This window comes from Lygodium microphyllum, chromosome 4, assembly GCF_053477565.2.
Source record: "Lygodium microphyllum isolate KBCC chromosome 4, Lygodium_microphyllum_v1.1.10, whole genome shotgun sequence".
In the NCBI taxonomy this organism is placed as follows: Eukaryota; Viridiplantae; Streptophyta; class Polypodiopsida; order Schizaeales; family Lygodiaceae; genus Lygodium; species Lygodium microphyllum.
In genome coordinates this window covers 62087947-62160035 of record NC_141138.1, presented here as the reverse complement: position 1 = coordinate 62160035, position 72089 = coordinate 62087947, and the positions used below count along the sequence as shown (strand labels likewise).

At 42.3% G+C, this 72089-nt stretch overlaps 1 pseudogene; it reads left to right on the top strand.

The window, feature by feature from the left end:
• Positions 1 to 26292: 26292 nt before the first annotated feature.
• On the top strand, positions 26293 to 68685 carry LOC148037094 (uncharacterized; annotated as a pseudogene).
• Positions 68686 to 72089: the final 3404 nt, after the last annotated feature.

Below are 72089 nucleotides of genomic sequence, written 5' to 3'. Positions count from 1 at the left end.
TAAGACGTGTCCTGAAGATGCAAGTGGACACGTTACAGTTGGTATCAGAGCGAACCAACAAGAGGATTGTTTTATGAAATCTTAATAAGAAGAAGTAAAGAAAATATTGATGTTCCAAAAAATCTTCCTGACCTTCCATGCTGTCTTGCAGAATTACGAAGCGTGGAACAAGTTCTTAGTATTTCAAATCATGTTTATGACTACAATGTATTCTCCACATTACCGACAAAGGGTTGGGATGATGAACATCCTGAAGCAAATCTATAATCCATCACCCTTGTACATGGAATGAAGATGGACGGGTGCCTCAGGAATCTACTATGTAGCCACCCACCGGTTTGCTTATCTACAAACCAACCTAAAGAGGATCAAGTGGTTGGAAGACCTGAAAGTCATGAAGCTCTTCATTTTTGTGGAAGCTCACGTAAACTCAACTTTACATATTTGAGGTCCGAGGGTTGAAATGAACTCATATGTATATGAGGAAGTAACCTGTGTAATTTCCACCGATAGGATTAAAGTGTTAGGCCGCCATGAGAAGTATGGATTCCAACGAAAAGGATATCCTAAACTTCCAATGACTTACCGATTCCTGAAGATCCATGACCCGAAACCATACTATTATACAGTTCCTGTAGATAAATGTAGTACAACGTTGTTCTCCCCAGACTAAATGTAACAGTTGGCTTATCATCGCAAGAAATGTTGTATTCAAAAGGGCTATGGCCATATAAATACAAATAAAGACTTCTTTTTATCAATGTCTGATTGTGCATAAGAGTTGATAAAAAGTTAAGTAGCTACATTGTTTACGTGATAGCGGAATTAAAGATGTAATACAAATCAATAACGATTATCGTATAATTACGTTAAGAAGCCTTCATTCAGGCACAACCCCAGGTATAGGTTCCTAATTCGCCTCCTACATCAAGTACTGCTATAATCCAGGAGAAGAAGTTCCTTCTCAAGCAGATTAAGCCACCCTAGTTTGACGGGAGAGGCAGGTCCGTCCAAGCAGATGCTGAAATTTGGATTGAATCCATGGAGGATTACTTCGAAGCAGCCAGTACTGCACCTGCCAATTAGGCTATGCTCGCCAAGCTAAAGCTCACCGGCGAAGCCAGGCTTTGGTGGAAGCAATGGTGCAGGGATCAAGGGATCGCAAAGGGATCCGTTACCTGGGAGAAGCTGAAGAAATCCGTGCAAGGAAGATACTTGCCAGCTGCATATCGCACGTAGAAAATGAATGAGTTCTATGAGCTAAAATAGCTGGGGCTCACGCTTGATGTATACTATTCTAAATTTGTCTCACTTCTTAAGTATGCGCCACAGATGGACATGACACAACAGGTGTCCAAATTTTGTGCGGGTTTAAATCCACCAGTCAATACCCGTCTCGAATCTATGCATCCATCAGATCTTCAAGACGCACTCATTCGAGCGGCGTCTATAATTCAGGAGGTGCAGTCTAGACCAAGGGGTAACAAAGCTTGGTCTTATAATGACCCGAACAGAGGAGCATTTAGACCTCAGATAAAGAGAGTTCAAGGTCATAATCAAGGACAAAGAAAGAAAGCAAGGATGAACAACATCAACAACTTTATTCCTACTAAAAGCAATGGCCGAAACCTCCGTTGTTTCCACTGCAACGAACCCAGTCACTTCAAGAGGCAATGTCCCAAGCTTGGTGGAGGACATCGCCAAGCACCTTTCCAAGGAACAGGCCATGGTCAAGGAGCCGCTACCCGAGGAAGAGGAAGAACCGCCTATGTTGCCAATAGGCAAATGTGTGAAGAAGAAGAAAACAAGTTCCGACCATGGAAGCAGAGTTTGAAAGGGTGACAGCCCATGCCGCTCTACACAAAAAAGGACTAAATCGCCAGTTCTCGGTGATTCAAACACCGTCGGACTATCAAGGTAAAAGTTTCAAGACCTTGATTGATTGTGGTAGTACACATTCCTTTATCTCACCAGTATGTGCAAAAAGATTAGGAATACCCACAGTAGAAGCACCTACCCTGCTTGTGGAATTGGCGAATGGTTGTGAGGTTACTTGTACCAAGCAAACTGCTAAGGTGGAATTCTTTCTGGGAGGAAAAAAGACTTCGATCAAATTTAGAGTCATGAATTTAGGTATCCATGAGTGTCTACTCGGAATGGATTGGCTTAAGCCTAATGATGCCCACATTCATTGTGGAAAGGGTCAAGTTTCCTTTCGAAACTCTAAAAGGGAATTAGTCACAACTCAAGGTGAGGCTGGAGTGCCAAGAATCCCATTGGCTAAAGTATCTCGAATCATAAAAAGAGTTAGAAAAGGATTACCTGTTTAGTTGATCAAACTCAATAAGTTAGATCAGAAGTAAGGGTTTAATGAAGGACCTTCTTGGCTAAAGGAATACGTGGACGTATTCTTTGAAGAGTTGACTGAACTCCCGCCTCAAAGAAAAGTGGATCATGAGATTAAGTTAGTACCAGAAGCTGCGCCAATTGCAAAGAGACCTTATAGAATGTCCATACCAGAAGGAATTGAGCTAAAGGAACAACTCAAGAAACTACTAGATCAAGGCTACATCCGGCCTATCAGTTCACCGTGGGGAGCTCCAGTACTATTCTAGAAAAAGAAAGATGGGACACTTCGACTATGTATTGATTATCGAGGATTGAATCAATCAATGGTCAAGAACAAGTACCCTATCCCTACAATAGATGAGCTTCTTGATCGTCTTCAGGGAGCAAAGATCTTTTCCAAGATTGATCTCAGGTCAGGTTAATATCAAATAAGGATCAAGGAAGAAGATATTCCCAAGACGGCCTTCAATACAAGATATGGGCACTTTGAGTTCCTAGTTATGTCATTCGGGCTTACCAATGCACCTGCCACCTTCAACACGTTAATGCAGGATATCTTTAGGCCATATCTTGATGATTTCGTACTTGTCTTCTTCGATGACACTTTAGTCTATTCTAAACATGAAGAAGATCATGAACCCCAACTTCGGATTGTCCTTGAGACAATGAGGTCACATAAGCTGTATGCTAAGATGAAGAAGTGTGCATTCTTCAAACGCCAGATTGAATATCTGGGATTCATAGTATCAACGAAAGGAATCTCAATGGACCCAGCCAAGGTCAGAGATGTGCTTTAATGGCCAATACCAACATCTGTCAAAGAGATACGCAGCTTTCTTGGATTGACAGAATGGTATAGGGTCTTCATCAAAAACTATGCTTTGATTGAAGCACCTCTGACGGACATACTAAAAAAGCAAATAGCCATTAAATGGTCAACTCCCGAACAAAATAGCTTTGACAGATCGAAGCAAAGTTTGGTATCAGCACTTATCCTAAAACTTCTAGACCTCAATAAAGAGTTCGAGGTAGTAACTAATGCTAGCATACTTGCCTTGGGATATGTACTTATGCACGAAGGTCATCCAGTAGCATACTCTTCAAGGAAATTGAAGAGTCATGAAAAGAATTATGCTACGCATGATCTGGAATTGCTAGCTATCATCCATGCTCTAAAGCTTTGGAGACACTACCTATTGGGTAACAAGTTTACTCTAGTAACTGACCATAAGAGTCTCAAATGGATCTTTACCTAGAACGAGCTCAACATGAGGCAACGTCGGTGGATTGAAGTATTGGAGGAATATGACTTTGAAATTAAGTACCGACCAGGAAAAGAGAATGTAGTTGCCGATGCACTTAGTCGCAAGGCATTCCTTAATTCCCTAATCTTGCAGAACCCATCAACAGCTAGATCTCTAGCTACAAAAGTGTCTATGTGAAACAATCCAATACTTGAGTTAGTTAGAGAGGATGCATGCCATGATCCGGCCTACCAAACAATGCTAAGGGAGATTTCTATCAAAGATCAGAATCAAAAGTTTCAGGCTAAGTATCATGAATTTTCTATGATTATTGGACTTGTCTATTATAGAACAAGGTTGTGTGTACCAGCAAGCCAGTCACTTAAGCAGAAGATATTGTGGGAAGCTCATGATTCCCCTTTTGCAGGACATCCTGGCTATGCCAAAACTCTTAATGCAGTTAGGAAGAGCTATCATTGGGGGAGGCTCAAAGGTGATGTTCTCAAATATGTCACCGAGTGTTTGTCTTGTCAACGCATTAAAGCCAAACATGTCAAGATGCCAGGGAAACTACAACCGCTCGACATTCCCCAAATGAAATGGGAATTTATCAGTATGGATTTTGTTGTAGGCCTACCCCAAGTCCAGGGAGGATACAACTCCATCATGGTTGTGGTTGACATGTTTACTAAGATTGCACACCTTATTCCAGTAAAGACAAACTATAAAGCCTCAGACATTGCAAGATTGTTTATCAAGGAGATATTCAAGCTACATGGTTTACCCATAAGAATCATTAGTGATCGTGATTCTCTCTTCACATCACACTTCTGGAGAGCTATCTTTGAAGCTATTGGGACTTAAATCTGTTTTAGCTCCACTTACCATCCCCAAACAAATGGCCAAACAGAGAGAGTAAATCAAGTCATCGAGGATATGCTTAGGGCATACTACTGTCGTGAGCCAAAGAGGTGGATTCAATACTTGCCTTTGGTTGAATTTGCCTACAATGCTTCTTACCAATAAAGCATTCAGATGACCCCTTTTCAAGCATTATATGGTCATGACTATCGAAGTCCCCTAAACTTTTCAGATCCAACCTTAAGGGTTGAAGCTTCAAGGTAGATGTTGGAAGAGATGGATGACCAAATAAGGTCAAAAAAGACAAGACATCCAAGCGGTGAAGGATAGACAGAAGGCATACACAGATTTGAAGCATCAAGATAGAGTCTTCAAAGAAGGAGACATGGTCTTCATTTGTGTACATCCTAAAAGGAGTTCCCTATCCTTAGGAGATTTCAAGAAGCTAAGTCCAAGGTATTGCGGGCCGTACAAGATCCTCAAATCCCTAGGACCTAATGCTTATAGACTGCAACTCCCTAAGAACCTAAAGGTTCATAATCTATTCCACATCAGCCTATTGAAAAAGTATGTACCTAATCCTAACCATGTACTTGATGATCAACAAGTTGTAATGCCTAGTCAAGGAGTCCTTGAACTAAGGCCTGATAGGATCTTAGATGTTGGGGAGAGACAATTTTGATCCAGAACCCTGAGAGAATGCCTCGTCTAGTGGAAGGATTATGCCGAAGAGGATGCCACTTGGATAGATGAAGGCACACTCAACCATCAATATCCCCAGTTTATCTCGAGATGAGGATATCTCGATTCCTCTAAGGGGAAGAGAATGTAATATATTAAATATTGAAAATTCATGGGAATTTTTTTTTGTTCTTTCTCTCGTCGGCAAAACGGTCGAGCTAGAAGGGGAGAAGGGAATAGAAGAGCCAGCAAGCTCCTCGCTGGAGCTTTCTTGGCCTCACAACCATGCCGCCTGACATGTTAGGAGAGGGAGGATCCCCCTCCCTCCCCTATTTTAACAGATGAGGGCTACTGTGATGAGGAGGGACGGCTGAACGTTGCATTGACGGACGGAGGGCCAGAGACTTTGGAGAAGAGATGCCGTACGCCATCGTTGCAGAGAGGGAGAGAGTGAGCCTCTCCCCTCGACTCATGAGGGTGCGATCTACCCACTACCAGTCCTCCCAGCACCGCTGCCTGCCAGCCCGCAGGCCTCGCCGCCTCACAAAAGTGCCGCCAGACCGGTGCCAACACGGCGTTGAATTTCCCTCCTACCACGTATGAAGCAATAGAAGCTTCTGAAGAGAAGCTTCTAAGGGGGCTAGATAAGCCCCCTTTCACCCCCCTTGTTGTTGCCTCATCAAATCCTTTTCCCCCACCACGGGTTTAAAATCCTCCTAAGCCCCTTTCAACCCCCGTGTCCATAAATATCCCAAGGCCCCCTTCTTATGCCTTTTGGAAGCACCCCCCCCCCCCCCCCCCCCCCCCCCCGATGTTTTAAGCCCTCTCTCCCATGGGTGTTGAAAACCGCGTGATTTAAGCCCCTTTTCGCTCGTAATTAACCCTTAAGCCCCTTTCTTTTGGGCTTGTTACCCCCTCCGTGTTTTTAAAACCTTTAGCCCTTTTTTTCCCATGGGTGTTGAACCCTATGTCTAAACCCTTAACCCCCTTTCCGTGACATATGGAACCCCCCTCCCCCCTTGGTGTGTAAAATCCCTTATCTCCCTTTCCTTGTGACATATTGAAGACCCCCTCATGTTTAAAGCTCATAAGGCCTTTTTCCCCTTAGCCTTCTCATGCTTCCCGTGGGCTTTGAAAACCCCATGCTTTATAAAATTCCTTAAGCCCTTTCTCTTGGTCTTAGGGATTACTCCCCATTTTCTTCGTGGTTAAGCCCCTTAGCCGTTCTTTGCCCTTTTCAAAATACCCTTGGGACTTTGGTTTTTCTCCCCACTCGAAAAAGAGAAGAAGAGTGTTGAAGTGCAAGGGAGCGACGATGGAATTCCAAGGAGGAGTTGTAAAGCTGCTTCCATGTCCGAAAAACTACAATTGTGATGCCTCCTAAGAAAGTCCAAGGCGTAGCCCCGGGAGGGTCATCTCCCCGCATCCATGTGGATATCTCACCCCAAGCCCAGGTTTTCCTTTCTAATTATTATTTGATATTGTTATAATTCAATCTTGCAAGGTTAATTGTTAGAAATAGGATATATTTTTGTCCTAGATGCTCACGACGAAGGAAATTAGTCATTAATACTTTTAATGAAACATGCAAAATAAAGAAAGCATAAAAGCATTTCTAGCAACTAGCTTATGCATTGAAATGTATTAAGAGATTAGATTATTATCCATTGAAATAGTATACTTCGATTAAGCCTAGAAGTATAAACTGCATCTCGTACTATTAATCCATATCCTCTTTGCAATTAATCATCATGGAAAGTGCAAGCATGAAATGATTCTTACGATGCATAAACTCTAGGAAAATATCGTTTGTCAATAGCATAAATTATCAAGTAAAAGGTTGCTTGTTTAGCATGAATTTTGTTCGCAAAGTGTAGGAAGACTATTTGGAATTAACGTAATCTCAAATTGATAAAGTTTAGGATTGAAAAAATCAATTTATGCATAGTCAACGAATCATGTGGAAGTAATCTCGAAACTATCTTCTAGAGTTAACCAAATTGGCATAAAATCTAAAACACCTAAGTCGCAGAGTACTCGTTCAGAATAAGTTAAATTCCAAGAAATGCCTATACCTTAAATACTTGCCCACATTCTTTGAATGTAGGGACAGTGAAAAATGTAATTGGAAAGTGAGCTAGGGTTTGTCCCTAAGAATCTTACAAGATGAAACTTGGAAACCCTAGGTCTAACGACGTCATCCTAGTAACCTGAAACAAATTGTTTCGTGACTCCATTGTCTCATAGTTCGATGTGACACTTGTAGAGCAAGTGCATAGTCATATGATCTTGTGATTGGATCACAAGAGAATGGCAAAATTCTCGCAATGAGGTTGGCGGATCCTTACACAAGTTATTTTGCAAGATGATGAATACTTTAGTATCCTTCTTGAGTAAGGAAGATTAATTGAAACTAATGACCAGTTGTTAAACTGAAGTAACCAATGAACTTAAGGTTTGACCAAGTTGGGTTAATAGGGTATGCCCTAACGCAGGATATAGGGGATCTTGCCAAGTTGCAAGTCATCCCCGAACGAGTGCTAGATGCATTCGAAAGGAAGGATTCATTCCTTAGCAGTTTGCCAACAAAAACGATCAATGGAAATGTTTGTGCTTGCTACACATTTTAGAGCACTGTTTGGCTTTGTTTGATCAATGAGTTAAAAGATAAATAGATATCTATACTTCAGGTTGAAGGCCTGAAGGGAGAGGCAGCTTCAGTTACCCCCGACTGCCTGCCTCACCCTAACCAAGGGGGTTGTTGACCGCGTCGGGAAAGTGGATTGAACCCGCCGGGAGAGGTCTCTCCGTTGAGCGCTACTTGGAGCAAGAGGACACTTGGGTGCCAGGGGGGCTCTGGCCATAAATCCCTTGCCTTCCGGGTCCTGCACAAGAGGCTAATGTGACTAGGGATTGGATCTCGAGGCCCACATACTAGTCTACGGGCGAAAACTTGGTTTAGTGATCCGTGTGGATTGCTGGATAGCCTTTGGACGGATTGTGGATAAGCCTACAGGCTAGAATCTTTGTATTTCAAAGATAAATATGATAACCTATTAATAAGGAACTAGTGTGATATTGTTTTTCTATGTCAAGTGATAAGATTATGTGAAGGAACCAGTGCCTAACGGGTTAATTAGAAAAGCTGGTTGTTACCTGTTCAACTAATGTTTTAGGTAATTAAATAACTAAAACAACCCGAGGAAAGTGCGGAGGATGGGCCATAGGTCTGTCCTACGGATGGGTGGTCCCGATTGGCCGGGAACTTTTCTCAAATCACGAGGAACAGCGGGATGATCGTCAAAGGACATGAACAACAAAAGCGTTGACCTAGAGTTATCATTAAACCTGATTTACGTTGTTTTAGGGGAATGGAATGGGACTATGCCTTATGGCAGAAAGGTTGAGCTTTGCATCCCTCTCATTTCCCATTCTCCTTGAACCAAGTGCAGTGTGAATCCGCTTCAGATCTGGCGTTTCTGCGTAAAGTAGTTTGCTTGGGTCCGACGCTAGTTGTTGTTAGGAAATGACCAATAAGGAAAACCCTAATTCAGGTTGATCCTAAGTGGAAACAGTCAGAATACTTCCGCTACGTGGCAGACTCAGAAAGCCCTAGATCGCAAACCACGTATCATTCCATGGGAGTGCCGGGCGGAGCTTTCCAGACACCCTTTCCGATGGACTTCTAATATGTGTCCTGAAGATGCAAGTGGACATGTTACATGTAAGTATTTAATTTACAAAGAACTTGCTTTAATTTCTTGGCATAGGCTTGGACATTCTCGTTTGGCTCTTGGTGTGTTATATTCAAGACACGCAACCAATATTGTCCATCCTTCTCAGGGGCAAACTCTCTACGGAAAGCCGTAAAGAATTGGGCACTCCTAGTTATGGTTCCAGCTTCTAGTCCGTAATACCATACTACCGCTCTTCCTTTTAACGTCATGTTAAAGAACATCATTAGGTGTCCTTCATCTTGTATTCAATAATTGAACATGAGTGTTTGAAACTCCTTAATGTGGAGTTCTCCATCTTCTTCTGCTAACCCATGGAAAATGGGCAACGATGCTCCTAATGTCGACAAATACGTTTTCCCTGCTAAAATTGCAATAGATTGTGCCATGGCTACAATCGGATTGACAACAGGTTTGCGTAGGTAAAACTACACCCCCACTTGTTGTGGGTTGATTAACTAGAAGTAGGGAAGTACTAGGACTTCCACTTGCACTCGAAGAGCTATTCGTAACACTTAGGTTACTAGAATCTATTGAGATTCAGCAATCACACTCACTAACAACCTCTTTGTATGGAGCTTCAGGGCCAAGGACATGTAGGCTTACCTATCCCATATGCACAGCGGTGCCTAACTGCAGTTTCCTACTTTCCTATAAAGCATTGTACATGCTTCCTTTTCTTAATGCAATGATAGTACTCTTTTCTTTTCAGCAAAGTGTCAGTGTCATTGTCCACATACACAGGATTGTGTTTATGAGTCCAAGTCTCAATCTTGGAACCTAATTCACTTGTGTAACAAACAGTGTCTTTGTCTTCTCCATCATGAGTCCACACTTCTCCTTCCATCCACCATAACTCACTGCCATGTCCTAGATCCTGCATCTTTCACATGGTATCAGAGCACAGACAGGCATGGCACTACTCCTTCAGCTCCATTTCACTTTCATCTAGCTCAACTTGAGCTTAGTCCAGCTCAAGACTTCATCTTCTACTCTTTTTTCTCACTGCCCTGTTTGGCAGCCATAGCCAAACCTGCACCTACCTGCCTTTGAGCTCTTAGATCTCTTGAACTAGGTAATATCTCCCCAAGCTCTCTTCTGGAGGATTGTTCCTAAACTCCCTGAGCTTCCCTATGTTGCATAACAATCCAACATTGGGCTCCTATAGCTCTAGCATTGTCATTCTTCTGTGCTTCTATCCTGTGGCCACCATAGCCAGCCTGGACATACCTCTGATAGAGGGCTGAGATCTCCCTCTACAGGTCAAATCAGCCTATGACCTCTTCTTGGAAGATGTTTCCCAACACTAGGCGCAACTCCCTATCACAATAACTGATGACATTGTTGCTCTTTGGCCCCAGCATTACAGAAATCAACTGCGCCTATCCTGAACTGCGCCGATTCTGATTGAGTGCTCTGTGTATGCCGTACTGCCCGTGGTCTGGACGATCTCCATGTGGCTTTGATAGCCCTTGACATAAGCTTCCTAGACATGTAAAAAATTTTGAAAATGATCAAGTATTGAGGTCATAGCAGCCAAAAAACCAGGCCCCTATCTCAGAAACCCTAATTCCACCATAGCCAAAATCTCCCAAGCTCATTTTTTCTCTCATTTTCTCAGTCTTGACACTAAGCCAAGCTAAAGCCCACTCCGATCCATTGTCCCAGCACCAAATCAACGAGGGGAAGGACCTGAGAAGATTGAAGAACGACCGAACGACCCCGAACAAGAAGATTCAAGCTCAACATCAGCACAGACATAGTGTGTTTTCACACTGCCATTACCTGTGTCTCTTGACACATTGTAATCTGCTCTTCCACTGATAAAATCTCAGAATTCTGGAGTTGATTTGCTACTGATCTTGCAACCTCAACATGGGAAAAGACTCTCCAAATGCTCGATTCAAAGGAGTCGGGTTTCACACTTGGAAAACCCGCATCAAGCTCATCCTGATGAAGAAGGGTCTTTGGGCCATCACAAATGGCAAAGAGAAGAAACCTTGAGATGCGGACCTTGCAATTACTTGGCAAAAGAATGATGACAAGGCACAAGCCATCATTAAACTGGAATTGGACGACAGCTACATCCATCATGTGGATGCCTGTGACACGTCCCATGACACTTGGGATAAATTGGATACCTTATTTGGTGCACAGTCAAAGTCATCTAAGTATGGTCTATTAATTGAATTTTTCCGACTTGATATGAAGTCTCATACATCCCTGGCATCCCCTCTGAACTACATGGAAAGCCTGCTTACTCAACTTGCAGGGATAAAGCTAAAAATGGATGAAGATGTTTGTATTGGTGTCTTGTTAAAAAGTTTTCCTCCTACTTATGATAATGTATCAACCACTCTAACCAATATGCCTGATCCTCAACTTGTTGACATTAAAGCCTCTCTTCTAGAGGAAGAAAAGAAACTTAAAAGCAAAGAAAAGCCTAGCACTTCAAAGGATGAACAAATGTTATATGTAAACAACAGATACAAAGGTAAAAAGGAACCACTCTTCTGTGACTTCTGCAAAAGGACCGGACACACTGAGAAGTTCTGTCATGCTAGAAAGAGGTCCCAAAAGGCCTATCTTGCAGCTGTGAAAGAAGAAGAAGACCATGGACCAAAAGATGAAGATGAAGATGAAGATGAAGACCACCAGGATCGGAAGGACAAGACTCATCAGTCCTTCTACTCTCATTACTCTGATAGACTGTTTTAAAAGCCTTGTATTTCCTTGTCCAAATGCTTCTTGTCATAAGCTTTGTAAACTCCTCATGTAACTTGGCATTACAGTCCCTGTACACTTTGTGAGGCCCGTGTTACAGCCTCTGGATGTCCATCATCTTTTGGTACCCACACTTAGCCTTTTCTGCGATAGCCTCTGGTGTCTACCATGTTTGTGGTGTGCCCACACTTTGCAGGTGGTTCTCATTACAGCCTCTACACACTTTGTGCCTTTCTAGTTGTGATTGAGGAGGGGTGTTGAGACTCAGCAATCACACTCACTAACAGCCTCTTTGTATGGAGCTTCAGGGCCAAGGACATGTTGGCTTACCTATCCCATATGCACAGTGGTGCCTACTGCAGTTTCCTACTTTCCTATAAAGCATTGTACTTGCTTCCTTTTCTTAATGCAATGATAGTACTCTTTTCTTTTCAGTGAAGTGTCAGTGTCATTGTCCACATACACAAGATTGTGTTTATGAGTTCAAGTCTCAATCTTGAAACCTAATTAACTTGTGTAGCAAACAATGTCTTTGTCTTCTCCATCATGAGTCCACACTTCTCCTTCCATCCACCATAACTCACTGCCATGTCCTAGATCCTGCATCTTTCACAGAACCAATACCTCTTATGCGCAACGGGCTGCTCCTTTGAGGAGAATAATGACTTACCATCTCCAACTTCCATCTAGCCCTCCTAGCACGTTCTTGTTTTTGTATTTCAGCTTGATGGTCCTTGTCAAAGGACATAAACCAACTATTTGGTCCCTAGAAACCCTAGATTCAAGAACCACCACTTATTAGCGGCTCTCAGTGAACACACCACTGATGGGACCTAAAATGGGCCGGCATTGGCTAAGGCACTAGCCGAGAACCTCATGCCCTCAACAGATAACCCCACCTCATGGCCTTGCGGGCCAGGAGCGTCTATTGAGGGATACACTATCCTAAACACTAATCACTGCACATTTATATTCTATAATCCAACGGATATTCCCTTTCCTTGTCTCCTCAGAGAGAGATCATACATACATCCGCAATAGATGCCACATATCACAGACACAAGGGCACCCCACCGGCTGATTGCCGTGGCCCTACAACAACTCTCCTACATCTTGGGGATTGGCCCCTCGATGCGCTGCTTCCACACATAGACACATTCGAAACAAACTCCAGTCCTAGTGCCAATATATTTAACGTTCCAGGAATGGAATTATCCTTACTTATCCATCCCCTTTTAACCCACCATCTAGACCTATAGCCAGGTTCCTCACTTTCTCTACGTGGGTCAAGTCCTAAAGAAACCAAGTGCTATGCATCCAGGAGCTTGTAATTGATACCATTTAACGATGCTTGATACAAATGTGTATATGATTAAATGCTTAAACAATTGAAAAAACAGCCTCGTGTATTGTGCAAATACATTCTTTTCATGTTTCCATACACTAATGCATAATTGCTATAATGAGAGAAGACACTGAGCCTTACACTCGTGCTGTACTTCCCTTCATTTAACTCAATTTCATTCTATATGAATAATGCAGCAAACACATCAGATTTTATATCATATTTCAATGCTCAAACTCCCCTCTCTCCCTACCGTTTAGAGTTTTGCTTGCAGTGATAGGTAAAAGGGTAATTTCATGTGTATTTCGCACAAAATAAGCAATAAATACTCACAAAAACATACAAATGGGGATAAAATGAGGCAAACCCTCATGCTTTATCCTCATTATACACTCACAAACACATCCATAATTTTCCATAATTTTCCTCGTTCATTTCCTATTTTCTCCCCTTTTTAAAGAGCATTTTTTCTCATTTTCTTTATTTTTTATCAATAAAAATGGAAGAAAATTAGCATTATTTCAGAGCTGTGGCTCTTGAGTCCTTAAACAGCAACCATGTAGATTTTATTGGTGTTTTGTTTCATGCTTATCCGATTTTAAGCCCAAAAACTCCATTTTTACTCTAAAAACTATGCTTTTCGGGTTTTTTCCCATTTATTTCCCACACTTTACGTGTATATTTTCTGAGTTTTTTAATTATGAAAGACTAAACCAATACCAAACAACATATCCATCAATTTTTAGCCCATAAGAACATTGCTAACCTCATCAAATGCGAAAAAAGAGCCATTTCCTTTGTAAAAATGTCGTTACCGTGTATTTTTTATTATTTTGGGTTTTGAAACTTGTTGCGGGTCTACAAACCAAGGCCCGTTTGATGCTCAGCCCATCTCCACACTGCAATCTTCAGCCCACTTCAGCTTGGAAGCAATGCGGTACCATGCCGGACGAGCATTCATCATTCGAGCTTCATTCTTTTTCACACGCAGTAACTGCCCCTTGCAAGAGAGAGAGGGAGGAGAGAGAAAGACTGAAATCTGATCTCCATAACTAGGCAGCCATTTGAGGAGCGGACTAGAGCGATGGAGAGCAAAGATCAGAAGAAGATTATGCATAAGATCAGTTGGGGGGTTGCTTTCAGGCTCTCCAACCCCCCTTCTCATCAAACGTGGATATGGTGTCCTCTCTTGATGGAGGCGGTGAAAAAAATCCCCCCCCCCCCCCCCCCCCCCCCCCTTCTTACAAAAATTTTGGGGGAGCTCCCTAAAGGGAGCCCCCAAGGGTCATAACCTTTGGCATCTATTAAGTCCATTGCCACTTGACTTTAGTCTCGGCCTCCCGGGCACTCCCTCTTCCTCGTCCGGTGTCCGTTTCAAAGTCTAAAAAATCTTGGGTATCTGTCTTGAAGTCCTCCACTACAGAGAATCTCCTAGGGTCTTGTTTGATATGCCAAAAAATTATGAAAATTCACCAACTGCCATCAACTAGTTCTCTTAAGCCTTTTCAGGGCATTGATGATTAAAATCGTACTGATTGCCACCGCCGCTTTCGACAAAGTCTATTTTTTCCCTAAAATTCATAATTTTTGGCTATTTTTAAGCACTTCTTAGCATAAAAAATCATCTCTCATTGAGATCTTTTATACTTTCAGATGTAAACTTGTGACCAATGTTGGCAGGATGACGAAGACTTGGCTCATTTGTTGCCCTATCAGCCAACCCTTCACTTTCAGGAGAACCAGTAGAACTGCCACATGCTTGACTTTCTTGTCCACCATCTTGTACTTTGTCTCCACTTGCACTTCAGCCTTAGAACTGCCACATGCTTGACTTTCTTGTCCACCATCTTGTACTTTGTCTCCACTTGCACTTCAGCCTTGTTGGGAAAACCAATATCTTCATGTTCAACAAATTCTTGAATTATTTGATAAAAATCCAATGTATAGACTTTTTATGGACTAATTTTCAGCTTGAGGTTTTGCATGAATAGCTACATATATTTCAACCAATGTTTCAATACTAATCAACCCAAAAAAATGCCTAAAATATCTTTATTTTCAACCATCATGTCATAAGTTTTCAGCTCCCTTTTCATATGGCATGAATATGTTCTTTCGGCTTTAGTCATGGTTAGAAGGGACTTATAATAGCCCATACTGTTGGCTGAACATACATGTAGATTTACTAGAGACTTGGCTTCTAAAGCATAAGGAGGCACAATACTTTTACATGAAGCACTGCCATAGCCTCCTTTTACAGCAGTGCAGCCCGAAAACCCTTGAATTCTTGGGCAATAAGAGACAAAGGATAATCCGACAATCAATCTTTGTTTCGATGATGGTTAACACACACAGTAAGAAATTGGACAGCTCGTTCATTATCCTTTCTTCGGATTTGAGCATAGGAAGAACCATTATTAAGAGCTTTTGTTTCTAAGAAGGCTTCAAAAATGTAAGGTTTCCCAAGAATGATAGGGTAACTACAAGGGTCTTGAACAAAGAAGTGAAAGTTGTCTTTTATGTCTTCAATAGTTACCTACACATTAGGGCATGCAACATATAACTCTCCAGAAGAGTTTTTTACAACTCTCATTCGCTAGCCAGGATCAACATCTATGGGCCATCCACCGCTTTCATAGAGACTCCTAGCCATAACATTTATCTCAGAACCATGGTGTCTAAGAGTGCAATACATGGTGTTTCTTTTTCTCCAATTTTGACAATTGTCTCCATTGTTGCTCTTGCCCAATGCGTACCGGAGTAGTGACTGCTTGGAATGAGTCAAGCTTCTTCCTCATCATGCATGTGCTGTAGACGTCCTTATTTTTGAGAGGCAAGCTGCCCACTTGTTTTGGACCAGCTGACCATTACATTTTCAGTTTTTACTTCTTCAATTTCTACTTCCATGCTTTCTTTATCTTTAGCTTCAATTGTTGCAATTAATTCTTAGTTTGTGGCACATCTTCCATCTCTTGATCTGGGATTGTTTTTTCAGCAGGCTTTGGTTGTTCGAGCGTTCTTTTAGTTACCCATTTCGGAGGGCCAGAAGGGAAAGGACCTGGTTCATCTTCTCTTTTCTTCAACCAAGACTTCTTTATGATATAGTTTAGCCAAATGTACAAAGGCGGAGAAAGAATCTACCGGTTCTTTCCGACCAATTAACCCTCAAATGCACTAATTGGTGTTAGCCAAATCATCTTTGATTGCTTTTCCACATTCCATTCGATCTAATGCATGCACCCATACTTTAGATTGCACATCAACTTTACATGCTTTTAGATTTGATTTAGTTGGCTCAATTTGGAGCACATAGGTAACTGCATCAATTGTTGCGTAGGCATTCTTTACTACTAAATCTTCTAATATTTTCTTCATTCCACCATTGCTAAAATTTGGCTCCAATGAAAGACCAATTTTAGCTGCATGAAATTTTCATTCTTTCCAAAAGACGATCTTCTGTGCTTCAGCCTCACGGAAGGCAGTACATTCCCTCTTGTCATGTTGTTGGCTGTCACACTAGATACATCACCGCTTAAAGCCTTCTCTCATGGGTCTTTGAGTTGATGATCATCCTCGCTCTCTTCAACTTTGACATCTAGCTTCTCTACTTTTGAACTAATTTTTTTAAGATTCAGATGAACATCTTGCATGCTTTTAATGAGTTCATCCTCCATGATATCATTTTTATTAGAAGAAACATAAGAAGAATGAGTTGGCTGATTAGTTAAAGTGATAGGGGTTTTTGGAGGTGGAATGGGCTCCATCAATGGAGTTGTTGAAGTAGAAGTAGAGCCCAGTCTTAGTTGCATCTGCTCTCTTTGAGCGATCATGTAAATTGCTTCAGTAACATTTGTCCATGCGGTTTTGACTCCTGTTTCGGAGGTAGCATCCTTAAGGCGATCAACAAGCTTCTCTTGCTGCAGGATGGGGTTTGTAGCTTTAAGGAATAATTCAATCTTCTGACCTTCCATACTTTGTTGGCCTTCAGCATCAAGTTTTTCAAATTTAATTTCAAACTCATGGTATAGAGGTGTTGCAACTAATCTTTTGTTGGGTTTCTCAACCCAATCAATAGAACTTTTCTTCATCCTCAAGGGAAGAGTCTTCTAAGAAGAATTCTTCACATAGTGCTGTTTTGAATGCCGCCAGTATGCATCTTGCTAAAAAAGAGCATGGATTCTCGCTTGAAGACCATGCTTGGCTAGTTTGGCAAAATAGTGACTCCATGCATGTTGTGGTACACCAAAGAAGAGCATTTTATCAACATATAAACAAATGAAAATAGAGACATTTTGACCATTAAATTATTTTCATTCTCGCCCAACTTCTTCTAGGGCATTGACAGTTGTGGAATCAATCTTCTCTTTATCTTGACTTTGTTGTTCTTGTTGTAACATTTGGATTTGTTGTTGCTGAGTCTGTTGTAGAATGCACACCAACTGTTGTAGAGTACCTCTCTTGAATAATCCCCCATCTTGAAGTTTTCTTACAACCGACCTTCACGTCAAGTTCACCAATGTTATAGTGCATAGGGTTGAAGCTCACCACACGGGTTTGGAAAAGAAAGCTGGACAAGATAGATGGGTATGTGACGTCAAGGGATAGGTAGATATAAGTGAGTGTTTGAGGGTTCAAGAGGATCGTTCACAACCTTTAGTTCTCCATATAATTTAGCCTATCTTGGAAAGATAGATTTATACATAAGACACTTGAATAAATGGGTAAAGAGTTTGAAACTTATGCTCACAAAGATGGATGAAATGCAAACAGGAGCTAAATTTCAATTAATACAAGATGAGTCTTTCCCTTCCTTGACTATGAATATAGCTACCTATTTTAGCCTAGGCATGAGGAAGAACTACAAGATACATTCTCTTTTCAACAGTTTAGTATAATGAAGATAGAAGATCAAGAAGAAGATTGCCTATATCAGTCTTTGAATGATTCAAGGTTATAGGACTGGCAACACTGTTGTTGGGTTTTCATGAAAAGATCATGAGTTTCATGACTTAAATCAATGTAACTTGAATTAAGCAGCTCCATAAAATCTTGAAATTATGGATTGACTATCATGGACAACCAAGTTTAATTCCAAAGTATGGCAATAAATCACTGAAAGACTTCTTTAAACCCTCCCTTGAATGAAGAGGAAGCAAGATACTATGAAGAGAGAATTATAGGTCTAGTTTGTACTTGCAATGTTTGGAGATGAAGTAGAATTTGTGTTTACATATTTCAGCCCATGAATACCCTATTTTATGCCGAGAGGAAGAGTCCAAAAGTACCACTTATCGGTGTCAAAATATGTCCTTGAAATTTACTCACAAACAATAAAGCTCCTAGTCACTCATATGAACCAAAAGCAGTCCATGTTCTACAAAGATTAAGGAAGTGAATCACAATTAAAGCTTCAACTCATGCTCATTAATTCCCTGTTTTGGGTAGCAAAGAATAATCCAAGCTGACAAAATAATCCACCAAAGAGTGTCTTCAATGCCCTTTCAAGGCAAGAGTGTTTAGATACAACAATTTCAGGTGACAGTAGAGCATGCTCTCTTTATAAACCACAAGAGTAGAAAATGAAACATCTACAATAATCAAGCCAAAGAATGTGATGGGCTGAATATGATAGTCCAAAATCAGATTTTAATGTCTCCCAAATATCTCTTCTTCGTAGAGAAGAGAGTCCACATCAAGCAGTAGGTACATAAGGAATTGTCCTTCTTTCCATCTACACAAATTACACAATGTCTTGTGTGTACTAGGTTAATCAAATAAACTTTGGAGACTTAGAAGAAGCTTAAGAGAGTGGTCTTTCCATTTGGGTTTAGTGACAAAGAAGCTTACAAGGCAAAGTCAAAGGGCTAGAGATCCAACAACCCAATTTTCCATAATGTGTTGGGCTTGGTGATTTACATGACTTATTACAACTTGTGGACAAAGAAGCAAAGTTGAATGGGTTGTAACTTCAAGGTTGTCATGACACTGTCTTTATTCAAGGTGGAAACTTTTTGATTTATGGCAAAAAAATCAAAGGATAGCACATAATGTGGGAATGGAAATAGAAGTGAATAACAAGAGTAATTGAAGTAGGAAGAACAACTTATTTTGTGGATTATCTATAAAGTTCTAGAGTGATTAAGAAACAATAGAAAGTGTTATTTTTCATCCTTGGGCATACATTTCCATGACACCATGTGCCCAACCCACCTTCAGAAGTGATATATCAGTTGATCTTTCTTGCCCTTGTACATGGTAACTACAAATAACATTTGTTTATCTTCAGAGATGCTTGGTTATTCTTTGGATTTTACCTTCTTTTCTTCTTCTAGCAAGGAGGCCTTACCTGTCAACCAGTTTAGGACTTGGCATCTTGATCAATGTAGTTGACACATGTAACGTGTCCACTTGATCCCTTCAGGACACGTCTTAGCAGTCCATCGAAAAGAAGGTCTAGAAGGCTTTGCCCAACACTCCCATGGAATGTTACGGGGTTTGCGATCTAGGACTTTCCGCATCTGCAACGTAGCAGAAGTATTCTGGCCGTTCCCACTTAGGACCGACCTAAATCAGGGTTTCCCCTAATGGTCATTTCCTAAACGGCGACTAGCGTCGAACCCCAAGCAAACTAATTTACGAAGAAATGTAAGGCATAGTTCCATTCCGTTCCCCTAAAATAGCATAAATTGGGATTATTATAACCTAGATTCTAGGTCAGCACCCTTGCTATTCATTTCCTTTGAGAAGATCCCCTTGCTGTCCATTATGACTGAGAAAAGTTCTCGGCCAACCGGGACCACCCATCCCTAGGACGGACCCATGGCCACATCCACCACACTGGAGCCCCAAGAGGAACACCAAGGAAAAGGGAATTATCTTGCAAGAAAATCTATCTTGTAACATCAACAAGCTTGTTTATCATGTTTCATATGATCACAATGAAGAAAAGAACACCAGGCACAACAAATCTTCATGTAGCATCATGTAGATCTCCCACGGATTTGATAGAATCAACCATATTCTTCAATATCTTCATAAAATCCATCAATAGAACAAAGAAAGCAAAGGAATACACCATCTTTGAATGGAAATACATCACATAGTATTCAACTTCAATATCTTCATAGTCTTCTCTCTCAATCTCTCATATACAATCACTCTGTTTGAGTAGAATTGGCTATCTCTGACTCTCTCTCTCTCTCTCTCCATCAATAATACATCATATCCTCTCTACAATCTCTCAAAATCACACTCAATAATCCCTCTTAGGTCATGGATACCCCTCCCAAGAGGTATGTCTGATATGAAGAGTCACCAGAGCCACTACAGTGTCCTTTCATAGCTCACTACTGTCACTTCACTCTAGTCTTCACTTGAGTCTTCAGCAACTACTTCTTTCACTTCTTTCAGCTCTTTTGCACTTGTATTCACCTCTTTCCAAGGCTAGAAAACTTTCCCAAGCTACACTCTCATCCATCAGAACACATACAGAAGCATACAGAACAGTCACAGAACAGCTACAGTATAGAACAGAACAAAACAGAGACAGAACAGAAGACCTACAGAAGGTCATCAAAACCACATATCTTACTCTCAAACCATTTCAAACTCTCACAAACCATTCAATAAGCTTTCACAATATCTCAATCTTCATTAATCAATACTCCATCCCTCCTTACAGAAGACAATCAGAACAAAACAGACCAAAATAGAACAAAATAGAAGGTATACAGAACCTATCAGAACATCATAGAACCACCAACAAACATCATGAACTTTCAAAACTCAATCATTATCATCCAAAACACTCTCAAACCACTTCCAAATCAATCAATCATCTCATAAAATCAACCATTCAGCTCTCAAAAACAACAAAAATCAGCTAAAAAACAAGTCATTTCAACACTCAACATATCCCCACACTTAATAAGGAAGCATCCTCGCGACCCAGGAAAAAGGGAATACAAGGGCATTGAAAAGCTCAACTTGGATCGTCAATATCTCCTCAAAAAGAATCCATCCACCATGACCCCAACTTATAACCTGTTTATGATATAAAAATACAAAGAAAGGAAAACCCTTTATACATTAACACCTCTTATTAAATTAAAAAATCACAACAAATTTATAAAGGATATAAGAGTTTTCTTCTTCTTCATCAGCATCAGCTTCAATTCTGCATCGATGACCCCATCACCACAATTCTCCAAAACGTAGCTCGCACACGAAAGCCAATAGGAAATCACCACGTTCGTATTACATAAATGAACTCACAACACAAACACTAATACACAACACAACCATCTGAATGACTCCTCCAAAAAGAAAGATTTTCATTAAAAAGCTTCCACCATACATTGGAAAGGTATCAATGAAGATGATCCCTCTTAAAAGATTGATGTTGTCGGAAACGATCCATAGATAAGGATTCATCTACAAAGTGTTTGGGAGGATTTTGAAAAAATTGGAGATAGCACATCCTTTCCAACAGGACCAGGTATCTGCTAGGCAAACAGAGGGCATGAAAATACAATATGTCCAGCTACTGGGAATCAATACTTACATTGACATTCATGCACAACTTTGGAATAGGCTTGGAATCATTATGAGAGTGCCTATGCATATACGCCAGGTACCAAGCAAAGTGAGCAGTTAATCTCACTGAGGGATCGGCAGACTGTGAATACTGTTGGGCAAAAAGAACATAGTTCTGATAAGCTTGACTGGAAGCTGTCCATTCTCCTGGAATTACTGGCCAATTAATCTGAGGTCCTGTAAGGCAATCATCCGAACTCCATCCCCTTCTTCTGGAAATCTGATTATCAAACCCGTCACAGTCACTAACCAACTGAGGTGGTTGAGATATGGAAGTGTTAGGAGAGGGTAATGGAATAAGGAAAAGTGGATGAAGTGAATGATAGGAAAAATCATAAAAGGAAGAAAAGGTTAAAGAAGGAGTGGCAGAAATTTGTAAGGAATCACTAAGGAACGGTGTTAACTGATAAATAGGAAATGTGGAGGGTACATTAATGGAGGGAGAATGACAGGGTGGAGAAGGGGAAAATACCCTATCCTCAATAAAGGAACAGTAAGTGAAAATGGGAATTTGAGGGAAAGATGAAGGTTGGAAAAGAAGGGGTAAAATAGTGGTGGAATTAGATTGATAAAGGGAAAGATATATAGCATAGCTGTGAGCCATTTGTTGGTAATAGAGGAGGGTAGGAACAGAAGGTCGTAAGAGAGATCGTCTATGATAGGCATCAAAGAAGGTAGCATCAAATGGATTATGCTTTGAAAGATAGGCTAAGAGATCCATCCTCAGTTGATTAGTACTCTGGGCAAAGGTAGGAGCTGTGTTTTGTCTTTGATTTAGGACCACATAATCAATCATGGGATGCCACGAATTATCATGACAATCAGCTACTTTGGAGGAATAACTTTGAAACATGTCAGCTATGCGCAACTCCAAATGATTGACATACAAAACAACCTGTAAGACCACATCCCCCACATACCATGCCATATCCACCTCATCTGGAATTAACAAGTCTCCTCGTAGATACATGTATGACATCAACATGGTGTCTGGTGTGACAGAATCTTCAAAGACCATTCTGACTACCTTTGTCAACAACTCAGCAGACCAAACCCTACTCCAGCCATCCTCCGGAAAAGGTAAATCCATCGTGGAAAGCTTCATGTAGAAGACCAACTTCTGTAAGTGGTAGTGGACAAAGAAAGAATGGTCTAGTAGAACATATTCCTGAAACTGCTCAAATGTAGACCATACTAAGTCCATTCTGGACTGCAATCTTTCCACTTTATCTTGGAATAGAGGGCACAAAGTAGCCTGTCTCTGAAGAGCAGCCAAGTCCTGTTGTGAAACAGAAGGAATCAATGGAACATGAGGGCTTGGAGGAACAGAGCGGGACTTTGCAAGTTGATCTTGCAATTGCTTGATTTGGGAGGCTTGGTTGGCCACTGTGTCATTAGCAATCTGTAAAGCTGAAAGTTTGTCATCTAAGATAGCTTGGAATTCCTGTGCTTCTCTAGACATCCTCTCCTTCTCTGCTGAAAGGCTAGTAACCTGGGAGTGAGCCTCGAGTAACTGGGTCTTCAAAGAAGAAATCTCATCACTTTGGGTGGCAACCAGTTGGGTTTGCTGTTCCATTTGCTTAAATAAATCTGCTAGGGTATCCTTAGCAGAAGCTAACTCAGATGTTGCCTTATGCAACTGGTCCTTAGACTGCATGAGTTCTTCATAAAAGGACGCGTACAGCTGTTGAACACAGGCTGTCACTGACAATTCAATGGAACTTTGAATATCTTTACAGAGGAAAGCAATTGCATCTCCCGAGACCAGATTGTTCAGGGAGGGAACTGAGATGTCCAATGATCCTTCTCGATGTGCTCTGAACAGGTTATTGCAAGTGAGATACCCAGGGAGTTCACTGCCAGAGGTAGCAGGAATAGGTATGGAAGGAAGTACGGAAGGAGCTTTATCCGCTACCCTCTTCAAGCGTTTGCGCTGTATGACCAGGGGAGGCGGAGAATCATCATCCTCTATGTCAATGGGTTCTGACTCATCTGAAGGTGGAGGAGGAGGTACTGGATCTGATGAAGGAGGTGGAGGCACAGTCTTCTATAAACCTAAATAGGTCAAGAAGGCAGACAAATATGATCCATATGTGACATTGGTAACATTACCCCTGGTGACTTTAACGAAATGCTGATCCATTTTAGTAAGGAGGTAAGTGCTCCAATCAATAGCAACGCCTTTCAACACCATCCTGGAAGCTGTGAAAAGCTCTTTGGACAAATACTGGGATGGCGTTTTGGCAGGCATAAACCTGTCCTGAAGAAACTGACAGATCGTCTTCCATACGGGATCAGTGATCATAGAAAAGGAAACTCTTGAAGAGTTTATCACATTCTTAACATCCAGCATTTTCCCTGTCTGCTTTTGCAACAGCTTTAGAATCTCTTCATTAGAGAAGAGCTGACGAGTGGTCACAAAAGGTTCACCTTTGAAGGGTAGAGACAGAGCCTTCCCTAAGCCTCGAGGTGTCAAAGTCATAGAAAGTCCCTGGATGAGGCCTGTCTTCTTGCTGTAAGAGGCCAGAAACTCATCACATAACGACGGATCCTCTGGAAGCAGGGGAAAAGAAGTAGCCACAAAAGCAGCGAGTCCCGCCTTCGTGAGAGGCTCAAAAGTAAGTAGGGAAGAGTAATCCCTACTAACTAGTGGGACGTACTGGATAGGGGGAGGAGCATGAGAAGGCACCATTCAGATGGTTACACACACACCACAAACACAGACAATCAAGGAGAATGCCTGCAAAGCAACAGACAAAAAAAACCAAGGATAAGAGAATAACCAAAACAATAAAACGTGACTTGACCAACTAACCCCAAGCAAACCACATCCTAGAAAAAATTTGACATGACCTTGAGACAAATGCGACCGAAAGCTTCATGCGATGCATCAAACACCCAGAACCCCGTATCAGGCAATAAAAGAAAAAAAAAACTGCATACCGTACCTGTAACCGTAACAAAGACAGTAAACCAAAACAATACCACATCCGACACATATCAATACTACATCGTTGATAACCCAGTGATTGACTATGGAAAATAACTCTAATGACTGCGCATACCCATCCCACGAAACGATTCATTAAAAAGGGGAATTAAGTGCAGTGAGGGGGAATTAATTTAATGAAGGGTTTATGTTAAGAAATTATTAAGAATGGGTGAATTTTTATTAGGTGATAAACCTTAGCAAGAAAACGACGGTTCCTTGTTATAAATTTAATTACCAATTATTAGGTTAAAACGGTGCTTTTATCCGAATCCCGACTTCGATACCCGACTCGGTCTCTAAATGCAAGTTCATTGATTACAAATTAAGGTGATGTGGAGCGCTTTTTTGCCCAGCGCGTGCTCATGTGACGGCTAGTTTATTTTAAGTAAAAATTAAAGTGCCTCTTTAGCGCACGTAGCGCGTGCTAAGTGAATGGCTGGTTTATTTTAATTAAAAAGTATGTGTGTGTATAGCGCGAATGCGCGTGGAAACTGTGGGTGAATAAAGAGTTCATTTTAACAATTAATTTGTGATTAAGGGGAAAATAAAAATAAATAAAACACATAAAATAAATACCTGGAAGGGGTGTGTATGTAATGCAGAAATGCGTACGGAAGAGTCCCCCAAAAGAAGTGAATCCAGTAAAGGAAAAGTAAAGATCACTGATGAAACAACAAACACAACACCTTAGCAGGGGGGTTGATTTGGTTTTGGTTGGTTTTTGAATTTATGTAAGTTGTGATTATTTATGGTTGGTTTTTTTTTTTGTGGGTGGTTATTAGGGGTTGTGGATGTGTTTTATTGGTTGTTATTTGTGTAGGTTTGGTTGTTTGTTTGTTGTTGTTTTTTGTTTTTTTAAATAAAAATAAATATAAACAACACATGAATATGGAGGAAATATCCACAATGGGGTCTATACAAATAAAATAGAGAGTGTAAAGGAAAATTTCCGTTTATTGGGTTGGTAGTGTGTTGTTCTCCTTTTTTTTTTTAAACAATAGGGATACCATGTATGATAATTTCTTTAAAAGTGAAAAATAAATGAAAAATGGTCAAGGGGGGTGAGGGAAAATTTTTAGAATTTTTTTTGAATTTTTTTACTATTTTTAAATGAATTTTCTACATTTATTGGCAATTTAGGGGATAAATTAGGAAATATTTAATTTTCAGAATGTTAGGGTTGGAAATTTCCAGCAGACAAACTCCCAAAAATTGGCAAAAAGCAAAGGGAATTTTTAGAAATTTTTCTGAATTATTTTGATGGGAAAATTAATTTAGAAATTAATTAAATCATATAAATCATGTTAATCAGATAAGTAAATTAGAAGTAAGTCAGTTAAGTCTGGTTAGTCTCGGTAAGTCATGTAAGTCACAGGAAGTCAAGTCAAGTTAGGTTAGTCAGGTTGGATAAGTCAGATAAGTCCAGTTAGTAGAAACTAACCTAAAGGGGATTAAGTAACCTAAGGTGGGTTAGGGTTAGGGTTAGGGTTAGGGGTCCTAACCCTAGGTAGGTTAGGTTAACTCGAAGGGGGTTAGGGTAACTAAAGGGGGTTAGTTAGGTTAGTTGTTAACTTGAGTTAAGTTAGAGGTTAACTAAAGTTAAGTTAGTTGTTAACCTAACCTAGGTTAGTTTTAACTTAACTTAGGTTAGTGTTAACTAAACCAAGGTTAGTGACTAACCTGGGTGTGGTTAAAGGAGGAGGAGGTGGAGGTGGTGGTCCACGCGGCAGCGAGGGAGGGCAGGCGACGGCGACGGCTCAAACGACAATGTCGGCGGCGGCGGGCTCAGACGACAGCGTCGGCGGCGGCGGGCGACAGGCTGGCACTCCAGCGGGCGGCGATCCTGGGAGCGTGGCGGCGCTGCGACGGGGAGGAGGCGGCGGCGGGCTCCGGGCGGGGGGCGTGGCGCCGGGCGGCGAGGAGAACGGCGACGGCGGCTTTGTCTGCAAGGCGGCGACGGCGTCGTCTGCAGGGCGCAGGCGGCATCGCGGGCGTCAACGACGGGCGGCGACGAGCTCCAGAGGGCGGCGACGGGCCCAGGCGGAAGCGGCACTCCACACGGCGGAAGGTGGCGAGAGGGAGGAAGAGGGTGAGGAGGAGAGGAGAAGAATAGGGAGGGAGGGTAGGCGGGAGAAGAGGGAAGGGAAGGGGAAGAAGAGGGGAGCAGAGGAGGGGAGGAGGAGGAGGGAGGAAGAAGAGGAATGCAGGAGGAGAGGGAGGGGATGGAGAAGCGGGTGGAGAGGGAGGAGGAGGAAAGAGGGAGAAGGGAAAGAAGAAGGGGAAGGAGGAGGAAATGCAGGAGGAGGAGGGGAGAGGAAATGGAGAGGAGGAGGAGATGGGGCAGGACACGCAGAGGGAAGGGAGATGGGGAGGGAGGTGGTTGGGGGTCGGGGAGACAGAAAGGGGGGTGGGGGGGATAGGGGAGGGTGCCCATGGGGGAAGGGTGCCCATGGGTTGGGTAGGGGTCATGGGGTGGGTAGGGCCAAGAGGGTGGGGGGGGGGGGGGGGGGGGGGGGGGGGGAATGGGCGCGTACCCCCGTCCCGTGCACGTGCGCGGGGCGGGGGTAAAAAAATTTGGCGTGACGGGATGGAAATGGCACCGGGATGACGGTACGGGTCATGCGGACACGACCGGGGCGCGTGGGGATGCGTAAAATTGAAAAAAGGCGCGTTCACGCGCAAAACGGGTGCGCGAATACACGTAAAAATAAAGAAAAATTAATAACTCCCAATCCGGACGTCAAAACGAAATAGCGTAAAAACAAAAAGTGGGCAGGACGATAGACGGAAGAGAAGAAAAATATATGATGGAGATTCCGGGAGGGGTAAAAGACGGTCACGTGCAAAAAATACAAAAAACGAACCAAAAAACGTAATTAAAAATTAATATCGAAAAATCCGTGCATCGGAATGAGGTGCAAAAAAAGGATTACTGTGCAGAAAGATGTGCCCAACAATCCTATCGCATCAAAACATAATTCCGACGGAGATAAGACACGTTCACATGGAAAAAACCCAAAAAAAAACCCGAAAATGGGATCAAAAATTAATATCGGACGAACCGTTCACCGGAATGACATGCAGTAAGAAGGAAAAATGTCCGCAAGAAGGGGGGACATAAGGTTATCATGTTAAACCGCAGTTCCGGTGGAAGTAGGAAGAGTTCACATGTGAAAAACACCAAAAATACTCCCGAAAACATATTTAAAAATTAATAAGTAAAAATACGGAAGTTGAAAAAGGGTGGAGGAAAAAGGAAAAAGGTGAGGGAAGACACAAGGGACACGGCTGTAAAATCAAATTGAAATTCCGATGCAAATAGGGCAGAGTCACATTGAAAAAGGTCAAAAATACACACAAAAAAGGTGTAAAAAACCGGAAAATTAATAATGGACAAACCGTGTATCGGAATGATGCGGAGGAAAAAGGAAAAATGTCAGGGGAAAAGTGGTTGGCAGGGCTATGACGTCAAAGCATGGTTCCCAAGAAAGAAAAGCGCGTTCACATGGAAAACCGGCTAAATTGTGCAAAACGCTTCAAAAATTAATAACTCAAAAACCGTGCACCGGAACAGGGGTAGGTGAAAAGGAAAAATGGTCAGGGAAAAGGGAGGAACAGGTCTATGAGGCTGGATTTGGACTTTGGTGAACGTAGGGTACCTTCACAGGACAGGATTGCAAAATCAGGGAATGAAGGAAAACTGGAAGGGAACGGTCCCAAAGGTGGGTGGAACATAACCGGGTGGGTGGAAAGGGACCCCATGAGGGTAAAAGCAAGTCATGGCATACATGCATGACCAGGGTAAGGCATATGCAAAGGGGTATGCAATATAGACGCGTAGGGACGCGTCCCCACACTTAAGACCTTAACGGATAGGTTTAACCAAGCAACAGGGACCTAGGACCACGCCACAGACCATCCACTAACGTTCCCACACTTAAAACATGACCGTCACGAAGAAACCAAAATGGAAGGGTTAGAAAAACTTGGCCTATTTTGTCAAGAAGCAAGTTTGAGTGTCGATGGCACGTCTAGTGTTGTTGTCGGCGCTGGAGGTACCAAGGCATCTTCTCGGCACACGTTCGTCGTGGCAGGGACCACACGGCAGCACCCAGGGAGGTAGCTGGTTAAAGGAATCGCAGGAAATTCGTCGATGATGAGAGATATTTCACTCAACTCGCAATCACTCAAATGAAATGAAAGAACAGTCACTCGCCCCATGACTAATATCACTCGAGGAATAATGATGGAAACCCATATCTCGTACCCGGTTGAGGAATCGACAAGGGAGAATGGTGCAGAAAGAGTATGCCAGGGTGCACAGTTAATGGTGCATTAGTGCGTCCAACCCGTCTGGCATAAGTGCAAGGAGGAAGGCAAGGGAGCCTTATGGTGCAGTGTACAGAACAGGATGACGTGTCTTGTGATGACGACAAAGACCCATCTCGTGGGTGCATAGGGAAACGGGAACATACCTGACTCCAAGTGTCGTAACGTCCCTCAATCTCACCTCTCGGTAATTGATTGAAGAAACTCCAGTCACACTCAGCCCACCCTCTGTCTCACTCTCTGTTGATAGTTACAGGGGGGCAGCCTTTCCTGAAACCCGTTGATGTAATCCTCACGGTCACTTGTGCAAAGGTTGTATGCCTTGTGCGCATTTGATGGTACAACTGTGCATCCCACCTTGTGCCGGCATACGGTGCAAGAAGGAAGGCCAGGGAGCCTTATGGTGCAGTGCACAGAAACAAATTGTGCTTTGTGCATTGAGAGGCCCATCCCGTGCGTGCAACACTTCATTCACACTTCTCACCTCTCATTTGATTTGAAGGGAAAAGACTGGTCTCTCGCCCCACCCTCTGTCTCACTCTCTGTTGATAGATACAGGAGGGCAGCCTATACTCACTTCCCCATCCGGTTAGGATGAAAGCTCACATCACTCGATTGTTTGTCGATGAAGATCACATCATCAGTTGTTGAAGAGGCGTACCCAGGGAGGTAGCCATTAAATCGAACGTTGTGTTGGACAGGAACATGTCGTCTGCTAGAGGACAGTTAGACACTTTGCAGAGAGACCCAGGACACAGCGTACCAAGGGAGGCAGCTTCGGAATTGGATCCTGGGAATATCAATTAATGAATCCACTTTCTGGACTGCTGGGTGTTACCACCTTTTCCACAGCCAGCTTCTCGCCCAAGGGTGTTTACCACCTTTTCTTGGAACAAGGCCTGCTATGACAGGGAATTGCTTCCTTTTCTCTCATAACAGATTTGTTTGTTTTTTTTCTTTTTTTTTCTTCTTCTTTTTCTTGTTTTCCCCTATTCCCGAGGGTGTTTCCACCTTTTCTCGAAGAATAGGTCGGCATGACAGGGACCTAAGTCCTTTTCTCCCATAACCGATATGTTTTTTTTTCTTTTTTCTTTTTTCTTTTTTCAAATTGAGCAAGGGAATGGTAGAAAGACCATGTATCAAGACCAACCTCGCCACTGTCGCTGGTGGAAAATAGAGGATAAGAGATCAAGGCTGGAAGGGGGGTTTGAGGGGACAGAGGGTTGCGTCCACTTCATCAGGAGTGACTGAAGAACGGCTATCAGAAGTAGCATCATAAGAAGTACAATGCCGCGCCAACGAGGAAAAAGATCAAGTGTCCGTAATTATCAAGATCCCCAAGGAGGGAAGTACTTCTTCAGGCGATATCCATTGATCAGAAAGGGATCATCAGAGGCATCAACGGTCTGCACTTGGACAGTGCCATTAGGGTTGACGGCAAGTACCTTATAGGGGCCCATCCACCGCTGTTGAAGCTTTCCAGGAAACTTGCCAAAGCGTGAATCATAGGCTAGGACCAAATCACCTTCTTTGAACTCCTTGTGCTTGATGAAGCTGTCATGGTAAGCCTTACGTCGAGCTTGCGTGGCTTCCATGCACTGTAGAGCCATCCTACGAATTTCGTCCAAACATTCCAAGTGCAGGAGATGGCGTTGTAGTGAATTATCATCCCCCAAACACTCTTTGATGGCCACTCTCAAAGAGGGTAGTTCCAGTTTAACAGGAAAAACAGCTTCTGTACCATACACCAACTGGAAGGGTGTCTGTCCTGTTGTTGCTTTATGGGAGGTTCTATACGCCCAGAGGGCCTCTGTAAGTCGATCGTCCCAATCACGACGATGTGCGGCGATTGTTCTTGTCAGAATCGAGCAGAGGATGCGATTGGTGACTTCGACTTGGCCGTTGGCTCTGGGGTAATAAGGAGTGGACTTGCGATGGCGGATCTTATACAACTCTGTCAACTCTTCCATGACTTTGTTAAGGAAATGAGTGCCTCTATCACTTACTAGCTCTAAGGGACTGCCAAAATGGGTGATGATATTCTCATACATGAACAGGGCCACGCTGTTACCATCGTTCCGCTTTAGGGCTTTATCTTCACACCACTTTGTGACATAATCCGTATATACGAGGATGTATCTGTTCTGTTTCCTTCTGGTAGGAGGATCAATTGGACCTACGAAGTCAATGCCCCACTTCTCAAACGGCTTCAAAGGAAGGATAGGTTGCAGTGGCATGGCACTTGTCTTCGTGGGTTTCCCCATTCTTTGACAAGCATCACATCTTTTACAATAATCATAGGCATTCTTGTGAATGGTAGGCCACCAATAACCTGCTAGCAGAGCCTTCCTGGCTGTAGCTTCTCCTGCAAAGTGACCTCCACATGGCTCGTCATGGCAAGCCTTCAGAACAATCCCAATTTCATCTCCTGCAACACATCTTCTGAGCACTTCATCTTTGCCTTTCTTGTACAGTGCACCGCCTAGCAAGGTGTAGGGGGTTGATTCTAGCATAAGCTTCTTCCTTTCCCGACTAGAGATACCAGGAGGATACTGTTGGGTTGCCAGCAGATTGGCAATGTCTGCATACCAGGGGGTTACAGTTTCTACCAAGAATAGGGAAGCATCAGGGAGGTCTGGATCATCTTGCTCCTCGTCTGCAGTTTGTGGGATACGCGGCAGATGATCAGCCAGAACATGGGAACGACCAGGCTTAGTAATCACCTCAAAGTCGAACTCCTAGAATAAAAGGAGCCATCTCATCATTCGTCCTTTCACATCTGCTTTGTTCATCAAGAAGGACAGGGCCTCATGATCCACATAAAATTTAAAGTGGGTGGATAGGAGGTAATGGCGAAACTTTTCCAAGGCAAACACCATTGCCAAGCACTCCAGCTCTGTCACTGTATAGTTCCGTTCCCTATCAGTGACTTTTTGGCTTGCGTAATAGATCGGTTGATCCAACTTCGAGGAGCCCTTTTGGCAGAGGACAGCACCTAAGCCTTCAATTGATGCATCCCTGTGTACATGGAACTCTTTCGTCCAATCAGGAGGTTGCAGAATGGGTGCCTCAATCAGACACTGCTTCAGAGTATGGAAGGCTTTGTCACATTCTTCCATCCAAGTAAACTCTGCATCTTTCCTCAGAAGCTTGTGCAAGGAAGTTGCCTTTGTCGCAAAATGGGCTATAAACCTTCTGTAGTAACCCACATGGCCTAGGAATCCCCTCAACTGTTTGAGGTTGGTGGGTGCTGTCAGAGCTACAATCTTTTCGATTTTTGCAGGGTTTGTTGATATCCCTTGTGCAGAGACAATGTGGCCCAACAGAACTCCAGAAGAGACCCCAAAGATGCATTTGTCGGGGTTGAGGGAAATCCCATACTCCCGGCATCGGTCAAAGCATTGTTCCAGGTGTTCCCAGTGTTCACGGATCAAACTATAGACACAGAAGTCATCCAAATATACCTCAATAAAGTCGTGCAGATGATTTTGAAATGCGGCCATCATGACTCGTTGGAAAGTAGCAGGGGCATTGCAGAGTCCAAATGGCATCACTCGGTAAGCGTAGGTCCCCCATTCTATGGTGAAGGTTGTTTTGGACTGGTCTTCTTCTGCGATTTGGACTTGGTTGTATCCGCTGAATCCATCCAGAAGGGAATAAAGCTCATGTCCTGCCACTGTGTCCAACAGTTGGTCTGTGAAAGGGATAGGAAAGTGATCCTTCTTCATCTTGGAATTAAGCTTTCGGAAATCCACATATATTCGCAATTTGCCATTCTTCTTGGGTACAACCATGATGGGTAAAACCCATTCACTATTTGCCACTGGATAGATGAACTCGGCTTCCAGAAGCTTTAGCAGCTCCGCTTTCACCAACGTGGAATAATTCGAATTCATTCGCCTCTGTCATTGCCGTACTGGCTTGGCATCAGGCTCCAAGTCAATATGATGTTGACATATTGTGGGATCAATCCCCTTTAGGTCTTTGTAGGACCATGCAAACACGTCCAAATTTTCTTTCAACAAGTTGTACAAGGTTGACAATTCCTCTTCTGGGAGACTTCTACCCACCTTCAAGTGGCGTTCAATGCCTTCTGCATCCACAAAGGTTAACTACCTTTCACCTTCTACTTCACGGATGAAGGTCCCGCGGACTGCTTCTGGGTACAGATCCGACTCCTTCAAGGGAGTGGTGTCCTCTTCTGATGTCCCACTAGAACCAATTTCTTCTTTTGGTGGAGACTTAGGTTGCTCCTTAAGATGTTGAAATGGGATTAGAGCTGTTTCGGGTTTGGTTTCAAGATTAATTACCTCTTGACTTGAAGACTCATCTTCTGATGACGCATCCAGAAACGTCACATAACAGGGACCCTCTGATTTCTGTTGGGTTTGTGGGACTAGTGCTTGTTGGCACGGTGCATCATCATCATCTTTCTTTGGCAAGGATGGGTTAGGACGGCATGAGCCACTGTTGAAAGATGGCTTGTTCTTCTTAATCCATTTCTTATAAAGGTTTTGCATATGAAAAGATCCATTTACGAGACCAAATGGTACCATTGCCATTTTGTCCCATAGCATGAGCTCGTCTGCTTCTGATGCTTTTGGAACTTCTTCCTCAAATGTATCCTCTTCAGGTGGAATAGACTCTTCTAGCTCACTTTCATCACCTTCTTCGTCCATATCATATTCATCCTCTTCTGTCTCTGTCTCTATCTATGCTTCTGCTTCTGCTTCTGCTTCTGTTTCTGTTTCTGCTTTTGTTTCTGCTTCTGTTTCTGCTTCTGCTTCTGCTTCTGTTTCTGTAGGAGCTCTGTAACAGAAGAACAGATTCTCTGTTTCCTCTCCTGTCTCTGTCTCTGGCTCTGCTATGGCCATGTAACAGGGAGAGCAGTACATCCATGCTTCTATCTCACTGTCAGAAGTGATTTCAGAAGTCATTCCTGGTTCAGGCAGGAAGTATTCACCCATTGATAATGGCTTTGCATCTTTTGGAAGACAGCTTACAGTATCCACTGTTAAGGAACGTGCCACTGTTTTCTTGGGAAGGATCTGTTTGACAGCATCTTCGTCTGCTGATGTTCCATCTGTAGCCTCATTAGGGGAGTCAAAAGATAATTCCAAGGAGGTGGATCCATGTCCTTTTTGAGAGCCATACAGTTTCAGCACCACTTTATTGGGTCCTCTGCCCAAGGTCAAGGTTCCTTTGAACCAATCCATCCTTGCTCGGGCTTCAAAAAGCCATGGTCTGCCCAGTAACAGAGGATAGGATGTACCATAAGAGTTTGGCTTCACCACCAGATAGGTTAGCCAATAATATTTTCCAGCCACTGTAGTCTTCACATATGGAAGAATGCCCAAAGGCTTGATTCTACTCTGATCCGCCAGTCTGATGAGCCATTGGGTTGGTTGCACACCTTGTAAGCCTAGATCCTTCATTGTAACATCCGTCATAATGTTCACTGATGAACCACCATCAATCAGTGCATTTGCGATGAAGCAGCCTTCTATCCACACACCAGTCTCTGGAGTACCCGGATCTAGAAAGGCGTTAGCCACATCCACTTCTTTTACAGGCTCTGGAGCCTTGTTGGACTTTGTTGCTATTGAGGGAGCAATCCTTAAACCACGTCTTCTTGTCAGTATACTTTTGAACCTTTTCCGGCAACTGGGAGACAACATCAATAATTGTCGGAATGTGAGGTTTGGTCTAAAGGTATCTAGATCTCTGACCAGATCGTATTCCTTAATAGGATCCACTGGCTTCTCTAACCAGTTAGGGAATGGGGCAACACCCATTTTCATTTTCCCTCTTTCTTCCAACAGAGGAATTACAGGAACTTCTTCTGCCACTTGTGGCACTTCCTCCTCTTCTGTCTCCTGGACCTCTGGTCCTGTCTCTGTAACTGTCTCTGTAACTCTCTGTGGCACTGTAGGGCTCTGTACGGCACTATTAGGCTATGTTCTGTTCTGTTCTTCTGGTGGAAGATTGAATTTCACTGTTCTGGCAGGAGGTTTATTTTCTTTATGGATAAGTGGTTCCTTCTGCTTTGCACGCGTGATGGCAGCAACTTCCAATTCCACTAAATTGGAGGTAGGCTCTTGGGCCTTGGCCGGACTATCAGTAGCACTGTTTTTCACTGGAGTTGGGCTTGGACAGTCTTTTGCAGTGTGGCCTTCTCCTTTTCATCGACTGCACAAGGGCTTGTAATCCACTGACCTTCGAGGATTTGGACAATTTGGTGAGATATGTCCCTTTTCTCCGCATCTGTAACATTCCACTTCTGACCTCTGACCACCGCCAGACTGTCTTCCTCTGTAACTTTGAGAGGGAAATCTTCTAGGTCTGAAATTAGGACCAAACTCTCTAGGCTTGGGTCCAATATCCTGTGTTGTCATTTTGGATTCCAGCAAGTTGAATCTTGCGTCTTCTTTCTTCCTTCTCCTATCATGCATCTCCTTCAGAGAGCAAATGTCCTCTGTATGGTTCTTCCGCAAATAGTAGGAACAGAAGGCCCCAGGAATAGTTGGTTTTCGTGTACATTCAGTGGCTAAATGGCCTGCTTGATGACACTTACCACACCAAGTATTTGACCGCATCACATCTCTTCCTGCTCCTGCAACGTTGGATATGCTCGTTGTGTTCACTTTCAACGTCTGTAGTTGCTCTGTGATCACATCCATCAACTCCTTTTTGATGTTTGCAACTGAGTTGGATAAGTAATCCTTCAAGCTTTCTCCTCCGGACGTACTGGCAGGAGGGTTTTGAGGAGTCTCTATAATCACTGCATAAACGGGTTGGGCTGGTACAAAGGGGTCTCTGTTCTGGTTCTGATTCAGAGCTCCTGTTTGAATTGTTGGTGGCTGTTGGCTCTAGTTGGTAGGGTTCCATTGTTGCTGCTGATTTGGCATTGAGGAAATTGGTTGGGACCATTGTTGTTGTGGTTGAACCACCATTTGAGGCATGGATTGTGGCCACTGTGGATTTGGTGCACTATACTGTGATACTGGGGGCATCTATTGGTAGGGATAGGGAACAGTCCCTGGAACTGCATTTGGTGGATACATCATTCCTGGCATCAGAGGAGGTAGGACTCCTCTTCCTGTATTCATCGCTAATCTAGCTTCCACTTCATCGTGCAGTCTTGCACCTTCTGTTGCAGCTTGTAGTGTGGCTGGTCTTTGCAGCTCCACAAACTTACGGACTTCTGGTTGTAATCCTCTGAGAAACACCCCCTTCTGAATGCCATCATCTAGATTATGGTTAGTCCATCTCTTCAGGATGGATTCCATTCGTGAGACATAAGCTTCTACTCTTTCTCCAGAAGATTGACTTAGGTTCATAAATTCCTCTTTCATTCGCTCTTCAAAACCTTCACGCCTGAATTTAGTGAGAAAGGCCAACTTCAGGTCGTCCCATGTGCCAAAAGTTCCTGCTGCTTGTCTCTCATACCACTGAAACGCTGCGCCCTTGAAAGTGGCGGGGAATATCGCTAACCAGTGCTTAGGGGTTCTGGCATTGTTAGCCACACATGCTACCATAAACTCTGCTACATGAAGATCGGGGTCTTCATTGTACTCTCCCTTAAAAACTGGAAATGGGACTACATTCGCTGGTCTGTCATCAATATTTCCAGGACGGATCTGGCTTGGAAGTGGACCTCCAGCAGGAGGAGGAAGGGCTTGATGTGCCATTGGGACTTCTATAAAGAGTTCCGCAAGGGCGTCAAAGGCGGCTTCTGCTGCTAGCTCGTTCTCAGCCTTGATTTTTACTTTCTCTCTTCTCACGTACCTCTGGACTCGTTCTAACACTTGCCTCTTTATTGCATCATTCATCAGGGGTGTGGCTCCACTAGGTTATTAGTGCTCCACAGGGGGTTAACAAAAGGCTTCAGTCTCTGGAGGACTCTCTTGCCAACATTTCTTCCACTTCTTCCTTTTCAACGTCCCTGAATTTTGCTTTCATGCCACTGCACAGGGGAAGGTATTCGGTTCGGAAGGTGTCAAAATCCATACGTCTGAGCATTGTGGTGGTGCCATCATCATAGTAATGCCAGCTTCTGATGGTTTCAACAGTGTATGTTGTGAAAAAAACTCTGTCTACCAACTTCCAGTGGGTTGCTAATTGAACAAACAGAAGATTATCAGTACACCAAGCATCCCATGTATCTTGCTGTTGAGCATCCACGAACAAATTCTAACTTTTTTCCTTCTTGTCTTTGTGAACCTCTACAGACCAAGACTCCTGAAGCTTCTTCACAATCTCCCACTTGATGTTGTCTGGAAACTTCTCAATGAATACCAAATCTTCCATGGATGGTCATTCTGTCTGTTTCTGCTCTTCAGTTTGTTCCCAAACAGTTTGCCACCAAGATGCAAGTTTCTGCTGCTTCAACAGGAAGAGGAAACTGTCCACCACATAGAGCATGCATCATGATGGTGATGTGTTTCCGCCATTGTGGGATGAAATTCTTGTGGAAAGTGGCTTTGATTATGAGAAATTCCAACTCTTCAGTGGAAGAATGAACTTTATAAACATCCATTGAATTCTTCTCTTCTTGGCAATGCCATTTCCTTCATTTTCAGCCTCTTTTGGTGCTTGTTGATGGCAAGTTTCCCCGACTGCGCACCAAAAACATGGAGCCCCAAGAGGAACACCAAGGAAAAGGGAATTCTCTTGCAAGAAAATCTATCTTGTAACATCAACAAGCTTGTTTATCATGTTTCATATGATCACAATGAAGAAAAGAACACCAGGCACAACAAATCTTCATGCAGCATCATGTAGATCTCCCACGGATTTGATAGAATCAACCATATTCTTCAATATCTTCGTAAAATCCATCAATAGAACAAAGAAAGCAAAGGAATACACCATCTTTGAATGGAAATACATCACATAGTATTCAACTTCAATATCTTCATAGTCTTCTCTCTCAATCTCTCATATACAATCACTCTGTTTGAGTAGAATTGGCTATCTCTGACTCTCTCTCTCTCTCTCCATCAATAATACATCATATCCTCTCTAAAATCTCTCAAAATCACACTCAATAATCCCTCTTAGGTTGTGGATACCCCTCCCAAGAGGTATGTCTGATATGAAGAGTCACCAGAGCCACTACAGTGTCCTTTCATAGCTCACTACTGTCACTTCACTCTAGTCTTCACTTGAGTCTTCAGCAGCTACTTCTTTCACTTCTTTCAGCTCTTTTGCACTTGTATTCACCTCTTTCCAAGGCTAGAAAAATTTCCCAAGCTACACTCTCATCCATCAGAACACATACAGAAGCATACAGAACAGTCACAGAACAATACCAGAACAGCTACAGTACAGAACAGAACAGAACAGAGACAGAACAGAAGACCTACAGAAGGTCATCAAAACCACATAACTTACTCTCAAACCATTTCAAACTCTCACAAACCATTCAATAAGCTTTCACAATATCTCAATCTTCATCAATCAATACTCCATCCCTCCTTACAGAAGACAATCAGAACAAAACAGACCAAAACAGAACAAAACAGAAGGTATACAGAACCAATCAGAACCTATCAGAACATCATAGAACCACCAACAAACATCATGAACTTCCAAAACTCAATCATTATCATCCAAAACACTCTCAAACCACTTCCAAATAAATCAATCATCTCATAAAATCAACCATTCAGCTCTCAAAAACAACAAAAATCAGCCAAAAAAACAAGTCATTTCAACACTCAACACACACATTCCTCAAGGTTGCTTTAGTTGTCTAATTACCTACCACATTTAGTTGGACGTGTCAAGAAGCTTCCTTAATTAGCCCATTAGACACTGGTTCCTTCACATAATCTTAGCACTTGACATAGAAAAATAGTGTCAAACAAGTTCCTTTTCAACAGGCTATCATATTTATCTTTGGAATACATCCATAACGTCTAGCCCGCAGGCTTATCCATAATCCGCCCGAAGGCTATCCAGCAATCTACAGGGATTACTAATCGAAGATTCCGCCCGTACACTAGTATGTGGGCCTCAAGATCCAATCCTGAGTCATGTTGGACTCTTGTGCAGGGATCGAAAGGCAAGGGATTTACGGTCAGAGCCCCCTGGCACCCAAGCATCCTCGTGCTCCAAGTAGTGCCCAACGGAGAGACCTCACGCGGTGGGTTCGGTCCATGTTCTTGGCGCGGCTAACACCCCCCTTGGTTAGGGTCAGACAGATAGTCGGGGGTAACTGAGGCTGCCTCTCCCTTCACGCCTTCAACCTGAAGCATTAAATATATTTTCATCCTTTAGTTCCTTGAGCAAACAATACAAACAGTGCTTTCTAAACTGTTATAAGCACAATCAATCTAGTGGTCGTCTATTTGGCGAACTGCTAAGGAGTGAATCCTTCTCTCCGAATGCATCCAACATTCGATCCGCAATCAATTGCGACTTGGCAAGATCCCCGAGGGTTTGTCTATTCTCCCTTTTGTCCTTGGGTTAAGGCCGTACCCTATTAACCCAACTTAACCAATACCTTAGGTTTTATTCACAGTAAATCATGGTGACCATGTCGCTCCAAATTATTGATTGGTCCTTTGCTTCCAAGCAAATACCTAATTCCCTTATCTTGGCAAATTTTCCCAAGAAAGGTGATATAACAGGATGTCTACTCATCCTTTTGCAAGTTAAACTTGTGCAAGAATCTGCCAATCTCATTTCGAGGAATTGGCCATTCTCTTGTGATCAAACCACAAGATCATGCGACGTTGCAACTTGTTGCACAAGTGTTGCATCTATCCACGGGATTATTTCACCCATCGAATGACATCTTCTGGTCACGGAATCATGATTAGATATGAAGCAGGGTTTAGGGTGTCTTCTTATCCAACCCATTCCCAATTGCACTAGGCCGGTCCTAGGGGTTCCAACTCAATCCAAGTTTCATCTTTTGAACGAGTGATCCTTAGGGTAGAAATCCTAGATCGTTTCTTGCAAGTACGTCCAATTTTCCCTACATTCTGTGAATGTGGGCAGGAGGACCCTTGGGTATGAGGGTTTCGACTTGGCAACAAGTGCGAAACTAGGTCAAGTCCTTAACGTGCTAAACCCTAATTAGCACTTGGAGTATATTGTATCGATTTTACGATCTTATGAGAATCCTTTGCAGTTTAGGTATTTTGGGTAATCCAATTTACTTGTCTTACGACAAGGGCGAACCAATCCTAGGGATGTTGATTTGATCTAAAAGGGAAAAACTAGTCGCATTACGTCGTAATTTACGTAAGCACGTGATTCACTGCCTCTACGTTGTCGTCGCATTAAGAGTTGAAGGTCTACCACCGAGGCTTTTAGTGCAGAAGAAGAGTTTAGGATTCAAGATTCGGGAAGGGAAAATAGATTGGGGTTTAATATTATCTGGGATTTAGAAATGATTTAGGTACAGAAGAAGAGTTCAAGCCTTTTTACTATGTACTTAGCATACATGAACAGAAGGAATAAGTCTATCTTGATTACATCAAATGCCTCTATATACATACATCATATCACAAAGGATATTTTCAAATTTTCAATTCATTTATGAATGTCAAATGCAAGTTCTAATGGCATTTATTTCAAGTACATAGATGGATTTCAACCCTTTGGATCAAGTATATTGTTGATAGATTCAAATGCATCCAAGATTTGGGCCAAAGATACATGAAATGAATTGAAGAAGTATAATTTTAGCTTCAAATCTATTTTAAAACAGAAAATTCCAGCCCATAATCAAGTTCAAAATGAGTGCATAAACTCAAGAAGAAGCACTTCTGATCATTCATGAACAATGTCTTGAAGAAAAGAGATCATTTCCTTCCATTACAACCATAAAAATCCCATTTTTGCTCATAAAAATGGACCATAATAGTGGGTTGCCCTGTTTATGACTGGTTATTTCAACCCATAATAGCCCATAAGTCTTCAATATCCTCACCCTTTGCTTGACCCCAAAGTCACTCAAGTACTTGGGTACAAGTCGGCCTTCATTGGACCAAGAATAAGGTAAACAAGATGAGAGAAGTCATGCATAAGAGCAGGCTGAATACTCTTCTCTTAGATTTCCCTCTTTTATAGACTGTTTCAGCATGCATTTTCGTCAGACCAAAGAGGCAGAGAAGTGGAGCTCTCACCATGTTTACATCTTCAGTAGTTGGGCATGTTGATCTTCAGTTTGCATGCTCCATTTCATGCACCATAGCTCTAGCTTTCTCCAGTTTGCCTTAGACTATGCAGCCCGCATTTTGCACCAAAAAATGCGGGCTGCTCCCTACTCAGTTCTTGGTCACTTTTTGACTAGCCTAGGTCACTTGCTGATCACTTAAGTCTGTTACTCCAGGTCCCATGTGGACCTAGTGGACTTTTGGCAGTTTTTGGCTTCTTTCTTGGGTTCTGACCATTTATCTTGCAGACTGTCAATTTCTTCCAGATGACCAAGTTGTAAGTTCCAATAGACTTATTTTTTATAAGTATAAATGATATAACTGAAAATTATATGCTAAGTACAAATAAACTTGTATAACTAAGGTGGTTATTGAATAACAATGTCTGAATTTTGTATGCAAATTTCTCATATAACTTCCAGTGAAGCTCTTTTGTGTTCATAAGAATCCCATGATTTATATTATGAACAGTAAACTCTTTGACATTCACCCCCTCCTACCCTGCACATCCTCCGGCATGTGCCATTCCATAAGATTACAGGTCAAGGAGGGTCTTCTTCTTCATCTTCATTCTCTAAGTCTTTTTCTTCCTACATGTCTTCAAGTAGAGTGCCTATATTTAAGTCATCAAGTTCATAAGTTGAAGATTCTCTTCATTTGAAGAGTTTGATTCTTTCCCAGCTATTGGAATCTTTATCATGGTCCCATCCATTTCAGCCAAAGAGTAAGTAGCATTATTATGTACTACTTTTAAAACATATGGTCCAAACCATCGCTTGGCTAACTTCCTATGAGCACTATATTGATTGTCCAGGCTGCTATCATAGACAAGAACCCAATCATTCTCTTGAATAGCTCTTGGACGGAGTCGATGATGCTTGTCAAACCTCTTCTTATTCTTTAGTCTTGCTGTTTTTAGCCTTTCAATGGCTGTTTTAACATCTTCTGGCCTTCTTTCAAGTTGCCTTATGCGTAAAGACAGCAATTCTTCTCTATTCATGCCTTCATCCCAAGGCAAGATACTCCATGTGACAATGGATTCCTCAATAGCCATAATGGGTGGCTGTCCATGCATGAGTTCAGCTGGCATATATCCTCTCACTGCACTATGGGTAGTTCTATCAGCCCATAATGTGAATGGTAGCATTTTAGGCCATTCCCTCAACTTCCCTTTGCATGATTTTGCTAAAGCTTTAAGAATTGGTTGATGGCCTCTTTCACTCTTACCATTGCCTTCAGAATTGTAGGCTGAGGTAAGAGATAACTTAATTTCCAATTGAGCAAAGAAATGGCGAGCCTCATCGGCATCCAATTCCCCTCTATCAACAGTCACTTTAGCAACACATCGATACCTCCAAAATACTTCTTCAAGTAGAAATCTACAAACAACATGAGTGGACTTTGTTGTCAAGGCCTTTCCTTCCACTTGATTTGTGAGATCTTCTCTAGCAAGTACTAGATATCTCATGTTCCAAATTCCTATAGGCATGGTTACTAAATCAATAACCCATCTATAGTGAATGGATAAAGGATAGGCAGGCTAAAGCCCATCTCTATGCTTTACCATAGAATACATTTGACAAGCATAACAAGATTCAACAAAATGCTCAATGTCTTTATACATGTTTTGCCACCAAAATTTCTCTTTTATTTTAGCAAAAGTGCCCCATATGCCTCTATGACCAGCCAATAGGCTTTCATGGAATTCTTGCATAACCTGTCTTTGTGTCTTTTTATCTCCTAAGACACAAACACGTGCCCTTCTTTTCTTTTTCGCATGCCTCCAAAGGTAACCATCTTTAAGAAAAAAACCATAGGCTTTTCTCTTAATTCTCTTGAACTCTTCATTAGTCCAACCTTCCTTCTTTGTCATAGTGCTCAAAAATTGGCCAACTTTTAGCCAATCATCTACATAATATTCTTCTTTAAAGTGTGAACAAACCATAACAAAACATGGAATATGCTGTTTACTAGCTGTCCATTGTCCTTGTTTGGTTGATTCATCCTTCCTTGCTGATGTAAAAGTTGTTTTAACAGGTGAACTTGTTGTTCTTGCTATAATTTTTGTTGTACCTGCATTAACAACATCATTTATAAACTCTAATTCTTCTTCATCCATATATCTGGCACGTGAAAGCGTGTCAGCAACTGGATTATCTCCACCTGCAATATGTTTCAAATCAGGATTTAAGGATTTAATATAGCCTATCCATCTTAGCATGGCTATGTCAGGAGTGGAACAATTAGCGATCATGCCCAAGAGTGGAATGCAATCTGTCTCAACTATAACATGTGCACCCATGAAGTACTCCCTGTCACATTTTAATGTAGTTACTACTCCCCAAAGCTCTCTTTTAATTTGAGTATACCTTCTTTGTCGTTCATTAAGAACCTTCGCTCCAAAGCGGATTACATATCTGTTGCCTTCAAGGTCGTCTTGTCCAACTGCCCATCCTATTCCAATAGGACTTGTGTCCACTATGAGTATAATGGGCTGTCCATTAGAGTAGTTAGCCCTCTTTAAAGTGGGGGCTGAAATCAGCATTTTCTTGAGTTTCCGAATAGCCTGAGTGTGTTCTTTTGTCCATAGAAACCTTTGACCCTTTCTTAGAAGCTGATAAAGACTTTCAGCAACATGGGAAAAATGTGGAATCCAAATAAGGTAGAAGACACATGCACCAAGAAATCTTCTCACCTCTGAAACATTTGTACATTCTTCTTGCATTTTGCCGATAGCATCTATTTTGGATGGAGAAGGCTTTCGGCCATATGGACCACACATATGTTCGACCACAAGGACTTCTTCGACTCCAAAAACAGATTTAGCTCCTGAAAGAGTAAGATGGACTTCTTCCAATTTAGACAAGATTTGAGCACAATCATTAATATGATCAGAGACAAACTTTCGACATCCAAGTTCATTGAGTTCTTCATTTTTCTCATGAACTTCACATCCTTTGATTGGAACATCGTCAAGAAAAGGAAGAGTCAATTGAGGAATATAATCCCTCAATACTTTAAGCATAGCATTCATCATGTGAGCTACTGAATTCGTAGCTCCTTCAGGTAGAGTACACATGCGGACTAGGCCAAGAGGCGTCTTCATTGTGGTAATGTCACGGCTTTCCAAAGCAAGCTGAAATTGGTCGTAGCCTGAATATAAGTCTCCCATGGAATAGATTGCCCTACCTGCAAAAGCTTTAGCAAACTCATCCACAATTAGTCCTGATCCAACATTTCTAATAGTGACTTTATTGACGGGTTGTAAATCTTGAATGAATCGTAAAGATCCATTCTTCTTAGGTATGGTAAACCAACGGTTGGAATATGGAGCTGAAGATGGCTCCAATATTCCCATTTTAATCTTTTCATTTAAAAGTTCCAATAATTTAGGCAAATGAGCCCTTGGAACCGGAATTGGTTTAAGATTCCAAGGCACATGTGGGACCGTAAAAATTACCATTGGTGCCACAATGCTTGGATCCACACAGCCAATTTCATGTGGCTGAAATGAAAAAGCTTTACCATGGTTCTTTAACATCTGCATGAAGATTTGCTTTTCAGCCGGCAAGAGAAAAGAGTTTTCACCAATTTTTAGCTTTTGTAGACTTTCTGCTGTAAATTGGTGACCAATATCTTTAGGATCACAAAGGCTTGGTTGTTTGGATACCCTTTCTGCCAGTCCTTCGCTTTCAGGTGGTAGAGGAGTAGCTATCGGCTTAACCTTCTTATCAACTATTTTATACTTTGTTTCTACTCTTGCTTCATCCTTGTTTGGCTGTCCAAAAGCTTCATAATCTGCAAATTCTTGAATTATGTTATATATATCCAATGTACATACCTGTATGGACTGATTTTCAGCTTGATTTTCTGCATGAACGGCTATATAAATTTCAGCCATTGTATCATTATAATTCAGTGCATAAAATAGTCCTGAAACTTCTTCATCTTTAGGTAAAACATCAATTTGCTTCAGCTCTTGCTCCGTATGATTCAAATACTTTCTTTCAGCCCTGTTCATGGCTGAAAACTGTTTATAACAGCCCACACCACTGGCTAAAAAAACTTGCAAATCAGCTTTTGACCTTGCCTCCTTCATATGTGGAGGCAATTCTTTGTGACATGATGCATTGCCATAGCCTCCACTTATAGCAGCGCTACCCGAAAACCCTTAAATTCTTGGGCATTAGGAGGAATAGGATGATCTCTCAATCGATCCCTATTCCGATGGTGATTAACACAGACAGTTAGGAATTGAACAGCTTTATCATTATCCTTGCTTCTTATCCGAGCATATGATGAACCATCATCAACAGCCTTTGTTTCTAAATGAGACTCGGAAATAAATGGTTATCCAAGAATGATAGGATAACTGCAGGAATCTTGAACAAAGAAATGAAATTCATCTTTTACATTACCAATAGTAACTTGTACATAAGGACACGCTGCATAAAGATCGCCAGAAGAGTTATTGGCTGCCTTCATGCGCCATCCTAGGTCCACATCAATGGGCCATCCACCATTCTCATAGAGACTTCTTGACATAACATTAATTTCCGATCCATGGTCCATAAGGGCAATGCATGGAGTTTCTTTCTTACCGATTTTAACAACAGTTTCAATAGTCGCCTTTGCCCAATGGGTACGGGAATAGTGACTACTAGGAATAAAGTGAGTTTCACTTTCTTCTTGCATATTGTGAAGAAGAGTCTCTTTCTTATGCATGGGTTGCACTTTAGATTGAGAAGTTCCCACCATTATGGCTTCTTCAGCTTCTGCTTCATAACTGTCTTCATCTTTGGCTTCTATGGCTGCAATCAATTCTTTGATTGCCTCCAATCGAATCCCTTGAGTTTTCAGCTTCTCTTCATCCTGCAAATACACATGAAGTATTTGCAAAAAAGCATGTACAGATTCTTCAGTTTCCTCACCAACATATTGTCTTTTTCGTTTAATTACATCAATTATTACATCATGAAATCCTCGTTTTGCAATACCGAGAATTTCACCTAATGTAAATTCAATTCTACTTCCAAGAATCCTTTCTTCTAGGATCCGTTTAAGATCCGTTGCGGTCTCTATGTCAGACTGCAACTTGTAACAGGGATGTTTGCTTTTTCTTTTTCCTTCTGTCTTCTTTGCTTGAGGGGCATCTCCCATGTCAAATTCTGGTGGCGGCGGATTTTCAACAGCCTTCTGTTGGTCTGGTTTACTTCTTGTTATGCGTTTAGTCGGTCCTGAAGAAGAAGGACCAGCAACATCTTCATCTCTTCTTCTCTTTTCTTCTATCATGGCTTCTTGATTATTAATTTCAGCTAACTGGGCAAAAGCTGAAAATGAATCCACAGGCTCGGACCATCCGGTTCTCCCTTGAATACATTAACTGGCAGTGGTTAAATCATCCTTAGTTGCCTTGCCTTGCTCATGCGTTCCAAGGCCTGTGTCCACACTTTAGATTTTGCATTAGTTTTACATGTTTTAATAATTTCATTAGTTGGCTCAATTTGCAACCCATAAGTTACAACATCAACAGCTGCATAGGCCGTTCTTGTTGCCAAATTCTCCAATCTTTTCTTCATGCCACCGTTGCCGAAGTTTGGCTCAAGAGGAAGCCCAGTTTCGGTTGCATGAATTTTACCATCCTTCCAAAAGACTAATTTTTGTGCTTCAGCTTCATGGAATGCACCGCACTCCCTCTTGTCATGCTGAAGGCTATCACACCAAATGCAGCGTCTTTTGAAGCCTTCTCGTGTAGGCCTTTGGGCAGTTGACCGACCCCTTTCTTCTACTTTTACATCAAGCCTTTCTACTTTAGAATTAATTTCTGTTAAATTAAGATGGAGATCCCGCATGCTTTTAATTAGCTCGTCCATGACATCCTTCTTTGCAGAAGGAACAACAAATTTTTTTGATTGCTCGGCCATTGAGACAGGAGGTCGAGAAACTGGAACAAGCTCCTTCAAAGATTCAGTTGTTGCAGGGGTTGATTCCCATCTTAGGTGCAATCGCTCTCTTCGAGCAATCATATTAACTGCTTCAGTGACATCACTCCAAGCAGTCTTCAATCCTGACTCAGAGTCAGGGTCTTCAAGTCCGTCACTCAATTTCTCCTGAAGAGAAGAATCAGCAGCCTTTAAAAATAATTCAATCTTTTGACTTTCCATACCTTGTTGGTCATCAGGATCTAGTTGGGCAAATTTGCTTTCAAATTCTCGATGAAGAGCAGTAGTAGTTAGTCCCTTATTGGGCCTTTCGACCCATTCAGTGAAGACTTTCTTTGTCATAAGGCCAGAATCTTCAAGGAAAAATTCTTCTCGAAGAGTCTTCTTGAACACACTCCGTCCAACATCTTTTTGGAAAAGATCATGAATTCGGTCCTGGAGACCATGCACAGCCAGGCGGGCAAAGTAACGGCTCCAGGCATGTTGAGGAACTCCAAAGAAGACCATCTTGTCAGTGTAGAGGCGGATAAAAGAGGACACATTTTGCCCATTAAATTGCTTGAGCTCATGCCCAACTGCTTCTAAGGCCTTAATGGCAGTAGCATCAATCCGCTCTTCTTCTTGTCTCAGTTGTTGTTGCAATTGCAACTGCTACTGAAATTGTAGCTGTTGTTGTTAGCTCTCTTGCATTAGGCGAACCAACTGTTGCAAAGCATCTCCTCCCAAACTTGATGATTCTCCCATTGGACTTCTTCTTCCACAGCGGACCTTCACGTCGGGTTCACCACTGTCGTCGCGTTAAGAGTTGAAGGTCTACTACCGGGGATTTTAGTGCAGAAGAAGAGTTTAGGATTCAAGATTCGGGAAGGGAAAATAGATTGGGGTTTAATATGATCTGGGATTTAGAAATGATTTAGGTACAGAAGAAGAGTTCAAGCCTTTTTACTATGTACTTAGCATACATGAACAGAAGAAATAAGTCTATCTTGATTACATCAAATGCCTCTGGATACATACATCATATCATAAAGGATATTTTCAGATTCTCAATTCATTTATGAATGTCAAATGCAAGTTCTAGTGGCATTTATTTCAAGTACATAGATGGATTTCAACCCTTTGGATCAAGTATATTGTTGATAGATTCAAATGCATCCAAGATTTGGGCCAAAGATACATGAAATGAATTGAAGAAGTATAATTTTAGCTTCAAACCTATTTTAAAACAGAAAATTCCAGCCCATAATCAAGTTCAAAATGAGTGCATAAACTCAAGAAGAAGCACTTCTGATCATTCATGAATAATGTCCTGAAGAAAAGAGGTCATTTCCTTCCATTACAACCATAAAAATCCCATTTTTGCTTATAAAAATGGACCATAACAGTGGGTTGCCCTGCTTATGACTGGTTATTTCAGCCCATAACTGCCCATAAGTCTTCAATGTCCTCACCCTTTGCTTGCCCCAAAGTCACTCAAGTACTTGGGTACAAGTTGGGCTTCATTGGACCAAGAATAAGGTAAACAAGACGACAGAAGTCGTGCATAAGAGTAGGCTGAATACTCTTCTCTTAGATTTCCCTCTTTTATAGACTGTTTCAGCATGAATTTTCATCAGACCAAAGAGGCAGAGAAGTGGAGCTCTCACCATGTTTACATCTTCAGTATAGTTGGGCCTGTTGATCTTCAGTTTGCATGCTCCATTTCATGCACCATAGCTCTAGCTCTCTCCAGTTTGCCTCAGACTGTGCAGCCCGCATTTTTGCGTCGAAAAATGCGGGCTACTCCCTGCTCAGTCCCTGGTCACTTTTTGACCAGCCTAGGTCACTTGCTGGTCACTTAAGTCTATTACTCCAGGTCCCATGTGGACCTAGTGGACTTTTGGCAGTTTTTGGCATCTTTCTTGGGTTCTGACCATATTTTTGTTCCTGAATTAATGTGATTTATCCTACAGACTATCAATTTCTTCCAGATGACCAAGTTGTAAGTTCCAATAGACTTATTTTTCATAAGTATAAATGATATAACTGAAAATTATATGCTAAGTACAAAAGAACTTGTATAACTAAGGTGGTTATTGGATAACAATGTCTGAATTCTGTATGCAAATTTCTCATATAACTTCCAGTGAAGCTCTTTTGTGTTCATAAGAATCCCATGATTTATACTATGAACAGGAAACTCTTTGACAACGTACGACTAGATTCACAATCCCTAACTTTACTTGTTAAGACCAAAACACATGTTAAATTACGGCATAATTTCCATTGATCCTACTAGGGCTTGCATTCACGATTTATGCCACTAAGCTTTTAAGGTTTTATGTTAAAATGAACCATGCAGCCTTTCCCTAACTACATCCCTGAATGAAATTATTTGTACGATGAATGAGCATTACGCAAACTTTCCTAACTACTACGTAGTTAAATGAGATTTATGCCAATTGAAACTAGAGTTAACCTACTTCATGCAGCCCTTAGATTCTTTTCCATGCCTTGCAATTTCCTATGGTTGATAACGAATTTTTTTAATGAATCATTACGAAGAAGATTTGTCTAAAATTGTGACATGCTATTTAATCTTTGCACACGTAATCAAAGGTGTACTACAATAACGTTAACCTTGTAATGGTAGTCATTAGTTATTCTAGACTCGTTACTTTGTAATGCACAAAGGAAACTTACTAAAAATGCATAGACACCTTATGTTCTTTTCGTTCATTCCATTGAAAGTACAAATGACCAATCTTCAATCGTGAGTTACTTCTATTAAATTTAAAATAGCCAATGTATTTCAATCGCATCTAACTAGGTGGATTTGGCAAGCATAAGTGCATCCTTGTTCCAATAATTAACCATGCATAATTGCAATACTTCTATGTAAATCACAAATAGAAAGAAAACCTCGACTTGTGGACTCCATGAAATATCCACATGAATATTAGGAGATGATCCTCTCGCAGGTGCGCCTTGTGACTTTTTAGGGGCCATCGTGATTTCGACCTCTAGTTTGCCTTCGCAGATTCGAATTACTTGCCTTGGTTCGCAACTTTAATATCTTTGGCCATCTCCCTCATACGCGGAGATTCCCTTTGAAGTACGGATCTTTGACAGAAGTACCGACTTGCGGAATCCGGCTTATGGAAGGCCTAAGGGTTCGGATCTTGGGCCTTCTTTCTTTCGAGAGAAGAGGGGGTTCGTGAAAGGTTTTTGTGAAGGCCTTGCGGAAATGGAGGCTTGAGAGATTCTTCTCCTTGAAATCCCGGGCTAGGAATGGTTTTATGGGCCTTGCAGAAATGGGGACTTATGAACTTGTCCTGAGATTTGGTAGGAAGGCCTTATGGGTGTCCTCTTTGAAGCCCGGGGGGTAAAGATGATTGGTGGGAAACCTAGTGGGAAGAGGGCTTTAAATCCCGGGGGTAAAATGGACTTATGGAGGATCCAATGGGAAGGGGGGCTTAGAGAAGCCCCCTTAGAAGCTTCTAAGAAGCTTCTGGGGGGGTGCTAAACCTACGTGGAAAGGAAAATGCCCATAGTGGAAGAGGAAGGATGCCATCGAGAAACAGGCGGCGTGTGAGCATGGCGACTGATGGCCCCAATGGGGGCACGCACGGCGGCTTCTGGCTTGAAGCACGCGGCGACCTCCACTCTCTCTCCACGACATCCTGTTTGCAGCGATTACGACAGCTTCTCCTTTCCTTTACTTCCTTCCACCTCCTTCTTACCCCTCCCCCCCCCCAAGGGGAGTTTTTATAGTCTAGGAGGGAGAGGGGACCTCCCCCCTCGTGGCCCCCTTGCATGGATCTCTTTCCTCCTCTCTTCCAAATGTAGTCCTACTAGCCCATCTCCCCATACTCCCTCTCCTCCAACCGTGTAGTGGCTAGGGGAGAAGGAATAATAAAATTAAATTTAAATGTATTTCAACATTATCCTCTTATCCTCCTCCCAAGAGGATGTTTCCTCATGGCTAGGCGGGTTTGAATTCCCGGCCTTATTTTTCCAAGATGGAGTTCCCCATCTCTTGCGTGCGGATATAGATTAGCTTCTGCCACTGGCACTGAAGATAATCTTTGCACGGGTTTCACGCGGTGTGCAGGAAGTAGGTCTAGTAATATTTTTTTTCATGGAAATATTACATTCGCTCCCCCTTGGAGGAATCGAGATGTCCTCATCTCGAGATGAACTTGGGATATTGTTGGTTGAGAGTGCTTTCATCCATCCAAGTGGCATCCTCCTTGGGATAATCTTTCCACTGGAGGAGGCATTGTCTCAAGGTTCTAGATCTCAGTTGTCTCTGCCTAACATCTAAGATCCTGTCAGTCCAAAGCTCAAGGACTCCTTGGCTAGGCATTACAACTTGTTGGTCATCAAGTACATGGCTAGGATTAGGTACATACTTCTTCAATAGGTTGATATGGAATACATTATGAACCTTTAGGTTCTCACGGAGTTGCAGTCTATAAGCATTGGGTCCTAGGCACTTGAGGATCTTGTATGGTCCACAATACCTTGGACTTAGCTTCTTGCAATCCCCCAAGGATAGGGAACTCTTCTTTGGGCGTATGCGAATGAAGACCATGTCTCCTTCCTCGAAGGTTCTATCATGATGCTTCAATCTGCGTATGCCTTCTGTCTATCCTTGGCAGCTTGGATGTCCTATCTTATTGACTTTATTTGCTCATCCATCTCTACCAGCATTTGCCTTGAAGCTTCAACCCTCAAGGTTGGATTTGAGGAGTTTAAGGGACTTCGACAGTCATGCCCATACAATGCTTGGAAAGGGGTCATCTGAATGCTTTGTTGGTAAGAAGCATTGTAGGAAAATTCAACCAAAGGCAAGTATTGAATTCACCTTTTTGGTTCACGGCAACAGTGTACCCTTAGTATTCCTTGATGACTTGATTGACTCGCTCCGTTTGGCCATCAGTTTGGGGATGGTAAGCTGTACTAAAATAGAGTTGAGTCCCAATGGCTTCAAAGATAGCTCTCCAGAAGTGTGATGTAAAGAGAGAATCATGATCACTAATGATTCTTCTGGGTAGCCCATGTAGCTTGAATATCTCCTTGATAAACAACCTTGCAATGTTTGAGGCTTTATAGTTTGTCTTAACAGGAATAAGGTGTGCAACCTTAGTAAGCATGTCAACCACAATCATGATGGATTTGTATCCTCCCTGAACTTGGGGTAGGCCAACAACAAAGTCCATACTGATGAATTCCCATTTCATTTGGGGAATGTCAAGTGGTTGCAACTTTCCTGGCATTTTGACATGTTCGGCTTTGATACGTTGACAAGACAAACACTTAGTGATATATTTGAGAATGTCACCTTTAAGCCTCTCCCAATAGTATCTCTTCCTAACTACATTGAGAGTCTTAGCATAGCCAGGATGTCCTGAGAAAGGGGAATCATGAGCTTCCCACAGTATCTTCTACTTGAGTGACTGGCTTGCCGGTATGCATAATCTCGTTCGATAGTAGACAAGTCCACTACTGATAGAGAATTCATGATACTTTGCCTGTAGCTTTTGGTCCTGGTCCTTGATAGGGATCTCCCTTAGCATCTTTTGATAGGCTGGATCATGGCATGCTTCTTCTCTAGCTAGCTCAAGTATTGGGTTGTTTGGCATAGATACCTTTGTGACTAGAGATCTAGCTGTTGATGGATTTTGCAAGATTAGAGAATTAAGGAATGCCTTGCGATTGAGTGCATCGGCAACTACATTCTCCTTCCTAGGTCGGTATTTGATTTCAAACTCATACTCCTCAAGCACTTCAATCCATAGACGTTGCCTCATGTTGAGCTCATTTTGGGTAAAGATCCACTTGAGACTTTTATGATCCATTACTAGAGTAAACTTGTTACCCAACAAGTAGTGTCTCCAAAGCTTTAGAGCATGGATGACAGCTAACAGTTCTAGATCATGGGTAGCATAATTCTTCTCATGGCTCTTTAGTTTCCTTGAAGAGTATGCTACAGGATGACCTTCTTGCATGAGCACACATCTTAAGGCAAGCGTGCTAGCATGAGTTACTACTTCGAACTCCTTATTGAGGTCCGGAAGTTTCAAGATAGGTGTTGATACCAAACTTTGCTTTAATCTATCAAAGTTGGTTTGTTTGGCAGTTGACCATGCAATGGATGCTTGCTTCTTCAGTAGATCTGTGAGAGGTACTGCAATCAAAGCATAGTCTTTGATGAAGACCCTATACCATCCTGTCAATACAAGAAAAATGCATATCTCTTTGATAGTTGTTGATATTGGCCATTCTAGAACATCTCTGACTTTGGCCAGATCCACTGAGATTCCTTCCGCTGATATGATGAATCCCAGATAGTCAATCTGACGTTTAAAGAATGCACACTTCATTTTAGCATAGAGCTTGTATGCCCTCATTGTCTCAAGGACAATCCGAAGCTGGGGTTCATGATCTTCTTCTTGTTTGGAATAGACTAGGGTATCGCCAAAGAAGACGAGTACGAAGTCATCAAGATATGGCCTAAAGATATCCTGCATTAACCTGTTGAAGGTGGCAGGTGCATTCGTGAGCCTCAATGACATAACTAGGAACTCAAAGTGTCCATATCTTGTGTTGAAGGTTGTCTTTGGGATATCTTCTTCCTTGATCCTTATTTGATTGTAACCACACCTGAGATCAATCTTGGAGAAGATCTTCACACCTTGAAGACGATCAAGAAGCTCATCTATTCTAGGAATAGGGTACTTGTTCTTAATGGTTGATTGATTCAACCCTCTGTAATCAATACACAGTCGAAGCGTTCCATCTTTCTTTTTCTGGAACAGCACTGGAGCTCCCCATGGTGAATGTAATATCCCAAAGGCATGCATGAACTGCCTCAATAAAAATTCAGGCTTGGTGTATGCGTGTATGGAGATCCAAAGCTCAATTTCTGGACTTAGGAAACAGTTCGCAGATTTTGAATTTGGATTTCATTTCACAGATTTCGAATTTTATAAATGAAAATTTTTTTTCCCCTTATCCCCCAGCCAACTGACGAGCTAGAGGGGGAGGGGAATAGAAGGAGTGATTAAGCTCCTTGGTGGAGCTTGGAGTGAGGGAGAGGCATGCGTGATGCCACGCAGGGGAGGGAGGATCCCCCTCCCCTCCCCTATTTAAATCGAGGGGGACGAAGCTGAAGTAGCACGGTCCACACGCTGTGAAAGGAGAGGGGGAGGCTGCCATATCCTACTGATCAGACGAGGGGAAAGGGGGGAGGAGTCTGAGATACCGCCGTACTTCACGACTTGAAGGAGACGAACGGAGAGAGAAGAAGGACTCTGGTGCTGCCATCGCCGTGCTAAGGAGAGAGGAGGGAGAGTAGGGCACATTAAGGAGGAGGCTGCCGAACAGGAGGAAGAAGGGCCGTGATGTGGAGGCTGCAGCGCTGAGGAAGGGGAGAACGTCATCGTGCTAGTTAGGCCACCGACTGAAGATGCCGCTTGCCTCTGGGAATTGCCGCTTGCCACGCCCAGTCCCCGCTCCAATACCAACCACCCCCGCCATAACACCATAATTCCCCCCGTCAGTCGCCATAATCCTTCCTGAACTTACCTTTCCTTCCACGTGGGAAGTAGAAGCTTCCTAGAAGCTTCTTGGAAGCTTACAAAGGCCTTAATAAGCCCCTTTTCACCTTTTCTTTTTTCTCGCGGGCTTAAAAATTTCCCCACAAAACCCCCTAAGCCCCCTTTCACCCCCCCATGTCAAAAACCCCCTTTCCATGGGTATTAGAACCCCCCCCCTGTCCGGTTTTAAAAACCCCTTAATTCCCCTTTCACCCTCATGCTAAAACCCATTTCCTTTAACCCCCCCTATGATTTAACCTTTAAGCCCTTTCTTACGGGCTTCAAAAACCCTTTCACCCCCTTCTTGTGCCTTACGAAACCCTTTTTTTTACTCCCCCGGTGTTTAAAACATTATATACCCCTTCCCATAGTTGGAACCCAACCCCCGTGTTTTTTTTAATTTTCCTTTGGCCCTTCCTCATTGGCCTCAGAATCATTTCCCCCCTACGTGTGTAAACCCTCATAAGCCCCTTTTCTCCTAAATTGCCTAAGGGTCCTTAGACCCTTACTTATAACCTTTACGGTTATTATTTTCCTTAGAACTCTCTTGTACCTTGTGTCTTTTCCACACCTTTTTATTCCCGTTTATGCGAGCTTACAAAGGCCATTAAGCCTTCCCCATGGCTTCAATGGGTCTTAGTTGTAAAAGATTCTAAAACACCCTTTCAAATTCCCCAATTCAAGGAGGGAGCCTTTCAAAAAACTACTTTTGACGAACGGTGCAAGGGAGCGATGGTGGAATTCTAAGGAGGAGTTGTAAAGTTGCTTCCACCTTCGAAAAACTACAATTGCGATGCCTCTTAAGAAAGTCCAAGGCGTAGCCGCGCGAGGGTCATCTCCCAGTATCCATGTGGATATCTCACCCCAAAACCAGGTTTTTCTTCTTGGCTTTAATTCGGTTTTAAGTCGATCATGCAAAGAGAAATTGCTAGGGATAGGATATATTTGTCCAAGTTATTTGTAATGAAGGAGTTTAGCTTATTTGAATGAATGATAATGTATAGAACTTAGTTTCCTTCGAATTGCATCAAGCATTATAAATTACGAGCAAGATTATCCATTTACTATAGTAGTATATTCTAGTTAAATCGTAAAGGTATAGAAATTATATCTTGCACCATTAGTCTTATTCCTTTTGCAACAAATCATTGTAAATGATTAAATTCATGAAAGGTTTCTTTCGTTGCTCAAATTACTAGGAAGTTATCATTGCTAATTGCACATCGTAGCAAGGGAAATGTTTGTTATTTGGCATGAGTTCATCTGTAAGGAAAACGGAAGTTTAAATTGAACTGTATTGACTGAAAAGTAAATTGTCACAAGGATAGCAAAACTGTGACAAGATGATTAATATTACCTTCCAAAAGATAACTAAACCAATCTAAACATAGAAATATTCATACCCTAAGCACTTGACTACTTTTCTTATTGTAGGGTCAATAAATTCGTAAAGATAAAGAACTAGGATTTGTCCCTAAGGTTCTTAAAAAAAGAAACCCTAGGCCCGACATACGTCAGCTTAAAGGATCTAAAACGGATTATTCCATCGCAGGACTTGCGCAGCAAGTACGAAATCATTTAGTCTTGTGATTGATTCACAAGGAGTAAGGGTAAAAACCCTCAACAAGGATGGCAGATCCCTACGCAAGTTATCTTGCAAAAGGACGTATTTTTGCATATCCTCCTAAATAAGGAAAGTTGTAAACCGGAAACTAGCATATCTAAGGAACTTTAGGGTTGACCAAGTTGGGTTAATAAGGTACTCCCTACACCGGAATGTAAAGGATCTTGCCAATTTACAAGACACCTTGGGAACGAGTGCTGATACACTCAAAAGGAAAGAACACTTCCTTAGCAATTTGCCAAACAACTCGGTTAATTAATGGAAATGTTTGTGCTTGCTAGAGATTTTAGGGCTCTATTTGAATTATGAATTACAAATTAAATGAGTACCTATACTTCAGGTTAAAGGCCTGAAGGAAGAGGCAGTTTCAGTTACCCCCGACTACCTGCCTAACCCTAACCAAGGGGGTTGTTCACCGTGCCGGGAACGTGGACAGAACCCACCGCGAGAGGTCTTTCCGTTGAGCTCTAATTGGAGTAGGAGGACGCTTGGGTGCTAGGGGGGGCTCTGGCCGTAAATCCCTCGCCTTCCGAGTCCTGCACAAGAGGCCAACGTGACTCGGGATTGGATCTCGAGGCCCGCATACTAGTTTACAGGGAGAAGCTTGGAATAGTGATCCCTGGGGATTACTGGATAGCCTTCGGGCAGATTATGGACAAGCCTACAGGCAGAACTCCTTGTATTTCAAAGATAAAATGATGAAATGTTAAAAAAAGAACTTGCTTGATATTGTTTTTCTATGTCACGTAATAAGGTTACGTGAAGGAACCAGTGCTTAACAGGATTAATTAAAGAAGCTGATTGCTATATGTCAAATTAATGTGTTAGATAATTACATAACTAAAACAAACTGAGGAAAGTGGGAGGATGGACCATGGGTCCGTCCTACGGTTGGGTGGTCCCGGTTAGCCGGGAACTTTTCTCAAAAATCTCGAAGAACAGCGGGATGATCATCATCATCAAAACGAATAACGAGAGCGATGACCTAGAGTTACGCCTTACCCGATTTATGCTATTTTAGGGGAATGGAATGGGACTATGCCTTATGGCAGAGAGGTTGAGCTTTGCATCCCTCTCGTTTCCCATTCTCCTTGAACCAAGTGCAGCGTGAGTCCGCTTCGGACCTGGAGTTTGTGCGTAAAGTAGTTCGCTCGGGTCTGACGCTAGTTGTTGTTAGCTAATGACCAATCAGGAAAATCCTAATTCCGATCGATCCTAAGTGGGAACGGCCAGGATACTTCCGCTACGTGGCAAACGCGGGAAGTCCTAGATCGCAAAATCCGTAACATTCCATGGGTATGCCGGGCGGAGTTTTCTAGACATTCTTTCCGATGGACTGCTAAGACGTGTCCAGGATGATACTAGTGGACACGTTACAGTTGGTATCAGAGCCGACCAACAACGGAATTGTTTTTATGAGATCTCAATAAAATGAAGTAAAGAAATTGCTGTTGTCCAAACATTTCCTTACTTCAATGCTGCCTTGCAGAGTTATGAAGCGTGGAACAAATTTTTGCTATTTCGGGTCATGTTTATGACTGCAATGCATTCTCCCCTTTATAGACAAAGAATTGGGATGATGAACATCCTGGAGCAGATTTATAATCCATCACCTTTATACATAGAACGAAGATGGACGGGGTCTTCAGGAATCTACTATATAGCCGCCCACCGGTTTGCTTATCTACAGACCAACCTAAAAAGGATCAAGTGGTTGGAAGACTTGAAAGTCGTGAAGCTATTCATTTTTGTGGAAGCTCACGTAAATTCGACTTTACATATTCAAGGTCGGAGGGTTGAAATGAACTCATATGTATATGAGGAAGTAACCCGTGTAATCCCAGCCGACAGGGTTGAAGTGTTGGGCCGCCATGAGAAGTATGGATTCCAACGGAAAGGGTATCCTGAACTTCCAATGAATTATCGATTCCTAAAGATCCATGACCCAAAACCCTACTATTACACAGTTCCTGTAGACAAATGCAATACAACGTTGTTCTCCCCAAACTAAATGTAATGATTGGCTTATCATCACACGAAACATTGTATTCAAAAAGGCTATGCCCATGTAAATACAAATAAAGACTTCTTTTTATCAATATGTGGCTGTGCATAAGAGTTGTTAAAAAGTTAAGTAGCTACATTGTTTACGAGATAGCTGAACTAAAAATGAAAGATAAGCTAACGTCGATTATCATATAATAATGTTAAGAAAACTTTTATCCAGGCACAACCCCAGGTACAGGTTCCAAATTCGCCTCCTACATCAAGTACTGCTGTGACCCAGGAGAAGAAGTTCCTCCTCAAGCAGATAAAGCCACCCGAGTTTGAAGGGAGAGGCAAATTCGTCCAGGCTGATGCTGAAATTTGGATTGAATCCATGGAGGATTACTTTGAAGCAGCTAGTACTGCACCTACCAATCAGGCCATGCTCGCCAAGTTAAAGCTCACCTGCGAAGCCAGACTTTGGTGGAAGCAATGATGCAAGGATCAAGGGATTTCAGAGGGGTCCATTACCTGGGAGAAGTTGAAGAAAGCCGTGCAGGGAAGATATTTACCACCTGCATATCGTACGCAGAAAATGAATGAGTTCTACGAGCTAAAACAGCTAGGACTCACTCTTGACGCATACTACTCTAAATTCGTCTCACTTTTAAAGTATGCGCCACAAATGGACATGATGCAGCAGGTGTCAAAATTTTGTGCGGGCTTAAATCCATCTGTAAATACCCGTCTCGAATCTATGCGTCCATCAGATCTTCAGGATGCACTCATTCGAGCGGCACCTGTAATTCAGGAGGTGCAAGCTAGACCAAGGGGTAACAAAACTAGGTCCTATAGTGACCCGAATAGAGGAGCATTCAGACCTCAAATGAAGAGAGTTCAAGGTCATAATCAGGGACAAAGAAAGAAAGCAAGGACAAATAACGTCAACAACTTTGTTCCTACTCAAAGTAATGGCCGAAACCTCTGTTGTTTCCACTGCAACGAACCTGCTCACTTCAAGAGGCAATGTCCCAAGCTCAACGGAGGACATCGTCAAACGCCTTTCCAAGGTGCAGGCCGCAATCAAGGAGCCATTACCCGTGGAAGAGGAAGAACCACTTGCATTGCCAATAGGCAAAGATGCGAAGAAGAAGAAGAGAAAGATTTGACTGTGGAAGCTGAATTCGAAAAAGCGACAGTCCATGCCGCTTTACACAAGAAAGGGCCGAATCACCAGTTCTCGGTGATTCAGACACCGTCGGACTATCAAGGTAAAGGTTTCAAAACCTTGATTGATTGTGGCAGTACACATTCCTTTATCTCACCAGCATGTGCAAAAAGTTTAGGAATAACCACAGTAGAAGCACCTAACCTGCTTGTGGAGTTGGCAAACGGTCGTGAGGTAACTTGTACTAGGCAAATTGCTAAGGTGGAATTCTTTCTGGGAGGAAAGAAGACTTCAATCAAATTCAGAGTCAAGAATTTAGGTATCCATGAGTGTCTACTCGGGATGGATTGGCTTAAGCCCAACGACGCCCACATCCACTGTGGAAAGGGTCAAGTTTCCTTTCAAAACTCTGAAAGGGAATTTGTCACAACTCAAGGTGAGGCAGGAGTGCCAAGAATCCAATTAGCCAAAGTATCTCGGATCATAAAAGGAGTCAGAAAAGGATTACCCGTTTACCTGATTAAACTCAACAAGCTAGATCAAAAGCAAGAATCTCATGAAGGACCTTCTTGGCTAAAGGAATACGCTGACGTATTCCCTGAGCAATTGATTGAACTTCTGCCTCAAAGAGAAGTAGATCATGAGATTAGGCTAGTGTCTGGAGCTGCACCAATTGCAAATAGACCTTATAGAATGTCCATACCGGAAGCAATTGAGTTGAAGGAACAACTCAAGCAACTGTTAGATCAGGGTTACATCCGGCCTAGCAACTCACCGTGGGGAGCTCCAGTACTATTCCAGAAAAAGAAAGATGGGACACTTCAACTATGTATTGATTACCGAGGGTTGAATCAATCAACAATCAAGAACAAGTATCCTATTCCTAGAATAGATGAGCTTCTCGATCGTCTTCAAGGTGCAAAGATCTTCTCCAAGATTGATCTCAGGTCAGGTTACTATCAGATAAGGATCAAGGAAGAAGATATTCCAAAGACGGCCTTCAATACAAGATATGGGCACTTTGAGTTCCTGGTTATGTCATTCGGGCTTACAAATGCACCTGCCACCTTCAATAGATTAATGCAAGATATCTTTAGACCATATCTTGATGATTTCGTGCTTGTCTTCTTCGATGACACTTTAGTCTATTCTAAATAGGAAGAAGATCATGAACCTCAACTTTGGATTGTCCTTGAGACAATGAGGTCTCATAAGCTATATGCAAAAATGAAGAAATGTGCATTCTTCAAGCGTTAGATTGAATATCTGGGATTCATAGTATCATCAGAAGGAATATCAGTAGACCCAGCCAAGGTCAGAGATGTGCTTGAATGGCCAATACCAGTATCCGTCAAAGAGATACGTAGCTTTCTTGGATTGACAGGATGGTATAGGGTCTTCATAAAAAACTATGCTTTGATTGGAGCACCTCTTACAGACTTACTAAAGAAGCAGACTTCCATTACATGGTCAACTTCCGAACAAAATAGCTTCGACAAATTGAAGCAAAGTTTTGTATCAGCACCTATTCTAAAACTTCCTGACCTCAGTAAGGAGTTCGAGGTAGTAACTGATGCTAGCATTCTTGCGTTGGGGTGTGTATTTATGCAGGAAGGTCATCCAGTAGCATACTCTTCAAGGAAATTGAAGAGTCATGAAAAGAATTATGCCACGCATGATCTGGAATTACTAGCTGTCATCCATGCTCTAAAGCTTTGGAGACACTACCTGTTGGGTAACAAGTTTACTCTAGTAACCGATCATAAGAGTCTCAAATGGATTTTTACCTAGAACAAGCTCAACATGAGACAACGTCGGTGGATTGAAGTATTGGAGGAATATGATTTTGAAATCAAGTACCGACTAGGGAAGGAGAATGTAGTTGCCGATGCACTCAGTCGCAAGGCATTCCTAAATTCCCTAATCTTGCAGAATCCATCAACGGCCAGATCTCTGGCTACAAACGTATCTATGCCAAACAACCCTATACTTGAACTAGCTAGAGAGGAAGCATGCCATGATTTGGCCTACCAAACAATGATAAAGGAAATATCTACCAAGGAGAAAAATCAGAAGTTGCAAGCTAAGTATCAGGAATTTTCCATTGATAATGGACTTGTCTACTACAGAACAAGGCTATGTATACCAGCAAGCCAGTCACTTAAGCAAAAGATATTATGGGAAGCTCATGTTTCTCCTTTCACAGGACATCCTGGCTATGCTAAGACTCTTAATGTAGTTAGGAAGAGCTACCATTGGGAGAGGCTTAAAGGTGACGTTCTCAAATATGTCATTGAGTGTTTGTCTTGCCAACGTATCAAAGCCGAACATGTCATGATGCCAGGGAAACTGCAACCGCTTGACATTCCCCAAATGAAATGGGAATTCATCAGTATGGATTTTGTTGTGGGCCTACCCCAAGTCCAAGGAGGATACAATTCCATTATGGTTGTGGTTGACATGCTTACCAAGGTTGAACACCTGATTCCAGTAAAGACAAACTATAAAGCCTCCGACATTGCAAGATTGTTTATCAAGGAGATATTCAAGCTACATGGGTTACCTAGAAGAATCATTAGTGATCGAGATTCTCTCTTCACATCACACTTCTGGAGAGATATCTTTGAAGCTATTGGGACTCAACTCTATTTTAGCACCGCTTACCATCCCCAAACGGATGGCCAAACAGAGCGAGTAAATCAAATCATCGAAGATATGCTTAGGGCATATTGCTGTCGAGAGCCGAAGAGGTGGATTCAATACTTGCCATTAGTTGAATTTGCCTACAATGCTTCTTACCAGTAGAGCATTCTGATGACTCCTTTCCAGGCATTGTATGGTCATGATTGTCGAAGTCCCATAAACTTTTCTGATCCAACCCTAAGAGTTGAAGCGTCAAGACAGATGTTGGAAGACATGGATGATCAAATAAAGTCAATAAGACAAGACATACAAGCAGCCAAGGATAGACAAAAGGCATATGCAGATTTGAAACGTCAAGAAAGAGTCTTCGAAGAAGGAGACATGGTCTTCATTTGTGTACGCCCTAAAAAGAGTTCTCTATCCCTAGGAGAATGCAAGAAGCTAAGTCCAAGGTATTGTGGGCCGTACAAAATCCTCAAATGCCTAGGACCCAATGCTTATAGATTGCAACTCCCTGAGAACCTAAAGGTTCACAATGTATTCCATATCAGCCTCTTGAAAAAATATGTACCCAACCCTAATCATGTACTTGATGACCAACAAATTGTAATGCCTAGTCAAGGAGTCCTTGAACTAAGGCCGAATAGGATCTTAGATGTTAGGGAGAGACAGTTAAGATCTAGAACCTTAAGAGAATGCCTCGTCCAGTAGAAAGATTATTCCGAAGAGGATGCCACCTGGATAGATGAAGGCACTCTCATCCATCAGTATCCCCAGTTTATTTCGAGATGAGGACATCTCGATTCTTCTAAGGGGGAGAGAATGTAATATCCCGAAGGCACGCATGAACTGCCTCAATAAAAATTCGGGCTTGGTGTATGCGTGTATGGAGATCCAAAGCTCAATTCCTGGAGTTAGGAAACAGTTCACAGATTTTGAATTTGGATTTCATTTCACAGATTTCCAATTTTATAAATGAAAAATTTTTTTCCCCTTATCCCCCAACCAACTGATGAGCTGGAGGGGGAAGGGAATAGAAGGAGTGATTAAGCTCCTTGGTGGAGCTTGGAGTGAGGGAGAGGCATGCGTGATGCCACGCAGGGGAGGGAGGATCCCCCTCCCCTCCCCTATTTAAATCGAGGGGGACGAAGCTGAAGTAGCACGGTCCACATGCTGTGAAAGGAGAGGGGGAGGCTGCCATATCCTACTGATCAGACGAGGGGAAAGGGGGGAGGAGTCTGAGATACCACCGTACTTCACAATTTGAAGGAGACGAAAGTTAAATCCTAAAGGTATAGAAATTATATCTTGCACCATTAGTCTTATTCATTTTGCAACGAATCATTGTAAATGATTAAATTCATGAAAGGTTTCTTTCATTGCTCAAATTACTAGGAAGTTATCATTGCTAATTGCACATCATAGCAAGGGAAATGTTTGTTATTTGGCATGAGTTCATCTGTAAGGAAAACGGAAGTTTAAATTGAACTGTATTGACTGAAAAGTAAATTGTCACAAGGATAGCAAAACCGTGACAAGACGATTAATATTATCTTCCAAAAGATAACTAAACCAATCTAAACATAGAAATATTCATACCCTAAGCACTTGACTACTTTCCCTATTGTAGGGTCAATAAATTCGTAAAGATAAAGAACTAGGGTTTGTCCCTAAGGTTCTTAAAAAAAGAAACCCTAGGCCCGACATACGTCAGCTTAAAGGATCTAAAACGGATTATTCCATCGCAGGACTTGCACAGCAAGTACGAAATCATTTAGTCTTGTGATTGATTCACAAGGAGTAAGGGTAAAAACCCTCAACAAGGATGGCAGATCCCTACACAAGTTATCTTGCAAAAGGACGTATTTTTGCATATCCTCCTAAATAAGGAAAGTTGTAAACCGGAAACTAGCATATCTAAGGAACTTTAGGGTTGACCAAGTTGGGTTAATAAGGTACGCCCTACACCGAAATGTAAAGGATCTTGCCAATTTACAAGACACCTTGGGAACGAGTGCTGATACACTCAAAAGGAAAGAACACTTCCTTAGCAGTTTGCCAAACAACTCGGTTGATTAATGGAAATGTTTGTGCTTGCTAGAGATTTTAGGGCTCTGTTTGAATTATGAATTACAAATTAAATGAGTACCTATACTTCAGGTTAAAGGCCTGAAGGAAGAGGCAGTTTCAGTTACCCCCGACTACCTGCCTAACCCTAACCAAGGGGGTTGTTCACCACGCCGAGAACGTGGACAAAACCCGCCGCGAGAGGTCTTTCCGTTGAGCTCTACTTGGAGTAGGAGGACGCTTGGGTGCCAGGGGGCTCTGGCCGTAAATCCCTCGCCTTCTGGGTCCTGCACAAGAGGCCAACGTGACTCGGGATTGGATCTCGAGGCCCGCATACTAGTTTACGGGCGGAAGCTTGGAATAGTGATCCCTGGGGATTACTGGATAGCCTTCGGGCGGATTATGGACAAGCCTACGGGCGGAACTCCTTGTATTTCAAAGATAAAATGATGAAATGTTAAAAAAAGAACTTGCTTGATATTGTTTTTCTATGTCACGTAATAAGGTTACGTGAAGGAACCAGTGCTTAACAGGATTAATTAAAGAAGCTGATTGCTATATGTCAAATTAATGTGTTAGATAATTACATAACTAAAACAAACCGAGGAAAGTGCGGAGGATGGACCATGGGTCCGTCCTATGGTTGGGTGGTCCCGGTTAGCCGAGAACTTTTCTCAAAAATCTCGAAGAACAGCGGGATGATCATCATCATCAAAACGAATAATGAGAGCGATGACCTAGAGTTACGTCTTACCCAATTTACGTTGTTTTAGGGGAATGGAATGGGACTTTGCCTTATGGCAGAGAGGTTGAGCTTTGCATCCCTCTCATTTCCCATTCTCCTTGAACCAAGTGCAGCGTGAGTCCACTTCGGACCTGGCGTTTCTGCGTAAAGTAGTTCGCTTGGGTCTGACGCTAGTTGCTGTTAGTTAATGACCAATCAGAAAAACCCTAATTCCGGTCGATCCTAAGTGGGAACGACCAGGATACTTCCGCTACATGGCAGACGCGGGAAGACCTAGATCGTAAAACCCGTAACATTCCATGGGAGTGCCGGGCGGAGTTTTCTAGACATTCTTTCCGATGGACTGCTAAGACATGTCCAGGATGATACTAGTGGACACGTTACAATGAACTGCTAGGATGGATGTAGCCCTGATCTAGCAGTTGCTTGAGTTGCTCCTTCAGCTCAATTTCTTCCGGGATGGACATCCTATAAGGTCTCTTTGCAATTGGTGCAGCTCCTGGGCACTAGCTTGATCTCATGATCCACTTCCCTTTGAGGTGGGAGTTCCGTCAGCTCTTCAGGAAATATGTATGCATACTCCTTTAGCCATGAAGGTTCTTCACTAGACTCCTGCTTCTGATCTAACTTATTGAGCTTAATCAAGTAGATAAGTAGTCCCTTTTTAACTCCCTTTATAATCTAAGATGCTTTGGCTAATTGAATTTTTGGCTTTCCAGCCTCCCCTTGAGTTGTGACCAATTCCCCTTTAGAGTTTTGAAAGGAAACTTGACCCTTTCCACAATGAATGTTGGCATCCTTAGGTTTAAGCCAATTCATTCCGAGTAGACACTCATGGATACCTAGGTTCATGATTCTGAATTTGACCAAAGTTGTCTTTCCTCCTAGAAAGAATTCCACCTTAGCAGTTTGCCTGGTACAAGTGACCTCACGACCATTTGCTAATTCCACAAGCAAGGTAGGTGCTTCTACTGTGGCTATTCCTAATCTTCTTGCACAAGATGGTGAGATAAAGGAATGTGTATTTCCACAATCAATCAAGGTTTTGAAACCTTTACCTTGATAGTCTGATGGTGTCTGAATCACCAAAAACTGGTGATTCGGGCCTTTCTTGTGAAGGGAGGCATGGACTGTTGCCCTTTCAACCTCTGCTTCCATGGTCGGGTCTTCTTCTTCGCACAATTCCCTATTGGCAACACAGGCGGTTCTTCCTTTGCCTCAGGTGGCAGCTCCCTGGTCACGTCCAGTTCCTTGGAAATGTGCTTGACGATGTCCTCCACCAAGCTTGGGACATTGCCTTTTGAAATGACTGGGCTTGTTGTAGTGGAAACAACAGAGATTTCAGCCATTGCTTTGGGTAGGGACAAAGTTGTTGATATTATTGGTCCTTGCTTTCTTTCTTTGTCCCCGGTTTTGACCTTGAACTCTCTTCACTTGGGGCCTATATGCTCCTTTGTTCTAGTCATTATAAGTCCAAGTTTTGTTACTTCTTGGCCTAGCCTGCACCTCCTGAATTATGGGCGCATCTCGAATGAGTGCGTCATGTAGATCTGTTGGGCTCATAGATTCGAGGTGGGTATTCACTGGTGGATTTAGACTGGCACAAAATTTCGACAACTGTTGTGTCATGTATGCATCAAGAGTGAGACCCAGCTGTTTCGGCTTGTAGAACTCATTCATTTTCTGTGTGCGATATGCAGGTGGTAAGTATCTTCCTTCCACAGCTTTCTTTAGCTTTTCCCAGGTGATGCATCCTTTCGAGTGTTAGCTATATATAGTGTTAGCTATATATAGTCTCTCTATATATAGCGCCCCAGGTCCCCTCTATATATTCCTATCATGTGTGCTCAGTTTACACACTTCTGTCCTATCATGTGTGCTCAGTTTACACACTTTTGGGGTTCCACTTCCGGTGTCTCATATCTCTCTTCTCTCCTCTCTTCCTTTTGTCTTTTGTCTTCCTCACAGTTTCCAACATGGTATTAGAGCCCAACAGTGCCTGCGAGAGATGGCGGCACGCTGCCGACCCTATGAGGCCTAAGACTATAACTGCAATGGGGAAGACAGGCGAGGGCAAAAGCTGGAGATGAGGATAAGACGATGGGGCAGAAAAGCGAGTTCTTCATCTCCACCTTCTTCTACGGCATCCGTTTTTGAATGCAACCTGAAAGGACAAAGCGCAAGCCATGGCACGGTGCCACATGGACGATCTAGTGAGTGACGAGAGAGTGTTCTTGGAGAAGAAGGTGAGCAAACTGTGTGAGAGAAAAGGCGGAAGGCAGAGAAAGAGAGAGAAAAATATTTATGAGAGTGGAAGTGCTTTCTGGTAACGATATTCTGCTGTTCCAATAACAAAGTTGTTGGTGAGGTATAGCAAATCTGGATACGCATCCTTGTGTAGCTACAAAGGTAAGCTACTGTGGCTTCGGCAAAGGCTTGTGCGAACTTCATCCGTTGACAACAAGATTTCACTCAAGCAGGAGGAGCTTCTCTCTCTCATTCCCGTGAAACCTTATCACTGCTTCCTATTTGCTGTTGTCCCCTTTCCTGAAACCCTACCCCCGGGCTCCTGCTCTTCTCTACTGATTTTGGTCACCGTGAATGGCTCTCGACCTTGTGTCTGGTCCCTTCTCGAATGAGACCTGCCCCAAGAAACATCCATGCCTTGGCTAGGACGTTCCATGTCCCTTCTTCTCCGATGAGGCCACCGCTCACTTGCAGCTGCAGATCACATCCCAACTTCTGTCGGCTCAGAATGTAGCCCAGAATGGGGTTCTTGCAAATCAGAATGCTCTGAGACATCCTATTGCTCATAGGAAGGAATTGTCACCTAGGCATGCTGTTGATGCACCCTGGCATGGTGATGATGAAGACGACCATCTCCGGTTTGTCATTGGGGAGAATCTAAATCGACTCGATAAAACATTGAGCAAGATTGGTGAAGGCACTTTTGGTCGTGTCTTTGAGTGTTGTGACCTTGAAACTGAGTAGATTGTAGCTGTCAAAGTTGTTCAAAGTGCAGAGAAGTACAGGGAGGCAGCTATGATTGAAGTAGATGTTCTTCGAGCACTTTTTGAGAATGATAGGACTAGTTCATGCTTCATTGAATGGCATGTTTTCTTGTGCTTCAAAGAGCATCATAACTGGCCTCCTGTTGTGGATGCTGCCAAGTTTGATCGGATTCCATAGTTTCTTGCAGCTGCAATCAAAGCAAGGAAGAAGGACATGTCTATGAAAACTCGATTAACTATTTGCAAGGGTCGCGATGGCACTGATTCCTCCAATGGGGATGTATTGATATTTCTAGACTTTGTTTGATACAAGGGATTAACTCATTTTGATGTGGATGCCTTTATGGAAGAAGTCCTAGTACATAACCGAGAATGGGTACCACGAAGGCCAGAGAGGCTGCATGGCATGCATATCTTTGTGTGTGCACATCAAAGTCATGATATTCAATGTGGTATTTTGGGCCCTATTTTCATTAAGAAGTCCAGAGATGAGCTATTTGCTCAAGGTCTCACTACTTATGTAGCTGTAAAACCATGGGCCCCAAGTATGCAGCAAATTTTAGTTATTATGGCTCTAATGCAATTGGTGCAGTCTCAAGCCACTGCTATGGATATGTGGGGGGCCCCAAGTATGCAGCAAATTTTATTTGTTATGGCTCTAATGCGACTGGTGCAGTCTCAAGCCACTGCTATGGATATGTTACCCCAGATGATGTCAGCAATGTTTTGGATGAACTTTTGGACCGAGGGTTCTTGGCTTCCCCGTAGAGCAGTTGTTGTGGCCAGACAAATAATCCAGAGGAACAGACTATGCAAAATCTAGTTGGGCATGCTAATGAAGTGCTTTCTTTTAGAATTGAGGATGGGCAAGTCAGGGAGCAGGTTGTGAGGCAAATAGTAATTCATGGTACTCAATGTGAGAGTTTCTTAATGTCTTGACTTTTACTTAGATTCATGATGATCGTCCTCATTCGTTATTGAGCTGATGAGGGTCTATATTCCAGCTGATGACACATTAGCTGATGACACATTATTTTGTTTATATTTTTTCCAGATGATGATCGTCCTCGTTCATCTATATTCCAACTGATGAGGGTCTATATTCCACATTAGCTGATGACACATTATTTCATTTATATTCTTTCCTGCTGCTGCTGATCGTCCTCGATCATCTATATTCTAGCTGATGACACATTATTTCGTTTATATTCTTTCCAGTTGATGACACACTATTTCGTTTATATTCTTTCTAGTTGATGATTGTCCTCGTTCGTTATTCCAGTTGATGAGGGTCTATATTCTAGCTGATGACACATTATTTCGTTTATATTCTTTCCAACTGATGAGTGTCTATATTCCAGCTAATGACAAATTGTTTTATTTATATTCTGTTCATGGGGCCCCACATGTATTATGTTGTCTATAGATCAGCGTCGCGAACCGTCTCTATAGACTTTGTATTGTTCTAATATCACTGTAACGTTTTTTTCTTTAAGTTTTGATGTGACAGATATACTGCTTACATCCCAAGTTTAGTTGAAGGAATTTCTTCGAGATTTTATCTTTTGCAGTGATGTCGCTTATCCTTATTTTACATGTTGTATATTTAGGAGTGATAAAGCTCTTTTGATGCCTCTGAATAGGCTGTTGTAATTCAGGAGTGATGTAGCTCCTTTGATGCCTATGAATAGGCTCTTGTAAGTTCAACTTTGTAATTTTATATTTTGAATATTAATATAACGGTAGGCCTATATAGAGTTGTGGGTTTTTTCCTTGAGCCCCCAATGGTTTTTTCATCCATAGTAAGGGACTTTTATTTGAGCGGGGGTGTTAGCTATGTATAGTGTTAGCTATATATAGTCTATCTATATATAGCGCCCCAAGTCCCCTCTATATATTCCTATCATGTGTGCTCAGTTTACACACTTCTGGGGTTCCACTTCTAGTGTCTCATATCTCTCTTCTCTCCTCTCTTCCTTTCATCTTTCGTCTTCCTCGCAGTTTCCAACACCGAGATCCCTTGATCTCTGCACCATTATTTCCACCAAAGCCAAGCTTCACCGGTGAGCTTCAGCTTGGCAAGCATAGCCTGGTTGGCGGGTGCAGTAAGGGCGACTTCAAAGTAATCTTCCATGGACTCTATCCAAATCTCAGCATCCGGTTGGACAGTCCTTCCTTTCCCATCAAATTTTGTCGGCTTGATCTGCTTGAGAAGAAACTTCTTCTCCTGGATCACCGTCGTACTTGATGTAGGGGGGGAACTAGGAATCTGTACCTGGGGTTGTGCCTGGATAGAGGATTCTTATCATTTTAACTTGCTAATCGTTATGATTTATATTTCATCCCCAATTCAGCTATCGACCAAGAAACCTAGCCACTTAACTTTTTATCAATTCTCATAGACAAGATAGACATTGATAAAAGAAGTCTTATTTTATTTATATGGGCATAACCCTTTCGGAGTACAATATTTCTTGAGATGATAGAGCAACTGTTCCATTAGTTTAGGGAGAATCATGTTGTGTTACATTTAGCTACGGGAATCATATAATAGTATGGTTTCAGGTCATGGGTCTTCAGGAATCGGTAAGTCATTGGAAGATTAGGGTATCCTTTCCTTTGGTACCCATTCTTCTCGTAGCATCCCAACACCTTGATCCTGTCGGCGGGGATTATGCGGGTCACTTCCTTGTATACATATGAGTTCAGCTCAACCCTGCGACCGTCAATATGTAAAGTTGAGTTTACGTGAGCCTCCACAAAAATGAACAGCTTCACGATCTTCAGTCCTCCAACCATTGGATCCTCTTTAGGTTGCTTCGAAGGTATGCAAACCACTGGGCAGCTATGTAGTAGATTCCTGAGTCACCCCTCCACCTCCGTTCCACATACAAAGGCGATGGATTATAAATACGGTCTAGGATGTTCATCATATTGATCCTTTATCGATAATCCGGGGAATGCATCGGAAGCTCATGCATTGGAGAGAGAGATGAAAGTATTGGGGATTTTTTAGAACAAGAAAAAATAGGGGAAGACAATGTAGCAAGCTATCCTTCAAGATCTTCATCTCTTACTACAGGGTCTTTAAGGCAATCTCTCACTTGATTCTTAGTCTTGAACTTCAGAGGAACCTTTCTTGATCATCAAAGAAGAGATTTGATGAGTTTATGCTCTTCATCTAGACTATTTTGCGATGCAAATAACAATTAAAAATAGGGCAACATGCTAAAAATGGAGATTTGATGCTCAAATGCTTTGATTCTTGGATTTTTCCCTTCCTTGCTGATTTTATGGAAAATGCTTGCTTGAAACTTCAATATTTAGGGGATCGGAGAGAGGTTTATTTTGAGTGCTAGGAGAGAGAAAATAAGGGAACGATGATGTTTGAGGTAAGTTGGCTATGGAGTTTTAGGGTTTGCATGAGAGAGGCGCTTGGTTTTTTTCTCTGTGTGGCTCACACAGTGAACCATTTTGGACAAGATTTGAGCTGGGGGTGATGTAGGTAATGGCCTTTGATTGTCCTATATAAATCATTAGCATTGTTGTGCGGGCAGGTGGAATCATCAGTACGAACAAGAAAGGCACACTCTAGACATGGATCACATTTTTCAGCAACACTCGGCATATACTCCACCAATGTTGGCAACAACTGAAGTTCTAGAGAGAAGTTTTGGAAGAAGAGGAATAATTCTCTAGAAGGAACCTTAGTGAGATATGGCCTATAGAGTGAGATGTGAAAGCTCCAAGTAGGGTAGGTACATGCTTGGCTATGGTTGCCACAAGATGAAAGTTGAAGATGAAGATTTGAATTGCCATTGAGTTGAACTAAGGCTGAGAGAGACTGAGAGAGTAAAGAGAGGAGTTGGGTTGAGAGTTTTCGCCATGCCTGATACCATGTTAAGAATGTTGGATCTAGAGCATGGCTATGGAGGTTGAAAGAGAAAGAGTAATCTTGTGAGGTAACAAACGTTAAGACCAAATGTCACACAAGTGAGTTAGGTTCCAAGATGGAAGCTTGGACTCATAAAAAAAATCTTGTATAGTGAACTGACAATGACACAGACACTTTTATTGAAGTAGAAAAGTACTATGACATTGCATTCAAAATGAGAGCAAGTAAAATGCTTTATAGGAATAGACAAGGATGAACTTTCCATCACTATGCATATGGGATTCTCTATCCTGAGCCCACACTCCTCCATACAATGAGGCTAAGCTAGGTGTAATTGCCAATATCTCAACACCCCTCCTCAATTACAACCAGAGAAGTACAAAGTGTGTAGAGGGTTT